Genomic DNA, 72,089 nt, shown 5'->3' with positions numbered 1-72,089 from the left:
TGGTAGCCGGCAGTCAGTTCCGCTCTGTTTGGCTCCACTGGCATTTAGTGTAGCAGCGTGGTAGCCGACAGATGGTGGACTCTGTTTGGCTCCGTTGGTCAGGTGACTCAGCGTGGTAGCCGGTAGAGATTTCCTCCCCGTCATCGTGTACCGGGAGATGAGAGCATTGAGCTCCCCCATTTATGATTTGGGGTCACAGGACAGGAGTACTCCGACAGCATTCCGTCCACTCGGTCATTGTTCAGGAGCAGTGATGTTATAGTGCACGGTCATCACATGCATTGATTGCTTTTATTTGTTTGTGTTTGCTGCATTTTGGTTGATGCATTTGTTTGACATGCATACAGGAGACATACTGCGTATCGGTTTGATGACCCTTTAGTTCAGGATAGGAGTTCCTGGTGAGTACAGCTGCCTTGGTTACTTTTCTGTTTTGTATATTTCCTATATATTATTCGGAAGCTGTATTCCATGTTTATTGCTGTTAGATATATCTTACTAGGCATGTCTATTGGTATTCGCTGAGTTGTTGAACTCACCCCCGTGGACACTATCTTTTCAGGTACCAGGTTATTTATAGCGTCGCTTGGAGCATCCTTTCTGCTGGTCCACGCGTCACATCAGAAGACATATCGCTGCCTTTCTGTTGTTTTATCTTGGTATATGAAATTTCTGTATTTCGATTTGTGTTCTGATTTTGTTTCTGGGTGTTATGTTGTTGGTTGTGTAAGCCTAGCCGGCTAGCAGTTTTGTGTTTGGTTGTATTTGGTTTCTATTAGTTTTTGTTGTGTTTTTGGTTTTGGTACAACCGAGTGAGCTGCTTTACTTTTAACTGCGTGGTTGTGTCAGCCAGAGGCTGAATTTGATATTAACTGCGTGGTGGTTGATTTCTTTTATTATTATGATTCCAGCCGCATGTGGCTGAGGTATATTATGCCTGTAGAAGTGCTTCAGATTGTCACCCGTACAGGGGAGGTGCTGCCGAAATTTCTTCGGACAGAGACTCCTTCGAGGCGTGGCAATTTAGTGGTATCAGAGCAGGTATACGATACTTGCTATGTGTTTTGGATTTTCGAGATTTATCTGATACCAATTTATTTGGTATCAGAGATCGGCTTACAAGTCTTATTTTCCCTGTGTTTCGGATTTTGTGTTTTGGTCTTCTCGATGTGACTTTTCGAGTTTTGGGACCTGACAGCAACAGGACATATCCAAGCTATAGGAGGTATGTTGGTATACTGTTATTCTACATTTTTGTTAGTATATGCACTGTTGACTATTACAGTTTATGACATGTATTAGCACTCTTTACTAGTACCTGTCTAGTTGATATTTCATACATTTTATGCATTAGGTAAACTACTGATGATGATCGACCTTGATAGAGGTTAAGGGTTACAGTTTCTGGTGATTTATCATATCATACACCAGTAGTTTTTAGCTTCTGTTATTATTAGTTGGTTAGCTGATTGAGGCACATACCTGCCTCTGCTATTATTAGCTGGGTAGTGGATAGTATCTATATCTTTATGTTGACTTAGGCTGTAGTATATCATTTTATCTTAGTTAATTTCTTCAGTAGATAATTGATTTACTTTTGTTAGATCGGTTAGTAGGAGACTGATTTACGTTTGTCGACTTGAGTAGTCGTGGATTGATATACTTTAGCTGCTGGTAGAGGATTAATGTAATCTTGATCAGTTAGTAGATTACCGATATAGTTTTGTTGGTTCGTTCAGTAGGGGATTGCATACTCTAACTAAGTAGGGGTTTTGACCATGGACTGTATATACCTAGTTGGATGACTTAGAAGTTTGGATTTATGATGTTAAAATTTTCCCCATTAGATGTAGTCTTAGTAGGGTACGACATTGACTTGCAATGTTATACCATGGCGTGTATATCTCTTTTGTCCGCTACTAGTTCTGTTGAACCTAGAGCAGGGTTGTTACTGGATGATTAGGCTGCTTTATTTTGGGCTGTCTATGATTGATGTATTCCTGCTTGATACATATGCAGGATTTTTGTTTAGGTATACCCGTAACCCATGAGTGTTGGTAGCATAGGGTTGGTCTATTTGATCGAGCTAGTATGCTGATTTTGCATGTTTAGGTTGCATGTATATTATGTTTGTTATGAGTTGAAGGAGTTCTATGATGGATAGTTCATTTGTATATAGTGTGGGTATTCCCATCTAGATATGGTTATTGTAGGTTCCTTGTGGATTATAGCTATTTAGTTAGTTGTACGTGCCTGATTGACATATTGGAGGTATCTTATCGATTTAAATCTGTGTCGTGGTATGTGCACATGGGTGTGAGTGTCATGTTGGAAGTATCTTGTCGACTACATCGGTGTTGTGATATGTACATATGTGTTTGGTGTGGTATCTGAGGTATCTTGTTGATTATGTGTGATTTGTGAATGCACCTGGGTTTTAGTATGCCTTATTGGAAGTATGTGTTGATTATACTCTTGGCATATGTGTATATTTGTCATGTGAGTGTTGTTTGAGGTGTATTGTTGATTTTACCTACGATGATATATGCACACGGGTTCGGTATACATTGTTGGAGGTATCACAGTGATTTATACCTATGATGTGAGTATTTTTGGTGTGTACTAGTTGGAGGATTATGGCGATCATACATATGTTGGGTGTGTACGTGTGTCAGATGTATGGTATTAAATGTCTACATTATGATATTGGTTGTTTTACCTTGTCAACTAATTCTCCCATTAGTGGGTGACCGACCCACTAGGAGGATGATAGAGTTGACTATGAATTTGATTTGCTTACTGGGTGGTTATACCCTAGGCTACCCACAGTGATCTGTGGTAGAGAGATCTAGTGCGGTCTCTAGCTAGATAGTTAGGTGCTTTGGGGTACTTATGTATTGTTGTGGTAGAGCGTAGCTCCCACATGTTATGGATCGTTTGTGGTAGAGCGTAGCTCCCACATATTCTGGATTGTTGTGGTAGATCGTAGCTCCCACATATTTAGGGATTGTTCTGTGGTGGAGCGTTGCTCCCACATATTGCAGATTGCTTGTAGTGGAGCATTGCTCCCATATTTATTGTAGATACATGTTACGGATTATTTATAGTGGAGTGTTACTCCTACATATTGAGGATTTCTTGTGGTAGAGCGTTGCTCCCACATATGTAGTATTTCGTGTGATGGAGCATTGCTCTCACACTGGAGGAGCTATTCTTTGGTGATTATATATCGTTGGTGATTAGATCTGTTTATTGTGGTGGATCTTATGGTTAGGAATGTCTGTGATACGGACATTATGTGTCTTGGTTTTACCATTCGTGCTTGCGGTGCCCTAGATGTTATCATGGACTCGATGATATGGGTATTCCTAGGATGTTTAGATTGGTTTCCATTGTCTTTGTTGACGATGTGGTGATCTATTTCGGATCCGAGGTGAGTCACGTGCACCACCTTTGCATAGATCTAGAGATGATTCGACGAGAATATCTATATGTGAAGATCAGTGGTGCGTATTTTGATTGTCTTCTGTGAGATGATTGAGACACATGGTCACCAGTAGGGGTATACCGTGGATCCACAGGAGATAGAGGTTGATACCAGTTGGGAGTTACCATAGTCTATACATGAGACTCGCAACTCCCTTTGTCGAGCTAGTGATTATCGGAGGCTCGTTGAGGGTTTTTCCACGCGTTGTTATGCCACTGACACGCCTGACTGGGAAAGGCGTGAAGTTCACTTGAACTGAGGATAACAAGACCAGCTTCTAGGAGCTGAAGCGGAGACTAGTGTCGGCTCCGATTTTGAATTTTTACCTTCTGGAGAGGACGAATATGTCCTCTGCACCGACACATCTATCCAGGGTTTGAGCACTGTTCTGATGTAGCACGATAGAGTAGTCTCCTATGCTTCTCAACAGTTGTAGGAGCATGAGTAGAACTACCCAGTATATGACTTGTGGCTGGCCGTCATTATTTTGTGCCTTGAAGATTTGGCAGCCTTATCTATACGGTGTTACATTTGAGATTCTCACGGACCATAAGAGTCTCAAATATTTGTTCACTTAGAAAGGAATGTAATCTCTGACAGGGAAGATGGATGGAGTTCCTGAAGGATTTTGATTGTACCATTAGCTATCACCCAGGAAAAGCTAATGTGCTTGTCGACACATTTAGCCGGAAGTCTAGAGTGACTTTGGCTTGCCACCGAGTTGTGGCTACAGACAGAGCAGGGTATTCTTGTTATCATGGCTTCTTAGTCGTCGATCAGGACGAGGATCCGAGAGCCCTAGGCTGCTGATCAGTATTTGCAGTTTATTTGCAGCTAGATAGCTTCCGGGCAGCAGACCGAGTTCACACGAGACGAGGAGGGTGTTATACACTTTTGAGACAGATTTTGCGTATTTCAGTCTCATCCAGTCTTATAGAAGTTACTTCCGGAGGCTCATCGCTCATGATTTGCTGTCCACCCTGGTGGTACCCGTATGTACCCAGAATTTGAGGTGTTTCTATTGGTGGAACGACATGAAGGGAGACATCGCGGATTTTGTAGCTAGATGTCTTGTCTGTCAGCAAGTGAAGGCCGAGCACCAGAGACCTGTCGGTTTATTTCAACGTATTCCTATTCCCGAGTGGAAATGGGAACATATTACTATGGACTTTGTGGTGAGTTTGCCGAGGACATGACGAGACCATGACGCGATTTGGGTAATCTTTGATCAATTACCCAAATCCGCGCACGTTTTAGCTAATCGGAGGACAGATTTCCTGGATCGATTGGTAGATCTGTTTTGCCGGGAGATCATCAGATCACGTGGTGTCCCATTGATTATTATTTCGGATAGAGACCCCGATTCACGTCTCGTTTTTGACAGAGTCTGCAGCAGACCTTGGGCACGCAGCTCTGTTTCAGTACAGTTTTTCCATCCTTAGACAGATGGATAGTCACAGCGGACCATTCAGACTCTAGAGGACTTGCTGAAGTCTTGTGTACTAGATTTTGGAGGCAGTTGGGAGGACCATTTGCCGTTGGTAGAGTTCGTCTACAACAACGGTTTGCATTCGGCTATCCAAATGCCACCGTTGAAGCGTTGTAAGGTAGGCCTTGTCGGGCACCCATCCTCTGGGATAAGGTTGGGGAGGCCCAGTTATTAGGACCTCATAGAGCTCAGCTTGAGACAGAGTTGGTCCATACTATCGGACGGAGGATGTTAGAGGCGAGGATGTTAGAGGCATAACACTGCCAGAAGAGTTATGCTGACCGGAGTCAGAGACTTTTAAAGTTCTCCATTTGCGACCAGGTATTTCTGTGAATTTCACCCACGAAAGGGGTGAAGAAATTGGCCTCAGAGGTAAGTTAGCCTGCGATACATTGGACCTTTCCAGATCTTGGAAAGGGTTGGAGCGGTAGCTTATCGTATAGTGCTACCACCAGCGTTGGCGGGCGATGACGACGTATTCCAGGTGTTTATGCTGATGAGGAATATATCCGACTCGACACATGTGCTGACAAATATCTCAGTCCCTTTTCAGCCTGGTGTTACCTACGAGGAGGTTCCGGTATAGATTTTAAACCGGAAAGAGCGTCAATTGCGAAACAAGACTATCCGGCTGGTTAAAGTCGGATGGCAGCACCATACGGACGAGGAGGCTGCTTGGGAGCTCGAGGTTACTATTCGAGCTCGATACCCCCATATGTTCATATGAGGTATGTGGTTAAATTTACCGTTCAGTATCTATACTCTTTGCCTATTGTTAGTATTTGCTGATGGTAGAGAACAAAATTTGGGGACCAAATTTTTATTAGTGGGGGAGAATGTAAAATATCGAAAATAGGCGAATATTAATAAGGGAATTTTCCGGAATTTTTGGAAATTTTTCAGGAATTTTTCGGAGCTCGTATGGACGAGTTCATGAGAATAAAAACTGGGCCCGGGAAAGCTTGTTTAGGCTACCCTGTTTTAATGAGGAAAAGATTTATTTTTCTTTTCCTTTTTCTTTTCTTCTTCTCTTATTCTTTCCCCGCGAGCCATGCGTGCCCTATTTCCCCGACCCCGAGCAGTTCCCCTTTCTTCCTCTCTTCTCACTCGGCGCCGATCTCTTCTCATCTGGTGCCCTAGCCACAGCCGACGCCGCCTGGAGAAGCGCCGAGCCGATCCTCTTCCCCGGCTGCCGATCCTCTGCCGCCGTCAAACGGAGAGTACCGGCCACCCTTCCTCTGCCCTCGAGCCCGAGCCACATTGTCGAGTTCTCTTTTCCCTCTGTGCCGTCTGCCCTAGTCGCCACCGGCCACTGCCACCAGTCTGACCATGCGCCTCCGATGCCTGTGTCCTAGCGCCGGCCGCCCTCTCTGCTGCAACTTGGCAGCACAACCACCACCGGCGAGCCCTTGTTTGCCGACCTCAATAACCCCTTTCGGTGACTTCAGCTTGGGAAAGAAACTATTGGCACATAGGTAAGGGATTTTGATTTTTTTTTTTTTTTTTTTTTTTGTCTTGAGATGTAGAGGTTTGAGATTTCGGATGTGGTGTTTATTAGGAATGAAACATCTTGGCAGTGGCTCCTTGGCAGTGTCGGCAACTGAAATTCCAGTGGTAGAGATCCAACATCCATTCTTCTTGGTGGTACTCTGGCAGTTGTTGTGTACTAGGTTAAACAAGGTGTGGCTACCGTAATTTATAGCTTAATCTGAATGAATGCTAGTTTCATGTCTGGATTGGATAGTTGGAGTATATTGACATGAATGGTTAACTAATTGAACTAGATTAATTTATAAGGAGAATGGTTGTGAAAGAAATGTTGGATACATGATGAAATTAGCTAAATAAAATATACTGTGATCGCAGGACTTGGATTCAGGACGAGCGTCTCGACAAGGGATTAGTTTGACACGATCTACATCTAAAGGCGGGTACCTCTTGACTTATCTTTTATGATATTGTCATTGGATATGCATAGTATTTTATAACTACAAGCAATGAACATGTTTGTCTTTGGTATGTCACTGTTTGATATCCATAGCATGTTAGGTTTGTCGCCTGTGATGTATTCGTGCTTATATCACATGATTTGTTGCCATGAGTATCTTATTGCCATGAGTACTTTATTACCTTATGTATCTTAGTTTCTAGAGTAAGTGACATACCATGTTTTTCTGAGGTTAAGACTAGGTTCTGGATTTTTGGTTTTAGTCATGTGTATCTAGATTATCTGATACTTAGGTTTTTATGCCATGACTGGCTTGTGTACCTCTGTTTGTTTGTCATATATGATTCGTGTACCTAAATCTTGTTCTTTGATCTGTGCATATAGTTGGTACATAGGTTATGAAAGGGGGATATGTTTAGGATCTAGGTTGTTATACCAGAGAGGACCTGTATATCCTGGATCCGTGGATTTGACCTACTGATACTGTGGTACCCATATTATATATATATGGATTTTTCTATGCTGATCAGGATATACCATACTTGTTATGTTCGGGACATATGTTTTGATATTCTATCTGACCTGTGTACTCGAGATTTTGGTATGTGACCATCGCTTTTACAGTACCCATTTTGTATATATGGATATGGTTATGTTGATCAGTTTTTGCAATGCATAGTGACATGCATCATGATTGCAAGCTGTGCGATTGTCGGCTCCACTATGGTTGAGCCCATCGCCAGTTACATGTACTGCACACACCCCCACTCATGGTTTAGTGGTATATCAGGCAGGTGTGTGGCGGTTCTGCTGTTTGGCTCCGTTGGTCATATGACTCAGCGTGGTAGCCGGCAGTCAGTTCCGCTCTGTTTGGCTCCGCTGGCATTTAGTGTAGCAGCGTGGTAGCCGGCAGATGGTGGACTCTGTTTGGATCCGTTAGTCAGGTGATTCAGCGTGGTAGCCGGCAGAGATTTCCTCCCCGTCATCGTATACCGGGAGATGAGAGCATTGAGCTCCCCCATTTATGATTTGGGGTCACAGGATAGGAGTACTCCGACAACATTCTGTCCACTCGGTCACTGTTCAGGAGCAGTGATGTTAGAGTGCACGGTCATCACATGCATTGATTGCTTTTATTTGTTTGTGTTTGCTGCACTTATATGCTGCATTTTGGTGGATGCATTTGTTTGACATGCATACAGGAGACATACTGCGTATCGGTTTGATGACCCTTTAGTTCAGGATAGGAGTTCCTGGTGAGTACAGCTGCCTTGGTTACTTTTCAGTTTTGTATATTTCCTATATATTATTCGGAAGTTGTATTCCATGTTTATTGCTGTTAGATATATCTTACTAGGCATGTCTATTGGTATTCGCTGAGTTGTTGAACTCACCCCCGTGGACACTATCTTTTTAGGTACCAGGTTATTTATGGCGTCGCTTGGAGCATCCTGTCTGCTGGTCCCCGCGTCACATCAGAAGACATATCGCTGTCTTTCTGTTGTTTTATCTTGGTATATGAAATTTCTGTATTTCGATTTGTGTTCTGATTTTGTTTCCGGGTGTTATGTTGTTGGTTGTGTAAGCCTAGCCGGCTAGCAGTTTTGTGTTTGGTTGTATTTGGTTTCTGTCAGTTTTTGTTGTGTTTTTGGTTTTGGTACAGCCGAGTGAGCGGCTTTACTTTTAACTGCGTGGTTGTGTCAGCCAGAGGCTGAATTTGATATTAACTGCGTGGTGGTTGATTTCTTTTATTGTTATGATTCCAGCCGCATGTGGCTGAGGTATATTATGCCTGTAGAAGTGCTTCAGATTGTCACCCGTACAGGGGAGGTGCTGCCAAAATTTCTTCGGACAGAGACTCCCTCGGGGCGTGGTAGGTACTAGCGGCACGCAGACCCGGGATAACAACAGGTCGCTCGCCGAAATACAACAACACATAAAGCTGGAACAAGGCAACGACATGAAGGCCGGACCACAACGGGAACAGAATACAATCATATAAGTGACAACGATAATAGTGGCTGGCTCAGTGCTAGAGGACCCGCCGAATCAGTATTGAGGAGGCTGCGCTTGGCCACCGAAGACCGAGGGAGAGGGAGGTAGCACGGAGGCGGCGCTTGGGCTACCAGCGTGCGGAGGGAGGCTGTGCGAAGAAGGGGGAAGCGTGGCTATGACAATGGACTGCAGTGCGTGGAGGCTGCCGGTAAAGGGGGTCACGATGCGCGTTACGAGCCAACAAAGGAAGCTGCTACTCTCGAAGAAGGAGAAGAGGGATAGGTAGCATCTACGTGCTCAGCGAAAGAGGGAGGCCTGCTCGGTGGTGACGCTGCAAGGAGGAGAGGAGCATCGGCGAGGAGCTGAGCGTGAGGTAGAGAGGCGCGTCCTCCTCTCCCCTCTATTAGCGGCGGAAGAACGAAGAAGGCGACGACGAGGGGGAGTTCGCGGTGCTCGTGAGCAGGAAGAGGAGGAAAAGGAGTCTAGAGACATGCGTCGAGCTTCATGCGTGAGAGCGAGGAGTCCTCGTTGGCCTCGGAGGCGGCTCCGGCGAGATGAGGAAACGAAGAGGAGTCGCGGCAAATCGATCCCGTGGTGGTGTCGCGAGGAGGAGAAGGAAAGGAGATGGAATTAAAGAACTGTCCGATGGCTGCGTCGCGAGGAGAAGAGGGAGAGGAGATTGCCACGAGAGAGGGGCAGGGATCCTCTGGTCCCAAATCTCTGGACGAATCCTTGTCCCTTGCTTATTCATTGGTTGGATGGGCTGGATCCCACCTATTTAATAGGTGGGGTCCAGTTCACCCACCCAATGAATGAATAGGGACCAGGAGTGGTCCAGAAATTCGGGACCAAAGGATCTAGCCTCACGAGAGAGAGGGAGGGTAGTTGGCGACGGAAACCAAAACGAAGCCCTCCCTTTGCTACAGTGTTCTCCCCTTAAAACCCTACCTCCTCCTTTTCCTAAATTGTCCTTTCTTTTTTCCTTAATTCATCCCCTCCCCTAAACCATATCCATATCACTAAGCAATATATTTTTTCCGAAAAATAATCTTTCTCCGGCAATGTTTTCAATTTGACATACCTCTCGATCAAAATGGTCATATCTTTTTGTTAAGAATATTATTTTTGAGCACTATTTTTTTATTAGAAATTAGACATACGTGATTTTTCATTGATATATAATTTATTCTCAATAAAAGTAATTAATCTCGCAAGTTGTTATTAAACTTCTAGGAACTTTTTTATCACATAGCAAATAGGGAAATTTCACCCACCGATTTCGAAGACAAAGCCATTGAAGGGCGAGCATCTGGGGCCGTGGGTCAGCTAGAGGAGCAGAGGGCCCTTTGCCGGCTTATTCTCCGACTCGATGAAGTAGTAGAAATACTTGCCACCGTGCTTCTCGTCCACCTCCACGTACTTGTACCAATGAAAGCGGAGGTTCATGGCACTGCAAGGTTGTGGGAAGCAACATCCGGATCCTGTCTCTAAGTGGAAGGGCAGGGAGCCTTGGAATCCAAGCAAATGAGTGACCACATAAGATGAGAAAGTAGACGAAAAGAAGCAGAAGAAGATCAGTGAGACAATCAGGATAGTGTTTTTCTTCTCCGTCCTCTTCTTCTTTGTCATTGTTGTCGTCGTTCAAATGACTTGAACTTCAACATTAGGCGAAGCTCCCTCCCATGATGAGGACGTGCCACCTGCCGATTCTAGTGTCCATGGCGGCCGCTAATCCCATCTCCCTCATCGTCGCCTCCGCCCTTGCCCGCTTCACAGGCGTCGACATGGAGTCCGGCAACTGGAGTTGCGCCGAGTAGCAGACGACCTCCATTTTAAAACTATCCTTGGACGAAATCGGGACTACGTCAAATAATGAGGGACTAAATTTGGAATTATCCAGCAAGACATAGGTCACTTCCACCGGTTAAACAAGTCTTCTCGTTTATTTTAACGGGGATTTAGACGGAAGGATCAATTTGAGAAAACGTTCAAAAATTGGAGGATTAAATTTGATCAATTGAAAAATTAGGGACGAAATCAACACCACGTTAAATAACGAGGGACTAAATTGAGAATTAACCCATTTTTTATATGAATTTTTACCCTAGACTTATAAGGACATTATTTATTACCCTGATAATTTTTTTTTATGTCCTCTCGGATGGGTCTAGTGGCTAGTGCATGAGGTGTTGTCACTATTCTAAAGGTTAATAGTCGTCCGTTATTTACTTCCTCCATGTTGATCCTGGGACGAGTTGACGGGGACATTGGGGATGAGCGCATTCACCTTTTACCACCATTCATATAATTTTTTATATAAAAAATATTAGATATTCAATATAAATAAGTGATACGTGAAGAAGTATAATAATAATAATAAAAATCTCATTTTATTGTCGAGAACTTCAAGATACACTTGTCTTTTCTACTAACTTAAAGTTTAGCTAATTAGTAAATACATTAAGTAAATTTGGGGTGATTAAGGGTGTTTATTAGCCATTGAAGATTTTTTTTTTTTTTTTACCACAAGACAGAAGGGGAGCCTTGACGTAATGGTAAAATTGTTACTTTATGATCAAAAGATCACGGATTTAAATTTTGGAAACAATCTCTTGCAAAAAGTAGGGTAAGGCTGCATATAGTGGATTTTTTCCTAGGACCCCACATGACGGGAGCTTCATGCACCGGACTGCCTTATTTTTTTACCACAAGACAATGAACATAATGTAAGCAACACCACACTGATTCTGAACTAACACTTAGACCATCCACATCAACTTCCTTATCCAAAATGCATAATTTAGGATAAAAAAGTTACTTTATTAAATTTGGATATTCACTTTTTAATACATCATATATCAGCTTCCCTATTTCTTCTCTATTCTCTATAATGTTTAGGGAATGAAATTCATTCCCTAAATTTAGAGAAGTACTGTTCATAAATACATAATTTAGGGAATCGATAGGGTAGCTGATGAAAAAAATTTTTAGCTAACTTATCTAAAATTTAAGATAAAATTTTTGAATAGGGTATCTTATGTGAATGCTCAATTCAACACAAGTTACTAAATAGGTTGGATCATATCCAAAAATACAAATAATATTTTGTAACCCTACAACTTTATTAAGTGTTAGAGTACTCAATGACTAGGGATGGATCCAAGAATTAGAGATGGGTTGAGTTGATTTTGTGTTGATCGAGTCTAGACTCGTAAAATAGGTCTGAATTTACTTCGCACTAGCATGCTACCATCTCATCTTTTATATATATATTTCATCTAATTTTAAATTTTTTTTGAAAGATTTATTTTTATTATTTATAAAATTATTAAGTGGGTTTACCGGTACTCATTTTATATTGTAAATGTTGAAAATATAGAAATCAAGGCCAAAGGCCCAGCCGCTAACGTTGTTGATGCGAGGTAAGCGATACACAAACACAGCACGACACCATGACAACCTTAATCCAGGACAGCCTTGCCCAAAATCTGTTCCATATTCAAGTCAAAGGATCTCAACTACAAAGCATTTACGAATCTAGTACTCGTTTATTAGATCATGTTTGGTATCTGATTAGATTATTTTTTACTCATGTTCGACGGTGTTCCTCTTGCTTGGGAGCATGAGCGGCTGGCACAAGTGGTCGCGGCCATACAGGACTGCAAAAGGCAACGGTTCTTGTGGAGCCTCCGGAGCTCGTCTCCTCCAGTGTTGGACCCCTTTCCCTAGGGATTTGAGGAGCAAACGCATGACACAGGCTTAGTCCACCAGATTGGGATTTGACAAAGAAGGTAGTGTTGGCACACAGTGGTGGGTGGTTTCGTGCCGCACCAGAGGTGGAACTCGGGTGTGGAGAGCATGTGCTATGGCGTTCCAGAGGGGCACATGAACGCGTTTGAGCTGGTAAAGCAATTGGGAGTGGCTGCGGGCCTGCGGCGATAAGGGTGGAGAGAAAATTTCGTGGCAAGTGAGGAGCGGAGAGAGGGCTGCTGTGCTTGACTTGGAGAGGATGAAGAGGAAAAAAGGGTGAGAGTAAAGCTGTCAGAACTGAGCACGAAAGAAGAAAGGGTGTCATGGGTTAATCTGGCAACTAGCGAGGGTGACGAAGGAGACGGGCATCACATGGATGCTTTAAATAAAGGGCTGTGCTACAGCCCAGGACAGCTCCTACATGCATCCGTCTCTATCAATGACCGAACTAAAAATTGACACAACATAACAAGGTCTGTCTTTAACATAATTTTATCAAAATAGACTACTATTTACAACCCCTGCGAGCACACATGCATAAGAAAATCTCTCATCTATACATATTCATAATATCATCGAGTTATGATCCATGTTGTCAAAACTTACAATGTTGACTATTCTCTCATTTATATTGGAACCATTTTTCATTCATTTTCCCTCACTATTCTCCTAATCATATTAAAATCAATTTCATTCATAGAGTTGTAAACAAGGTAAGTGGATCTAAACTTTATAATGTTCATGATTGTTTAGTGAAATAGTTAAGTGGAGTTAAATTTAAGATTAATTAAGTTACTGGAATGAAAATTAAGTTCAATTTTATTTTCCTTTTAAGCTCGATTCTTTTATAGGTTATCAAGCTCTTAATTTTTTTTAATTATTCGATCATAATTAATAAATAATATTGGCAAGAGTTTTAAGTAGGATCATATCATCATTTAATTTAGAAGTAGTTGATACAAATACAAGTTGCAAATACGAACTATTAGCATGACATCGAGACAATGGCTATTTTCACTTTTATTTATCTTTTACATCAGTTTTCACAGGTGATATACAAAGCAATCACCATCATGGATTGTCTTCGTATTATGATGAGGGAAGAACATATCATAGAGGTGCATTGGCAATCCACCTTGAGATCATGGCTTGACATTCTTTCGGTTTGTACTCTGGAGCTGTGTGACCAGCACCCTACATTAAGAACACAAACAATTGATTTCTAACCATTTTCTTTAACAAGTAACGGAAAGAAACACATCGATCGTATTCATTTTCATCTCACCTTTACAGTTGCAAATGTCAAATTATTGGAATATGCCATTGTATACCTATCGCAATTGCACAAAGAGCAATTAGAATAATCTCACAAAAGAATACACATGTTCTAAGCCTCACCCGGCAACTTGACCATCGACAAACCAAGACCTCCAATTATCGACAATAGAAGAATTCAAAGACTTTATCCATTGTCTTGTCCCCAGAAAGGGTATCACCAAGTCATGATCACCACTGAGAACGAAAAAGCTTTATGAACGACAAGTTCTCTAACAAGCCAACAAATAAATTTTTTGTATCGACTTAATCACCTGTAAACCAAAGCACGATAGCCTCTTTGCAAAAGGCTAAGATGATAGTCGATGTTACTGCCAAATCCTGTCGTGTATGGTAAGGTAAAATTGCACCTCACCCATTCTTTAATCGTCCCCTTCGACAAAAAGTGTGTTACTCATGAGGCTTTGTATTGCAAAATAAGCAAATAATCGAACCAAAAGAAGAGCTCCAGTACCTGTTTGATGGCGAGGGCTTTCCTCACAGTCTTACTGTTAGCCCAATAGTATGATAGAACATAAGCATAAGTCTGTGATCAGACAAAAGAAAACTGATAAAATTTGGGTGGCACAATGAAATCAGAGATCCATTCAGTCGAGTTCTTACTCGACAACTAAGGTCAGGCAATGGGGGTGGTTGAAGAAAATGCAAGTTCTGCTTCGAGTTTCTCTTATCAGAAGTCACACACATACGGTGTTGCAGGTGGTTTCTTTCATTGTCAGGAGCACATGCCATTTCCAAAATGTGACCCTGATTAATTTCTGAATAGAACTGGTCCATGAAGCTTGGCAATCAATACAAGTTGCAGTATGTTCATGACAAGGCAATGCATGTATAAACTCACATTGTCATATGTGTCAAGATACTTCACACATTGCGAATTGGTGGGAGTCCGATAATCTTGTCCTACGCAGCATCTTTGTGTCATCTAAAAGTTCAGAAAGTAAGGTGATATCAGAGATCATTTTGATACATTCGATCCTAATTGATCTATATGGGACTAAGATTACCTCAAATAAGTCATCAGATATGATCCCCATGCCGTGAGCATAAGGTAATTGAGAATTCTTATCAACTTTTCCACCTGTGACTGGATTGCCAATCAAGTAACCCTGCAAAATCAAAATTAGTTTTTTTTCCCTTCATTTCCAGTGACCCATCAATTCAAGCAATGTACCTGGAGGTTAAATAGCGATTCTTTCCCTTCATCAATATCTGGATTACAGTAAATGAAAATGGCATGTGAACTAACATAGCAAAGGGATTCTCACTTCACAATAACTACTTTAAAAGTAGAGTTACCATCCATCACTCTTTTGGCCACAATAGGTACAATTTTTCCAGCATATGAATCCCCAGCAATGTAGAGGGGATTGGAGATGAATTGTGGGTGCTCAACAAGCCACTGCAAAAGTGAAAGATTGCATCTTTAAGGCACTTACAGTAATTACATCAGGAATATATATGATCTTTCCCACCTGTATGAGAAACTTATAAGCCTGTTCAGACCAAGACGTGTCGTTGGCATCATACCCTTCATTTTTTCTCGAGTACGAGAATCCAGAACCCGTTGGGGAATCTACAAAGATCACGTTGGCTACCTGCATGTATGTTTTCACGTAGACAGGATGATCAAAAGCATTCATCTTATTTCCTCCTAGATTACTCAACAAGAAGAAGAAGTTACCTTGGCCCAGGAATAAGGATGGTAGACCAAGCTTGGCAAGCTCCCGTTGTACTCGGCTGTCACAAATTTCAGGGGGCCTGCGAGTGGATTTCTACTATGAAACGAGAGTAGTTAATCATAGCAAACATGGAAATTTCACCCACCGATTTCGAAGACTAATCCGCTGAAGGCAGAGCACCTGGGGCCGCCGGTCAGCCAGAGGAGCAGGGGGTCATCCGCCGGCTTGCCTTCCGACTGGATGAAGTAGTAGAACAACTCGCCACCGTTCTCCCTGTCCACCTCCACGTACCTGCATCAGTGAAAGCTGAGCTTGATGGACATCACGCAACAAACGTAAGCATTGGGCGGCAGCTAGCTAGTAACCCTGTTTCTAAGTAGAAGGGCAATGGGCCTCGGAATCCAGGCAAACGGGTGATCACCGAGGCCGATAGAGCAGAGGAGAAGAAACAGAAGAAGATGAGTGGAAAAAACAGGGGAGCGATCGCCATCATTTTCTTCTTCCTGGCTGATTGGCTTATCACAATCCCGGGGAAGAAGAAGTATCAGAATCCTATCAGAGAAATCTGCATAATTGTGCCCCAAATGATTTTGCAGATGTTCATGGTTTAGCGTGCCCACAGTCGTATCGTGGTTTGTCGTGTCCTTAGAAACTACTGCCCCACCTGTATGGTGTAGAGTTTTATGACGCATTATATATATATATATATATATATATATATATATATATATATATATATATATATATATATATAACTGGTAATGATTAGTATGTAACTGTAACTATCTATAATTATATAATAATTACTATCATTTATGATAATTATTATATAATAATTATGAAGTAGCTATAACAGTTATTGCTCTAATTATATAATAACTATGATAACTATATTATAATTACTATACCAATATAGTAATTACTACTGTTACACATTATAACAATTATTATATAGTAATCACTATAATGTGTAGTAATTATCATATAGTAGTTACTATAATATTATAACAGTTACATTATTTTTAAAAATCAGTATTATAGTAATTATTGTATGCAATTATATGAGAAAGAAATGTTATTTATTTTAATTTTAGAGGAAAAAAAAATTATTATATATATATATATATATATATATGAAAAGTCCAGATCTGATCGCCCTTAAAAAATATAAAATATAAAAGTTTTTCTTAATCACATTTCTTCCTAATCTCACAGCCTCTTCGTAATTATTTTCTTTCTCCCATATCTTTTCAGCTTTTTGATCGAACCGCATACCGCTTAGGTGACTTGGTAAATTACCCAAATAATAAAAGCATATGACTTTGAATATTATCAAATCATGTATGACTTTGAATATTATCAAATCACGTATGTATGTGATACTTTTTTTTACCCTTTGAATTTTTCCTAATGGCTATAGCATACATCTGAACCAAAATAGAAATCCAAATCATGTTTGATTTTTCTTCGCAACATATGCCCGAACCAATATCGATAGTCGATAATATTGCATCTTCTTCATCAAAAAGATAAATAAGAAAATCTAATCATCATGCCATTTCCAACACCGACATGTTTCCGATGGTCTAAGTACAGCGTATCAACTCAATGAAGTCAAATGACCCTTCCTCCCTCTACCACAGAAGTCCTAATCAAAAAACACAATCTTCCTCCTCGACATCTTCGACTGCAATGGTCAAGGTGAAACTCAAGTATGTTCTTTTTTTGGGGTCAGCGCTTAAATCTTCCTATAGAGTGAACCATCCTTAAAATTGAATTGTCATGTTTTGCTTTAGTGTAAATCACTGTTCTGACAGCTCCAAAACTCTCGACGCAAAAAAGGTACTCTAAAATTTCAAGCATTCTAGAAAATTTTCAAAGCAATGGTAACATCTAAAATCCCAAACTTTTCACTAGGACCAATCGAGACATGTATGCTTTCTTTTGCCAACCTTTTAGTTATCTTTTTTCCTTTTATAGAATATCATTATCAATTTGTAGAATGACGTTTTCAAATTTTAGATTTCTTTATTTAACTCAAATCAAGCCCCTAATTTTATTTTTATCTAAAAGATAATTGTTTCCAGAAGGATAGATCCTAAAAGGTTTATAGCATAATTTGAGTAAGATAAACATTTAATGATCTATTTGTTAGAACTAAAAGATTTCAAATATCTCTACAATAGTATGATATTGTCCACTTTGGATCTAAACTCTTATGATTTTGCTCTTAGACTCTACCCAAAAGGCTTCATGCCAATGGAAACATTGGCGATATCTTTTTCTTATAAATAATGATCTTTGCTATGTATTTTCAATATAGGATTATGTTTCAACCTTGCAATCCCAACAATCCCCTCTCTCAAACAAAGGACCACAAGATCCTCCTCAAGCATCGGGTCACTCTTAACATGCTCAAAGTCTCCCCTCAAGCATTAGGTCACTAATCTGCTTAGGGTCTCCCCTACTTCATTCAAGATTTCACTCACATAGTTCAATCTTAGATCATGGCTCTAGCTTGTGCTTCTTCTGGTGGTTAGTCTGGTGAAGAGCAACCTTACTCTGATACCAATTGTTAAGACAAAAAAATTTCAGATATCTTCACAATGGTATTGCTGGTACCCCAAGGTTGTTTTGATGTGATCAAACAAGTTAAGTTAGATCATGTTATGTTTAACCTTGTGTCTAAGTGTGCAGAAACTTAGGAGCACAGGGACTCGAGCAAAAGACGTAGTTAACGAGGAGGCACGAGAGAGAGTCGACAGTCTCGGTGTGTCTAAGGGACGAGATGCTGCGGAAGAGTACGCGGGAGGACGAGAAGGAGGCGCGCAACGTTTCCGAGAGATGAGAAGTCGAAGCGGAAGCTTGCTCGAGAAGGTCAGAAGTTGAGTTTGGGTGATCCCTATTTTAGATGGCCAAGATCACCCAAGCTAGAGGAACCAAAGCAGAAGACCCGGACCGAGACGAGCGAAACCGGAGTAGAAGGCTCGAACTGAAAAAGTCAAATTGGTTGACTTTCTTGATCCGGGAGCTCGAAATTGAATTCTATCCAGATCACGTTTGATCGCAATTTGTTGTGAAGGGGATAAAGTTTTATCCCCCTCTAGGCGCCTGAAACCCTTCCAGGCGCCCCGACCAAGGCTATAAATATAGCCTTGGTCCAAGAAGTAAAGTACAACAAGCATATTGAGAAACAACACTTGTACACTTCTAATTTTCGTTTAGCTTCATCTTTTTGTGCAATCATTGCTGTAAAGAGGCTTCTCCGCCTAAAGGAGATATTAGTGTGCTCCACTTCCTTGGATTAACAACCTCCCCGATTGTAACCAAGTAACAACTTCTGTGCCTCTGCCTTTTTGGTTTCCTTGTTCTTTTTTATGCAAGTGTTTGTTTAAGTTAAAAGTTGAGGAAGATATTTTTTTGTTTTGATTTGTGCAGGGGCTGTTCACCCCCCTCTAGCCAGCCACCAGCGATCCTAACAAGTGATATCAGAGCAAGGTTAACTTCAGGAGGACTAACCTATGAACAAAGCACACGAGATGGCCGGACCAAACATCTACTCACCAAAGTTCGAGGGGGAGTTCGAGAGCTAGAAAAAGAAAATGGAGGTATTTTTCAAAATAGACTTCTTAATAATGGAATTCAGTTTTAAAGCACCCGAAGGCAAGCAAAGCATCAATGGACGAAGAAGGAACAAGCAGACTTTGTGGCAAACGACAAAACATAGTTTCATCTGCTGAGCACCCTCTTGCCACAAGAAGTCAACCGAATCGGCGCTTACGGGTCTGCCAATGAACTCTAGGAAAAATTCTTGAAACTTCACGAAGGAACCTCAGAGGTGAAACTTGCGAGATGAGGCTTACTTCATAACCAGATCAGCAACCTCCGATTAGAAGAAGATGAAACAATTGCACACCTTCACGCGAAGATCAAAGAGCTCATCACCGGACTTTGAAATCTCAGATAAAAGGTAAGCAACCGAGATTCATTAAGGTACGCTCTTAATGCATTCCCTAGAAATACGAAATGAGCATCATTAGTAGATGTCTACTATATCTCTAAGGATTTAGAATATGTTACCTTAGAAGAGTTATTTTCAACCTTTGAAGTCCATGAATCGAGATGTGCAAATACACATGAGCCGAAGCACGACATTGCCCCTTGCAAAGATGGACGAACAAAGTTCAGAATCCTCTCCCGATGACGACGAAATGGTAATGATGGTAAGGCATTTTAAAAAATTACTTAAATCTGGAAAATCTAACATCCGCAGGGTAGAAAGAGAAGAACGATCAGATGCTACCACTGCAATGAAGAAGGGCATGTTAAAAACAACTGCCCTAAGTTAAAGATTAACAAGAAGGACAAAGGCAAGAACAAGTACAAGACCCTAAAGGCGACACGGGATGAAACATCGTCCGAATCAGAGGTCGAAGCCTTTTCCAGACTTGCGTTGATGGCAAGTCATCAAGAAGACGAGCATAAAGAAAGCTCATCCGAAATGAGCATCGAGAGCATCGATAAAGGGAGAGCGTCAATAGAAGCAAACAACAATTCAGGGGGAGCTACGGATAACGAGATCGAAAAGGTAAGTCAGGTACGATCTCTTCCACCTGATAAGTTGTTTAAATGTATTAAATTATTAACTAAAGATTATTGCAAACTTGAAAAAGAAAATAAAGAGTTAAAATTAATTCTAGCTAAATCTTATCCATTAGAAGAATTTGACAAAGTAAAATTGGAAAATGATATTTTGCAAAAAGAAATAAAGAACTTGAAAAATCATGCATGCTCATATAATACAAGTAGAAGAAAATTTAATGGTCTAAATTGATATTTTTATTACCACAAAGGACAAATTAGAAAAATTTCTTAGAAATATATACCAAAAAAATTTCTAGTTAACCCAGTTGGAAGGAACCTATATTAGGTTCCAAAGACTTGTCTAAATTAAAGTTTAATTAAACTTAGGGCTTTCAGAGAGTACATTAAATATTTGATTTCATTATGAGGCTTTGTCTAGAAGTGGTTGATGATCCAATAACCAAGAAGGCCTAGTGCCTCGTCACATCCTGGAAATCAATTAACGAAATAAAATGTTTAATTGACTAACTGATAAAACATTTAATTATAATTAAAAAATACTTTAAATAGTTACTCATTTTTTTATTTTTAAACATAGAAATTTTAACTTAAGAAGTTTTTTTAAGTATCAGCTTTACTTTTTCCAAAATTATTTCTACAAAATTAGTTTTTGCAAACTTAGAAAAATATTGATATGTTTTTATGATATTAAAAAAATTTTAAAAAATTTTCTAAGTGCTATCAAAATAATTTTCAAAAGTTTCAAAGTTTTTCAAAATGTTGAAAATAAGTTTTTATTTACTAAAAACTTTCCTAATTTTTTTGAAAAATTTAACCCTTAGATTTTTTTTGGTACCCCATTTTTTATGTGATCAAAGGAGGAGAAGGGAAGATTAAGTCTAGGGGGAGGTAGTTTAACCTTTTTAATTTTTGCACTTTAATTGCAAATTTAAAGCTTTTACTTTATGTTAGTGTACCCTAACTTAATTTGGGTTGCTCACATCAAAAAAGGGGAGATTGTTGTGTAACGCCCACCTTTACTCATATCCTTAAGCTACAGGACAAACGTTACTCTTTCCTCGTACATTTATTTTTTTTGGCATTCTTACCTATTACATGCTGCTTAGTCCTTAAATCTATTATAACTTATTATGACTGGTAGGACATGACTTGCAGCCACGTAGGGTCGAAGGGAGTCTGAAGCTTCTGGTGAGTTTGAGCCATGTGGCCTTGACAGCTATTGCACTCCCAACTGACACGAGGCATGGCCGTGCGAGGGTCGCACGACCGTGACCCTTGGTAGAGGATGAAAGGGGCACGACCGTGTGAACCCACACGGCCGTGTCACTTCGGCCGAGAGAAGGAGAGACACGACCGTGTGGAATCACATGGTCGTGTAGCATTGGCTGAAGGGAGGAGGTGCATGACCGTGTGATATCACACGGCCGTGTCACCTTGGCCGAGAGGAGGAAGGGCAAGGCCGTGCGAACCCGCACAGCTGTGCCACGGGCCGTGCGGAGGACCCCCTTTCTCCGGCAGAAAAGCTTGTTCTCCTCTTTTTCACTTTTACTTGCCATTCAAAATTCTGCCAAGCCGTCAAATCCATTCCAAACCAATTAGTGCCAGATTCTTAGGAAAACCGGAGAGAAGAAAAACAAAACTAGAGTTCTATATGCTTCCAAAATAACAAATTCACTGATCTCTTTCCATTGTTCCACCACACACATACCCTTAAGCACTGCTCCTGCTGCCACCTCCTACTCGAGCTTTCCTTTACCTGTATTTGCAGTATAAGGAAATGAAATCTATAAGCGGATGCTTAATAAGTACCATCTACTCATAAAATGAGACATTAAAAGAAGACATGCTTTTTAAACTGCTTGAAGAAAAATGCAACATTGTAACCATGCTTTTGCCAGGAGTTCATACCCAAAACCGTACCTCGGAAATATGCACATGACATGTATTTTCAAACCAATTTATTATGCAGACCCTCAACACAAAACCATGCTAGTAACGAAATAAAATAGTCATCTTGACATATTATTGAGTTTGCCACTACTGCACTACATAACTCAATTCTAAACTTAAGAAACTTCCACTAAGACAAACCATGAAGTTTAAAAACTTTATATTATGTAATAGTGAAAATAATACTCACTTGCTTGAGCCCGGCATTGTACTATTTTGCGCGCATCCTTAATAAGATCCGAGGTAGCTAATCCCAAACCCATTAGGGTACTACTAGGCAGTCTAAGAGCCTAGGGGCGATCTAGGAGCCCACCCAAGGACCTTGTGCCCAGTACATTCCTTTCTAAAGTAAAATACTTTTAACTATTAATTTCTTGTACTTGCACTTGCTTGGCATTTAACCAACACTTTATGTGTGCTTAATTGCCCCGTACTTATAGGGAAGCACTTTAGGCACTTGATTATACTTCTTAGTCCTAAAACTTAATGGGAAGCAAACCAAGATGATCCAAGCATGCTCTTAATCCCAAAACTTTACAGGGTATCTTACATCTCATAGCATCTATCTCTTTTAACATGCAACACGTTTGAAACATATCGTAACATGTATTAACGAAGCTACTCATACTGTAGGTGAGAGGTACTTACATCCTTTCGCTAGATCTTATGATTATAAGGTGCAAGGAAAACCCCAAAATCCTCCCTTGTGTGTCTTAATCTCCGAGTCGCCCTCCTTTTGCGTCCTACCTCCTTGGGAGAAACTCTCCCTTAGATTCCCTCCTTTGAAAGCTTTAAGACTTGGAGCCCTAGGTTTCCTTGGCCGAAACTTGAAGGGAGGGAGAAGAGGAATCAGCTAGAGAGGAAAAAGGAGGCGGAAGATTAGGTTTTTGATCTCATCCAACTCCTTTTATACTAAGTGGAAATTGGAGTGTCTCTTCGCACATAATCCACATATAAGGAATTGTTTCATATTGCTCATGTGATGCTTTACCACCACCTAATGACTACTTAAAACAAATTTCAAGCAAGAGGTCTCGGGTTCAAATCCTAGCCTTGGCTATTTATGCATATATTTTTATTTCTTTTCTCTTTTTCTATTTCATTTTGCGCTTTGTAAAAATAAAGGAAATTTACGGGTGTTACAATTCCCCATACCTTATAAAAAGTTCATCCTCGAACTTAGAACAAGTGTGGATACTTTCGTCTCATATCATCCTCACATTCCCAAGTTGCCTCTTCATACTGTTGTCCTTGCCACAACACTTTCACTAACGGTATCTCTTTGTTCCTCAGCTTCTTAACTTCTCGATCTATTATCTGAATAGGTCGTCTTTCATAACTGAGGTTCTCTCAAAATTGTATCGTCTGTGGCTCAATCATTTGATTCGCATCGGGAACATGCTTCTTCAGCGTTGAGACATGAAATACATTATGAATGGATGACATTTCTTGAGGTAGTTCCAGCTCATACACTACCTTGCCAACCCTTTTGGTGATCCGGTATGGCCCCACATAACATGGACTCAACTTTCTCTTTTTTCCAAACCTCATTACTTCTTTTATAGGAGCTACTTTGAGGAACACTAAATCCCCCACATCAAATTCTAGTGGTCTATAGTGCACATCCGCATAGCTCTTCTATCGACTCTGAGCAGTTTCTATCCTCTGGCGAATGTTCTAAATAGATTTGGTGGTGTCCTTGATAAGATCCGTCTGGAATCCCATTTCTCTCTTTTCACCGCCTTCGTACCAACATATAGGAGATCTACATCTCCTTCCATATAGGGCCTCATAGGGTGTCATTCTGATAGTAGCTTGATAGCTATTATTATATGCAAATTCTGCTAAGCATAGGTATCGGCACCAACTCCCTTTGAAATCTAAGGTACAAGCCCGTAGCATATCCTCCATGACTTGATTTACTCGTTCTGTTTGCCCATCTGTTTGAGGATGAAATGTTGTGCTAAACCGCAGCTTAGTGCCAAGAGCTCTCTGAACACACTCCCAGAAGTGTGAAGTTAAGCGACCATCTCTATCAGAAATTATGGTTTTGGGGACGCCATGCAATCTGATAACCTCTTTAACATACAGTTGCGCTAATTGTTCTATGAAGTAAGATGTTCTGATAACTAGAAAATGAGCGGACTTGGTCAATCTGTCCACTATTACCCAGATAGCATCGAATCCATTCGTAGTCCTGGGTAATCCTACTATGAAGTCCATAGATATATCCTCCCACTTCCATTATGGAATCTGGATAGGCTGCAGAACTCCGCCCGGTCTCTGATGTTCTGCTTTAACCCATTGGCATGTCAGGCAGGTACTGATATATCTTGCAATATCTCTTTTCATTCAAGACCACCAAAAGCATTCCTTTAAATCTTGATACATCTTGGTGGAACCAGGATGCATTGCATAGGGTGCTCCATTGGCTTCGTCTAGAATTTTATTTTGTAGTTCTTCTTGATTAGGGACACAAAGGCGATCACCATAATATAGTATCCCACCCTCTGATACTCGGAACTCCCCATTTTCTCCATCCTGTATTCCCTGCTTGATCTTCTGAATATTAGAATCTTCATCTTGCCCTTTCTGTATCTCGTCAAGCAAGGTTGACACTAATGTCAAAGTGGAGAGTTGCCCAGTAACGATTTCAATCCCAAAATTTTCTATTTCTTTCTGGAGGGGAGTGGCCATGGCAGATAAGGACAATAGAGCGACACAAGCTTTCCTACTTAGTGCATCTGCCACTTTGTTCGCCTTCCCCCGGATGATAGAGGATTTCACAGTCATAGTCTTTGACCAGTTCAAGCCATCTCCGCTGTCTCATTTTAGGTCTTTTTGAGTAAAGAAATACTTTAGACTCTGGTGGTCTGTGTAAATCTTACACTGAGCTCCATATAAGTAATGCCTCCAAATCTTGAGAGCGAAGACTACCGCTGCTAACTCAAGGTCATGAGTAGGATAGTTCTTCTCATAATCCTTGAGTTGTCTCGAGGCATAAGCGATGACCTTGCCATTCTGCATCAGTACAACCTCGAGTCCCAATTTAGAAGCATCACTGTAAATGTCGAAGCTTTCGTTATTCTCTGGGAGAGTCAAGATTGGGGCACTGGTCAATCTCCCTTTTAGTTCAGTGAAACTCTTCTCACAATCCTCTGTCCATTCAAACTTTCGGTTATTTCTGGTAAGTACTGTCAGTGGTGAGGCGATCCTGGAGAAGTTCTCTACAAATTTCCTGTAGTAGCCTGCTAACCCAAGGAAACTCCTGATTTCACTGGTATTCTTAGGTCTATTCCAGTTACTTACAGCTTCTATTTTTGTCGGGTCTACCATAACCCCATCCTTGGAAATAATGTGGCCTAGGAAGGACACTTGCTCAAGCCAGAACTCGCACTTAGAGAACTTTGCATACAACTGGCTCTGCTGAAGAATCTGTAATACTATCTTCAGATGTTCAGCATGTTCTTCCTGAGTTCTAGAGTATATAATGATATCGTCTATGAAGACAACTACAAACTTGTCCAGATATGCCTTGAATACCCTGCTCATCATATCCATAAAAGTGGCAAGAGTGTTCATCACTCCAAAAGGCATAACCACAAACTCGTAGTGCCCATACCTCGTTTGGAATGCCGTCTTCGGCACATCATCCACTTTCACTTTCACTTGATGATATCTAGACCTTACATCTATCTTGGAAAAGACTATGACACCCTTTAACTGATCAAACAGATCATCAATTCTAGGCAGGGGTTATCTATTCTTAATGGTTACTATGTTCAGCGCTCGATAGTCCACACACATTCGCATGGACTCGTCCTTCTTCTTTACAAACAACACTAGAGCTCCCCATGGTGAGTGATTAGGGCGAATGAAACCCTTGTCAAGCAGCTCATGTGGTTACCCCTGAAGTTATTTCAATTTTGCCGGAGCCATGCGGTAGGGTGTCTTTGAGATTGAATGGGTACTAGGGATAAGTTCAATCTCAAATTCGATTTCCCTATCCGGAGCCAAGCCTGACAACTCATTCGGAAACACTTCTGGATAGTCACATACAACTCTAACTTCCTCTAGCTTTTGGTCTCTTTCTTGCTGGGTATTAACCACGTGAGCTAGAAACCCGGTACATCCATCGGCTAACATTTTCTGAGCTTTTATAGCCGATAAGAATTTCTAGGTCCTCTTCTTGGATTCTCCGATGAACTCAAACTTAGGCTCTGCCTCAAGTTGGAATATGACTTACGTCACTCGATGGAAGCACCATACTTGCTCAGAAAGTCCATCCCAAAAATAACATTGTAGTCAGACATGTTCAACATTATTAGATCACTGTACAGTTCTCTGTATGAAATTTTGACTGGCACAGCACGTAGCCAGTGCGTAGATGTCATTATCTTTCCCAAGGGTAGTGTCGTTAAGAACTATTCGCTTAGGATATCCTGGGGTATACCTATACTTTCAGCAAATACTATGGAAACAAATGAATGGGTTGCCCCAGTATCAAATAGCATAGTTGTATATAGATTAAAAATGCGTATCTGACCTGTGACAACCGTGGATACGTTTGCTACCTCATCTCTAGTAAGGGAGAAGACTCGAGCATTAGTAGCACTTGGTGGAGCCTCCAATCTACCCTGGCTAATTTGAGGACCCTCCAACATGACCTGTATATGGTGTAACTGCGTCTGGTTGCCTCCATACTGAACAGGTTGAACTGGAGGTAAGCTGCTCTTGGTCGGGTAAGCTATATACCCCTCTTGACCACACGTATAACAACCACTAGTGCCCTTGCAACAGATTCCAGGATGCATTTTTCCATACATGGAACACATGGCATACTTAGGCTGCTTGCTTACGGATCCTCCCTTCTTATTACTCCACTGCTTTCTCTTGGAGATCCCCTTCCAGGTTGAACCTTGGCCCTGAGTTTTCTGAGTGCCAGAACTCCCTTGAGCTTTGTTCTCAATCTGTACTGGCTTCTGCTGCTTGATGCTGTTCGGGTAATGCTCCGTGATCAGAGCACTACTAATCAGATCTTCTGTAGTCCGTGGTCTATTTATTCCGCCAGCTACATTCAGAGCTATCTCTGGCCTCAACATCTTAAGTATTAGTCTCACCCTTTCTCGGTCCGTGCTGACCAGCTCGGGGCATAAGCGAGCTAGTCTGTTAAATTTCTTCACGGCTTCGTCCACCGATAAATTTCCTTGTCGAAATTCCGTGAACTCGTCATAATGCTTATTCATGACTTGCATATGGAAGAACTCTTCGAAGAACTCAGTCTCGAAGTCGGACCAGGTCATCTGTCCACTTTTCGTTTTGCCTTAACCCTTTCCCACCACATTCTTGCATCACTAGTAAAGCAGAAGGAAGTACACTTAATCTTTTCTACCTCCGACCAGTCCAGTAGCTCTATTATGCTCTCCAGGGTTTTGAACCATGCCTGGGCATCCCATGGTTCATTAGCACAAGAGAAATTCTCTAGTTTCAGTTTCTGCCACTGGATGAGGTACGCTTCTTGCCTCACTACTTTTGCTGGTGCTATAGGTATAACTGATGGAACTTTGATTGTAGTAGGTGTCACTATAATGGCTTCCGGTGGGACAACAGGAGGAGCTTACTGATTAGCAGTCAGGGTGGCAATAACCTGCTGCTGCTCCGCCAATTGTCTCTGCAGTTGAGCTACTACTTCTAGAAGGTTGGGTTGCGGTGTAGACTCATTCTCCACTGGTTGAGGTTCATTAACTCTCAGCTGTCTAGTGATAACCATAATTTTATTGTATTATTTTGATTCATATATACATGGTTTGATGTTGATTTCATAGGTTTAAATCATGGTTACATCACATTTTTGTGCATTGTCTTATTCTTGGACTTAATTACAAATTATTGTATTTTTGTGTTATTTGTTGCTAATATTTGATTCTTATTTTGTAGGCATCAAAGGATCTTGTATTTGGATCTATTTGGACCAAATTTGTGCTCAAATCGGAGTTGAAACGAGAAGATCAAACCTTGGAGTTATTTGGACCGTTCATCTACAATCAAGCAGATCTAAGTCATCCATTGAAGATCTGGCCCATCCAACCTAACGAGGAGGAGATCTCAGCCATAGATGAAGATCCAGAGGTTTTGATTCAGATCTGAGTTCATACAGCCATTGATCAAGCCTGAATTAATCTGAACCATTCATCAAAGATTGGACAGATCTGAACCATCCAGTGAAGATCTGGTTGATCTGACCTAAGGGAGAGTAGATCCAGACCCTAGCTCAAGATCAGTACCTCCGGATCAGATTTTAGGCAAATTTTCACCGTTGATTTAGCTCCGAAGCATCTCAGCCGTCCGTTCAGATCTGGATCTGATTCAAAACAGAGAAGCTACAGTGCTTTCTCTTCGTCGATTCCTCCGCACTGTGCTTCGCGTCCTGCGGCGAGCTTCTTCTGGGATTCCGATCCCATCTCGACCTCTAGATCAATTTTCCGGCCAACTTCATCGGCAATGATGTTCTCAGATGCTTGCGACCAACTTCCGGCGATCTGACCTCGCTCCAAGGTGGTCCTACGTCGAGAATTCTATCTGCGATACTCTGCTTCTGTTGCTGCCGATTTGGAGGTGTTCTTCCGATTCGAGGTTCCGCTTTCCATCCGTGAGCTTTGGCGGTGTTCCTCCACTGCTTCTGGACCATTCCCGACAACATTCCATCCATCATCTTCTCCACATCAGATCTGAGGTTGCAGCTCACAAATTTTCAGATTTCCCGAGTTGGGTGGCTCTGATCTTCATCAGCTTCGCTTGGAGAGGTGTCCGGTGAATCTGGTAAAGGCTGAGCTTAGTCTAGCTACTGAGGTTGTATTCTCCGATTGCTGAGATGAGGTTTCATGGATACTTCCTTGTGTGACGGCAAGGAGAAGTTGCCGTGAGAAGAGATTTAGTGTTGAGATGGTTTAGGGTTTAACTTTTGCATTCTTTTACTGTTGATAGATATAGATTTGAGTTTATGCTATTTGGATTCCTTAATTATAGATCTTTTAGCTTAATTGATTTAATTCAAGTGTTTGAGTAATTTAGTTTCAATTGATGTTTGAAGTTGTTGTTAATTTTGCTTTAGCTTAAATTTCAGTACTGTTGAGTAGTTTTATTATTGTAGTTAAGGTTTAAATGTTGCTTTAGATTGCATTTCATTTAGGCGTTGCTATTTTATTCTTAGTTTAAGTGTGTCGACGATTAAATCATAACGTAAGGTGACAATGCGTTGTTGATTGCTTGTTGACACGTAGTTAGGTTTCATTTATGCATTAGATTAATTTCTTAATTGCTGTGTTTTCATTTGTTAGATTTAGATTCAAAGCATCAACCCCCCATTTATATATTAAAAACCCCAAAAATAGGAATAAAATACAATCTTAGATTACATCCTACCGTTTGTTCCTCGAGGTTCGATCCTGGGCTCGTTATTACAACACCATTGTGTAGTTAAGGGGTTCAGTGAATATAATACATTTATTAATTTGATTTACGAGTGTGACAGACTCGTTACCATCTAGCCGGTTGTCCTCTAGCCATTCTACATATCCATATACCAACCAGTGAGATATTTCGTCAGCCTATCATTATTCTTATCTACTATTATTAGTACATCAACGTATAACCATGCTAAATCCTAACAAGCATTCTTAATAATCATAACAAAACTAAATGCATAAAGTTATGAAAATGGTAATTTCTTACTTGGAAGCTGCAGGATCAATGCTTGAGGTGTGTGGCAGAAGGATGGAACTTGCTCTGATACCAAACTGTAATGCCCACCCTTACTCATACCCTTAAGCTACAAGACAAACGTTACTCTTTCCTCGTACATCTAATTTTTTGGCATCGTTACTTGTTACATGCTGCTTATTCCTTAAATCTATTCTAACATGTTATGACTTGTAGGACATGACTTGCAACCACGTAGGGCTGAAGGGAGTCTGAAGCTTCTGGTGAGTTTGGACCATGTGGCCCTGACAACTATTGCACTCCCAACTGACACGGGTCATGACCGTGCGAGGGTCGCACGACCGTGACCCTCGGTAGAGGATGAAAGGGGCACGACCGTGTGAACCCACATGACCGTGTCACTTCGGTCGAGAGAAGGAGAGACACAGTCATGTGGAATCACACGGCCATGTAGCATTGGCCGAAGGGAGGAGGTGCACGGCCGTGTGATATCACACGACCGTGTCACCTTAGCCGAGAGGAGGAAGGGCAAGGCCATGCAAACCCGCACGGTCATGCGGAGGACCCCCTTTCTCAATCGGAAAAGCTTGTTCTCCTCTTTTTCACTTTCACTTACCATTCAAAATTTTGCCAAGCACTATTAACAGCGTATATTTTTTTGCACGCCGCAAATAATATTTATTGACAGCCTACATTTTTTGCACGCCATCGTAAATATAAGTATAATAATATTAACAGCGCGCTCCACACGCTGTTAGTATTAAGTTTTAATAGCGCACTCTGCACACCATAGAAAAGTTTATTGACAACATACTTTTTCTGTACGTCGTCATTTGTATAAACATTATACTATCCGTAGAGCACATAATTGGGTGCGCTGTAAAAACTATTATTAACGACTCTCTAACTGTGCGCCATTGATGATGTGCTACAGAAAGTCATATTTGTTGTAGTGTACTTTCGATATGGTGTATCATAATGATGTTTGAGGGCATGGATACATTTGGGGCATCAGTTCGAGCGCATAGAATCTAGTCCCATGTTAATCCGATATCTTTTGGTCCATCAACCGATTTTGATCAAAATTGATTGATAAACCTTAACAACTCTAAAAATTGGAAATTTCATATCATAAGAAAGAAGGAAGATTAACTTATCAAGGATCTCAAATATGGTATAGATAATTGATTATCGTCGATTTATTTATATTCATCTTCCGACATTATTTCTCGTGCCCAAATCATGTTTAAAAAAATCATTGCTCTTGATATGGTGTATCGCAATGATATTTGAGGGCATAGATACATTCAGGACACTAGCCTAAGCACAAAGAACATAGTCCCATGTTAATTTGATGTCGTTTGATACATAAGTCAATTTTTGTCAAAATTGGCTGATGAACCTTATCAACTCTAAAAATAAAAAATCTCATATGGTAAGAAAGAGAGAAGATCAAGATCTCAAATATGGTGTGGATGAGTGATCATCATCGTCGATTCATTTATATTGAGCTTCCGATATCATTTCTCGTGCCCGTATAGTGTTTAAAAAATTGGTGCTCTTGATATAGTGTATCGTAATGATGTTTGAGAACATGGATACATTCAAGACATCAACCCAAGCATAAAGGACCTAGTACCATGTCAATTTGATGTCATTTTGTTCATCAGTCAATTTTGATCAAAATCGACTGATGAATCTTAACAACTCTAAAATAAAAAATTTCATATCGTAAGAAATAGAGAAGATTAATATCTCAAATATGGTGTGGATGAGTGATCATCATCGCCGTATCATTATATTAAGCTTCTGACATCATTTTCTCATGCCTAAATCATGTTAAAAAAAATATTGCTCTTGATATGGTGTATCACAATGATGTTTGAGGGCATGAATACATTCAACACACCAACCCCAGCACATAGAACCCTGTCTCATATCAATTCGATGTCGTTTGGTCCATCAATCAATTTTTTCCAAAATTGACTGATATGAACAATATCGTATCAATCAAATTGAAAGAATATTCATTGTCACAGAAGGTATTTTAATTAATTGCTACACTATAGCAATCAATTAATTGTTCAAGTTCACAGAAGGTATTTTAATTGATTGTTATATTGTAGCAATCAATTAAAATACCTAGTTTGTTAATCTATTGCTTCTATAGCAAGTTTGTTTTTCTGATCAAAAGCACCGAATGAGTTTTAATCGATTATTACACTATAATAATCAATTAAAATTATTATTTATCATAACATAAAGTTATTTAATTGATTGCCTCTATAACAATTGATTAAGGATACTGATTAGGAGCACAAAAAAGATATTTTAATCAATTATTAAACTGTAACAATCTATTAAAACTACTATTGATGGTTAATGTAGGTATTTTAATCGATTACTACAGTAGCAATCGATTCAGATAGGGCCAATATATAAACAAAACCCTAACAATTGATTATCCTAAACCCAATTTATATGGACATCACCTTCTCCACATTTGTCGCCATCCTACTTCATTGGTCTGTTGATGATTTAATTATTGTAGAAGGTCGAATTGCATCTACAGATCCAAACACAAAAGTACATCACGTTATTCTTGGTGGATCATGTTGAAAATTTTCGGTTGATAAGGTTTTGGTGGAAAAGATGAACCTAATTCGACCAAATAATGAAATGCAATTTCTCGATGATGCAATACAAAGCATAGTCACATGATTATCTAAATTTATAATATTGTGTGATTGATACATATTCTATTGATCTGTGTAGATTAGAAGTTTAATCATTGTTATGTAATAGCTAGTTTGTTAGAGATTTCGAATCTTGTTTTAGATCTTCAGACATAATTTTGGTAAAATGACAAACAATGATTTTTATTAATTTTATGTGGATTAGATTTGCACTAAATTTATTGTAAAATTTTGGTTTATTATTTTTGTCAATGAAATTGTTTTTTTTTTTAATATAGATAAGAACATCAGCAGTGTACCTTTTCACGCTGCAGATTAGAATATTAACAACATGCATTTGTATGCTACAGAAAACACATTCCATAGTGCATAACACACACCATGGAAAATAATATCCGCAACACGCAAAGCACGCTGTGGATGTTATTTTCTGCGGCATGCGTTGCGCGTTGCGGATAATAATATTTGCAGTATGCAATGCATGCTACGTATATCTATGGCTTTCAACAGCTTTTAATTGTGTAGCATGTAATAAGCACTACGAAAAGTGAATTTGTGAGCTATGAAAAGTCATTTTTGTTATAGTGCCAATAAGCGCTATGCTTCAATTCCACTAGAAGGTGACATGGCTTCCTATAAGCTAGCAAAAATAGAGCCATTCCTATAGGGGTTTTATAGGTTGTCCGATATGCCCACAATGTGTCATCCAATTTAAGAGATCAATCTTTTCAAGATGTTAAAACTGTCTTCTCCATAATCCTTTTAATCTCTGTATTGGATATTTCTACTTACCTACTTGTTTGGGGATGCTATAGGGTGAGTATCTTCTGTCTCACTCCATATTTCTTCAACAACTTCCTGAAATAATTTTCAATGAAATGAGATCCCCCATCATTAATCACTACCCATGGAATTCCAAATCTGGGGAAGATGATTTTTTTGAACAAATTATTCGTCCTTAGCATCACATGATGGAGATGCAACAACCTCAATCTATTTGGAAACATAATTATTGATGGCTACCACAATGTATTTGTTCACCTTGGATGTGAGAAAAGGTTCCATAAAATTCACACCCCAGACGTCAAAAAGTTCTACTTCCAAAATAGCATTTTGTGGCATCTCATGTCTCTTGGTGATGTTCCCTATCTTTTGGCAGCGATCACATGTCATCACAAAATTTCTAACATCCTTGAATATGTGAGGTCAATAGAATCTGGTTTGCAAAACTTTTGCTGCATTTTTCATATCCCTTGGATGTCCACCATAAGCTGAAGAATGGCAATGATGAAGGATATATATGATGAATCTCCTCATCTGGACACACCTTCTAAAGATGTCATCCGCACATCTTTTATGTAAGAATGGTTCATGTAAGATATAACAAATAAATAATAAGTGTTAATTAAGAAATTAACTTGTAGAATTTTTTAAATTTTTTTAGAAATTTTTCATGATTTAAACTGAGTTTATATAACATATTTAAGAGGATGAATATATTAGGCTTAAAGAAAGCCTATTTAGAATATCTATTATGTGGGAGTTGAATATTGATTTAATTAACATAAAATTTTAATTCATTAACCTAAGTTATAAATACCTAACCTAAGTTCTAATCGCCCAATTCCTTTCTCTTACACCACAGTCGCCGCCCACTTCCTCTTCCCTCGATCCTCATTGTGAGCCACCACCCTTCTCTCACCATCTCCCTCTCGCGATCCTTCTTTCCTCGACTTGTTGTTGTCGGCTCCTATTCGACCACAAGCAAGATATCGCCTCCTTACCTCTCCCTTTCCTCTACTTTGTCGAAGATTATAGACCAAAAAGTCAAATGCTAACTATTGGTTGCTATACCTGAAGACCGCTCTAGTTCCCCTGTACAAAAATTTTGTACAAGCATAGGACTTTCCTAGCTACCCTTGTGCTCTACTGAAGTTAAACTTGAATCGCAAATGGAACTTAACATTATTAATTAAGTTCAATCTTCAGGAGTTAAACTTGGATCACAAACGGAACTTAACATTATTAATCCAAGTTTAGCCAAAGTATTCTTCTTAAGTTAAACCATATTACAAAAGTTATCAAATATCTATTTCAAGGATTGGCTCCCAAGTCAAACATGGAAAGACACTAGACCTTCTTGGGTATGGGATCATCCAACACTGCCTCGACAAAGCCTTTCAAAGAAATCGGATATTTAACTTCTTACAGTAAACTAGGTTTAACTACAAAGACCTCAATAGAACCACAGTATCGAACATGAAATCGAAAAACGATAACGTAAAAACTGTAAGCCTCTTGTGTTTGGTATTTCAAAATCTAAACAAAAGAATGAACTAGTTATGATACGGAAACTAATAACTAGTTATACCTTTTGTATCTTATAGACCTCTTAATCTTCTGTCGTATTCCTCTTCTTATCTCGGACATAGTGTGGGCGATGATCTACCGAGATGAGAATCCACCCAAGCCTTCTTCTTCTCCTTGCAAATTTCGGCCACCAACTATTCTTCAAGGGAAACTTTCTTTCTCTTCTTTTTCTCCACAAGCAACCGACCACCAAGATGAAACAAGACCTCCAAGTGCTGCCGGCCTCAACTAAAGGAGATGAGAGAAAGAAGAGAGGAGAGGGCCGACCACCACCACTAAGCTCCAAGGGATGCTAGGAAACAAAGCCTCCTTTCTCTTCTTCTTCCTCAAGCAAGATCCGGCCACCAAAAGCTCCAAGAGATGTGATGCCGCCGACCTCCAAGGAAGAAGAGAAGAGGATGAGAGAGGGTCGGCCACCACCAAGGAAAAGAGAGGAGAGGAATAATAGATGTGTTGTAAGTTGAGGCACCTCTACCCTCTCTTTTATATTCCTTGATCTTGGCAAATAAGGAAAGTTTTAAACATAATTAAAACTTCCTTATATTCCTTGCCAATGATTAAAAAGGAAAGTTTTAAAATAAAAAATTAAAACTTCCTTTTTCTTTTGTCATGGCCGGCCACCCCTTTAATTCCAAACAAGGAAAATTTTAAACATGAAAATAAAACTTCCTTATTTATTTCCGGTAAGAAATTTTAATTAAAAATGTTCTTCCTTTAAACCCCTTCATGGTTGGTTATAAAAGAAAAATTTTATAAATTAAAATTTCTCTTTTAAAACATGTGGATGATTACAATTAAGGAAAATTTTGTCCAAAAATTAAAATCTTCCTTTTATCTACAAATAAGGAAAGATATCAAACCTTTCTCTTAATCTTTTGTAGAAACTATAAAAGGAAAGATTTAATTTTAAAACTCTCTTTTAAAATCATGGCTTTCACATAAGGAAAGATTTTAAAATAAACTCCCTTTTATTTTTTATGTGGTCGGCCACCTAAGCTTGGGCTCCAAGCTAGGCCGGCCACATCTTAATCCCATCCAAGGTTTGGTTTGGCCGGCCCTTGCTTGGGCTCCAAGCTTGGCTTGGCTGGCCACCTAAGGATGGGTAAGAAGGTGGGATTTAGGTGGATATAAGACTTTATAATTAAGAGACTACGACAGGGACCGAGAGGAGCAATTGGTTTTGGTCTCCCGATGAACTTGAGCTTCCCGTGTTTGCCCCGAACACCCAACTCGAGTTCATCAATAATAACTTATACTACTAAAGAGTTATTATTGAACTACTGCACCAATTCCATATTACTATATGGGCTCATTCTTATCATGAGTGTGTTAATCTTCTAGTGTTTAATATATCGAATGCCCACTAATTAAATGAGTTACTAACAACTCACTTAATTAATATCTAACTCCAAGAGTAGTACCACTCAACCTTATTGTCATGTAAGACTAAGTCCACCTGCAGGGTTTACATGACAATCCTTATGAGCTCCTCAAGGGGACATCATTAACCTAGATTACTAGGACACAGTTTCCTTCTATAACCAACAACACACCATATAAATAATATTATTTCCCAACCTATCGAGCCTTTTGATTTAATGAGTTAAATCTCACCCATTGATAAATTAAAGAAATAAATACTAAGTATACGTATTTGTTGTTATATCGGGATTAAGAGTACAGACTTCTATAATAACTGAAGTTTTGTTCTTTTATGCAGTCAGTATAAAAAGAACCACCTCAAATGGTCCTGCTCAATACACTTATAATGTACTAGTGTAATTTTATAGTCTAGATAACTAATACCAAATTACACTACAACCACTCCAATGGGTTGTCCATTCCATCTTGGTTGTGAGCTACTATTTATAATTTATAAGGATCTGATAACATGATCTTCTGTGCATCTCCTCACACCATGTTATCTACAATATAAATTAAATGGACAACTACACTTAGCATAAATGTGGACATTTGACCAATATGATTCTTATTTCTAAATAAATGTTTATACAAAAAGCTAGGCTTTTAGTTTACATTCCAACACTAACGTCCTCCCGTGCCCTAGTTTCGAGCCATAGCCGCCTCTTCATCACTAACCCTCTTCGGCTATGAGAAAGAAGTCGCCAGAGAACATTTGGTTTTTGTAGGAAAGGTAGCAGATACTGCCTTTCATTCCCCACCTGAGGAGATCATCTAGTCGTCACCTTTGGAGCCAACACTTCCATGTTCGACTGTCACTGCCTTCCCTGTTGTGGGTTACAGTCGTAGAAGTAGGAGGAAGAGAAGAGAAGAGAAGAGGTAACAATTGGCGTTAATTGAAATTGAGGTATTGTTTTGATTTAGGTTAAAGTAACCTAGCTAATTGATTTAGTAGGTTAATGAATTGTGTGATTAGATAGATTAACAGATTCATTGGTTGATTAATTCATAAGGAGATTAACTATGAAGGAAGTGTTGGATCATTAAATATAATTAAAACATGGTTTCTTAATCATATTAGGATTAGGTTCAGCTAATTGGTTTATGGTAGAACTTAGCTATAATATGTATTTTGTGTTGCAGGATACTGATTTGAGACAAGCATTCCCACACTGAGATAGTTCAAGACGATCTAATTTGAGGCAGATATTTCTTCCCTGACCTCTGTAGTTCATTGACCTTAGTGCATGGAGATATTTTATGGAGTAGATTAATTTACCTTGACTCTAACCATATTTTTTAGCTAAGATTGATACTTACATGTTTGATCTTAGAGATGATCTATTTATCATCTATATAGTCCCATCTTTAGATATTCATATTCTATAGTGTACACACGTATATGGTGTGTACTATAGTAGTTATTGTTGGGATCGTTGGGCTGGCTAGAAGGGGGGTTGAATAGCCCTGCACAATAAAAAAAAACAAATACCCTTCTTGGACTTTTAAAAGAACACTTGCATAAATTGAAATAAAGAAATAAACTAAAAGAAGAGGCTCACAGCTTTTACTTGGTTACAACCGGGGAGGTTGTTAATCCAAGGAAATAAACACACTAAGTATCTCCTTTAGGCGGAGAAGCCTCTTACGGCAGTGAAAGCACAAAATGATAAGCTAAACTAACAATGAAGAGCGCACAAGTGTTGTATTATAATTTCTTGATCTTTTTAGCTTCTTGGACCAAGACTATATTTATAGCCTTGGTCGGGGCGCCTGGAAGGGTTCCAGGCGCCTAGAGCGGGATAAAATCTTATCCCTGACGCAACGGTCAACATCCACGTCGAGTGGATAGAAACTCAGTTCCAAGCGCCCGGACCCTTAAAGTCAAACTTATTGACTTTTTCAATCCAGGCCCTCTGCTCTAGTTCAGCTTGCCTCGGTCTGGGTCTTCCACTCCGACTCCGCTTGCTTGGGTGATCTCGGCCATCCAGAATAGGGCTCACTCGAACCCAACTTCCGGTCTTCTTGAGCAGGCTTCCGCTCCGTATTCTCGTCCCTCGGAATCGTTGTGTGCTTCCTTCTCATCCGCCAACATACTCATCCGTAGCTCTTTGTCCCTCAGACACACTGAGCCCGTCGGCTCTCTCCAGTGCTTACCTTCTTGCTGGTTGCGTCTCTTGCTCCTCGAGTAATCTTCCACTCCGGCTTCTCATCCCTCGGAAACACCGCACGCTCCCTTCTTGTCTGTCGATGTACTTTTCTGCAGCACCTCAACCCTCAAATGCACCGAGCCTGTCGGCTCTCTCTCCCATGTCGTCCTTCTCGCTAGCTGCGTTTTCTGCTCAACTTCTTGTACTCCTAAGTTCTTGCGCACTTAGACACAGGGTCAAAACACTACAGGACCTAACTTAACTTGTTTGATCACATCAAAATAACCTGGGATTCCAATAATCTCTCTCTTTTTGATGTGAGCAACCCAAGTTAAGATAGGGTAAATCAACATAAATCAAGAGTAATAAATTTTGCATGAAAGTGCAAAAATTCACAAAAAAATTGATTTACCTCCCCCTAGACTTAATATTTTCCTTCTGCCCCTTTGATCACATAAAAAGTGGGGTATCACAACAACTCTAAGGGTAATAACTTTGAAAATTTTGAAGATTATTTTTTATATCACCAAAAAGAATTTACAATAATTTTAGAAACTTTAAACTTTGAAAAGTTTCTAAGTAAGATTTAAGCAGAAAAAAAAATTCTAAGTTAAAAAATTTGCAAAATAAATTTTTAAGTTTAGAGAACTTTGCAAAAAAAATTTGGATAATTTCCAAAAAAAATGTTTGAAAAGACTTTTTTTTAAAGCATTATCTAATTTCAATTTAATGCTTTATCAGTCAGTAAATTAAACATCTTATTTCAATATTTGGCTTCTAGGCTGTGGCGAGGTACTAGGCCTTCTTGGTTATTGGATCATCAACCACTTCTAGACAAAGCCTCATAAGGAAATTAAATGTTTAATTTTCTCGCTGAAAGCGCTAAGTCTAAATTAAAGTTCAAGTAAAACAAGACTTTGGACCCCAATATAGGTTCCAGTCAACTAGATTAATTAGAAATTTCTTCAGAACATATTTCTTTGAAATGTTTCTAATTTGTCCCTTATGGTATCTAAGGTACCAATTTAATCCATAAAATTTTCTAATATGTTGATTATTTGAGCATGCATGATTTTTTGAAATATCTGCATGTATTTTCAAATTATTATTTTCTAATTGTAATCTTTTAAAATCATCTAACAGACAAGATTTATCTAGAATTAATTTCACCTCTTTATTTTTTTTAGCATGCAACCATCTTTAATTAATAATTTAACAAATTTAAACATTTGGTCAGGTGGTAGAGATCGTACTTGACTTACCTTGTTGATTCCTGATCCTCCCCCTGTAGAGCTGCTTTCCTCCGAAGATTCTCCCCCTTCATCGATGCACATCTGGGATGAGCTTTCTGTGTCCTCGGGAAGGAATTCGACTATAAGGGTTGTCCCAGCAATTTCTATGGTCTCGGATTCTTCTGGCAATGACTCGGTGTCCATCGAGGAGTCAGATTCAGCTTCAATCGACCCTTCATGGAGCTTCAAGAACCATTCCTAGAGTTCTTTAGCACTTTGGTAGTTGTCGATCTGTCGAGATCCTCCACCGGTAGTACACTTATGAGATGATATTCAGCCTTACCGTTTGACATGAATATGTCGCGCTACTTTTTATGTAACGCCCGGCCCTCTACCATTACCACACAGGGTATAGACGTTACCCTTATCTGTACTTCCTGATTTTTTTGGCATTCTTACACGTTATGTACTGCTCATCCCATAGGTCAACTCTAACTTGTTCGACTGAATAGGACACAAAACCTAAAGCCAAGCACAGTCGCACAGTCGTGTGAATCCATACGACCGTGTCTCCTTGGCCGAGAGAGGGAGGTACATGGTCGTGTAAATCCACACGGTCGGGTCACCTTGGCCGAGGAGAAGCAAGGCATGGTCGTGTGAATTCACACGACCGTGTCACCTTGGCAGAGATGAAGAAGTGCACAGCCGTGTGAATCCACACGGTTGTGTCACTTGGGCTGAGAGGAGGGAGTGCACGGCTGTGTAACTTCACACAGCTGTGTCACTTTGGCCGAGAGCAAGAGGGGCACGACTGTGTAATTTCATACGGCCGTGTCACCTTGGCCGAGAGCAAGAATCAGGAGGCCATGTGATTCCACACGACCATGACACGGGTCGTGCGGAGGTCACTCCGAGCTCCAAAAAGAGGTTTTTCTCCCCTTTGTAATCAGCCTTGGCCTACCATTTTATCCCATTACTTGAGGAGGATTCTTTGACACACCAATTACTATCAAACAGTAAATGTATCATGACGACCCTTACAAGTGTTTCAGGTAGAGCGGAAATAAGGGAATACATTAGCACCAAGGTTTAACATAACAAATCTCAAGATCTTCTTCCACGGTTCCATTGCACACACACCAAACACTGCTCCTACTGCCTCCTCCTTCTCGAGCTTTCCTTTACCTTTATCTGCAGTATAAGGAAATGCAAAACTATAAGTGGATGTTTAGTAAGTACCATCTACTCACAAAATGATACATTAAAAGAGGGCATGCTTTTTAAACTGCTTGAGGGAAAATGCAACAATGTAAACGTGCTTTTGACAGTAATTAACACTAAAATCGTACTTCGGAAATATGTACATGACATGTATTTTCAAACCAGTTTATCATACAAACCATCAACTTAAAATCATGCTAGTAACGAAATAAAAACAAGAATCTTGGCATATTATTGAGTTTATTACTGTTGCACTTTATAACTCAAATTCTCAATATAGGAAACTTCCACTAAGACAAATCATGAAGTTTGAAAACTTTATATTACATAATAGTGAAAATAATAATTACTTGCTTGGGCCTGGCATTGTACCACTTTGCGTGCATCCTTAATAAAATCTGAGGTAGCTAATCCCTAACTCATTAAGGTACTACTAGGCAGTCTAGGAGCCTAGGGGTGATCTAGGAGCCCACCCATGGACCTTGTGTCCAGTACATGCCTTTCTAAAGTAAAATACTTTCCTTTAACTATTAATTTCTTGTACTTACACTTGCTTGGCATTCAACCAAACACCTTATGTGCGCTTAATTCTCCCGTACTTATAGGGAAGTACTTTAGGCACTTGATTATACTTCTTAGTCCTAGAACTTAATGGGAAGCAAACCAAGATGATCTAAACATGCTCTTAATCCTAAAACTTTAGAGGGCATCTTACATATCATAGCATCTATCTCCTTTAACATGCAACACGCTTAAAATATATCGTAACAAGAATTAACGAAGCTACTCATACTGCAGGTGAGAGATACTTACATCTTTTTGCTAGATCTTACTACTATAAGGTGTAGGGAAAACAATCCTCTCTCTTGCACTCCTTATTCTCCAAGCCACCATTTACCCGCATACCAATCCTTGCCAAAAACTCTCCTCTTAGATCCTCCACTTGAAGAACTTAGAAGCTTGGACATAGATTTCTTGATCTTGGCCGAAACTTGAAAGAAGGAGAAGTTTCGGCTAGAGGAGAAGAGGAGATGAAAATTAGGTTTTTAATCTCATCAATCCCCTTTTATACTAAGTGAAAGTTGGAGGATCTCTTCACATATCATCTACATATAATGAATTGTTTCATATTGCTCATGTGATGCTTTACCACCACCTAATGGCTACTTAAACAGATCTCAAGTAAGAGGTCTCAGGTTCAAATCCTAGCTCGGGTCATGTATAAATATATTTTTATTTCTTTTCTTTTTGCTCTTTTGGAAAAGAGAAAATTAACGGATGTTACAATCCCCCATATCTTATAAAAAGTTCATCCTCGAACTCAGAACAGTTATGGATACTTCTGTCTCATATTATCCTCGCATTCCTATGTTGCTTCTTCATACTGTTGACTTTGCCACAACACCTTTACTAACGGTATCTCTTTGTTCCTTAGCTTCTTAACTCCTAGATCTATTATCTGAATAGGTCAACTTTCATAACTGAGGGCCTCTTGAACTTGTACTGTATGTGGCTCAATCACTTGATTTATATCAAGAACATGCTTCTTCAGCATTGAGACATGGAATATATTATGAATGACTGACATTTCTTGAGGAAGTTCCAACTCATAAGCTACCTTGCCAACCCTTCTGGTGATCAGGTATGGCCCCACATAACGTGGACTCAACTTTCCCTTCTTTCCAAACCGCATCACTCCTTTCATAGGTGCTACTTTGAGGAACACCGAATCCCCAACCTCAAATTTTAGCGATCTATGATGCACATCCGCATAGCTCTTCTGCTGGCTCTGAGCAGTTTCTATCCTCTGGCGAATGCTCTGAATGGCCTTGGTGGTGTCCTTGATAAGATTTGTCTGGAGTCTCATTTCTTTCTTTTCACCACTTTCATACCAGCAGATCGGGGATCTACATCTCCTCCCATATAGAGCCTCGTAGGGTGACATTCCGATAGTAGCTTGATAACTATTATTGTATGCGAATTCCGCTAAGAATAGATATCGACACCAACTTCCTTTGAAATCTAAGGCACAAGCTCGTAGCATATCCTCCAGGACTTGATTTACTCGTTCGATTTGCCCATCTGTTTGAGGATGAAATGCTATACTAAACTGTAGTTTAGTGACAAGAGCTCTCTAAACACACTCTCAGAAGTATGAAGTGAAGTGACCATCTCTATTAGAAATTATGGGTTTGGGAACTCCATACAATCTGATGACTTCTTTAACGTACAATTGCGCTAGCTGCTCAATAGAGTAGGATATTCTGATAGCTAGAAAATGAGAAGACTTGGTCAATCTGTCCACTATTACCTAGATAGCATAGTAACCATTCGTGGTTCTAGGTAGTCCTACTATGAAGTCCATAGATATATCCTCCCACTTCCACTCTGGAATCTGGATAGGCTATAGAACTCCGCCAATCTTTGATGTTCTGCTTTAACCCGCTGGCATGTCAGGCAGGTACTAACATATCTTCTAATATCTCTTTTCATTCTAGACCACCAGAAGCACTCCTTTAAATCTTGGTACATCTTGGTGAAACCAGGATGCATTACGTAGGGTGCTCCATGGGATTCATCTAGAATTTTCTTTCGTAGTTCTTCTTGATTAGGGACATAGAGGTGATCACCATAATATAGTATCCCACCGTCTGATACTCGGAACTCTCCATTTTCTCCCTCCTGCATTCCCTTCTTGATCTTCTAAATATTAGAATCTTCATCTTGCCCTTTCTGTATCTCGTCAAGCAGGGTTGACACTAATGTCAAAGTGAAGAGTTGTCCAGTAACGATTTCAAGCCTAAAATTTTCTATTTCTTTCTGGAGGGGGGCCCATGGAAGATAAGGACAATAGAGTGACACAAGATTTCGTACTTAGTGCATCTGCCACTTTGTTCGCCTTCCCTGGATGATAGAGGATTTCACAGTCATAGTGTTTAACCAGCTCCAGCCATCTCCGCTATCTCATGTTCAGGCCTCTTTGAGTGAAGAAATACCTCAGACTCTGGTGATCTGTGTAAATCTTGCACTGAGCTCCATATAAGTAATGCCTCCAAATCTTGAGAGCGAAAACTACCGATGCTAATTCAAGGTCATAAGTAGGATAGTTCTTCTCATAATCCTTGAGTTGTCTCGAGGCATAAGCGATGACCTTGCCATTCTGCATCAGTACAACCCCGAGTCTCAATTTAGAAGCATCACTATAAATATCGAAGCCTTCGTTAGTCTCTAGGAGAGTCAGGATTGGGGCACTGGTCAGTCTCCTTTTCAGTTCAGCGAGATGTTGGAACCCTAAGGTTGTTTAGGTGTGATCAACAAGTTAAGTTAGGTCCTGTGTATTTTTAATCATGTGTCTAAGTGTGCAAGAGCTTAGGAGCACAGGTAGTAGAGCGGAAGATGCAGCTAGCGAGAAGGACGACACACGATGCATCCGAGGGATGAGGCGCTGCGGAGGAGTACACCGGAGGACGAGAAGGAAGAGTGCGGTGGTTCAGAGGGATGAGAAGCCGGAGTGGAAGACTGCTCGAGGAGCAAGAGATGCAGCTAGCGAGAAGGTCGGCATGGGGTGCGGCCGAGGGACAAAGACTGCGGATGAGTTTGTTTGCAGACGAGAAGGAAGCATGTGGTGATTCCGAGGGACGAGAAGCCGGAGCGGAAGTCTGCTCGAGAAGACCGGAAGTTGGGTTCGGGTAAGCCCTATTCTGGATGGCAGAGATCACCTAAGCGAGCGGAAGACTTGTTCTGAGGCAAACGGAGCCGGAGCAGAAGACCCAGCTTGGAAAAAGTCAACAGGGTTGACTTTTCTCTCTGGGGCGCCCGGAACCCTCCGGGGGGCTTGGAACCCTTCCGGGCACCCGGAGTTGACTTTTTGACTAGAACGCGTCAATCTCGATCTGAATGTTGGGGGATAAAGTTTTATCCCCCCAAGGGCACCCGGAACCCCTTCGGGGCGTCCCGACCAAGGCTATAAATATAGCCTTAGTTCAGAAGCTTTTCATCAACTCAAGCAATTCATTCTTTCTAAACTTGTATGCTTTCTCTGTAGTTAAGCTTCTGTTTTCTGTCATTCATCGTTGTAAGAGGCTTCTCTGCCTGAAGGAGTTTTTAGTACGATCATTTTTCTTGGATTAACAACCTCCCCGGTTGTAACCAAGTCAAATATGGTGCCTCGTCTTTTCTAATTTACTTTCTGTTTAGCTAATTTATGCAAGTGTTAGTTTAAGAGTTCGAGAAGGGTTTGTTTTTTATTTTCAGACTATTCAACCCCCCTTCCAGCCGGCCGTCGTGATCCAACAAGTGGTATCAGAGCCAAGGCACTTCAGGAGGACTAACTGCCAATCGAAACAAAGATAATGGTCGGACCAACTATCTACCTGCCGAAGTTCGAAGGGGAATTCGCTAGCTGAAAAAGCGAATGCAGGTATTCTTTAAAACCGATTTCGATTTAATGTTAATTATGGAATTCGGTTTTACAGCACCAGAGGTAAGGAGAAACACCACTGGACGAAAAAGGAGCAGGCTGACTACGTGGTAAACTACAAAGCTTAGTATCATCTACTAACCGTTCTTCTGCCACAAGAAGTCAACCGGATCGACAACTACAACTCTGCGAAGGAACTTTGGGAGAAGTTCCTTGAGCTGCACGAAGGAACGTCTGAAGCAAAACTCATAAAACGAGATCTACTCCGCAACCATCTCACCAGCCTGCGACTTAGGGAAGACGAGACAGTTGCGCATCTACACTCAAGGATAAAGGAAATCATCACTGGACTTTTGAATCTCAGAGAGACGGTAAGTAACCGAGATTCGCTAAGTACGCGTTAAATTCTTTTCCGAGAAATTCAAAATGGACGTCACTAGTAGATGCCTTTTACATTTCGAAAGATATAAAGAAAATTACATTAGAAGAATTCTTTTCGACATTTGAAGTGCATGAGTCAAGATGTGCATGTACGAAAGAGCCTAAGCACAACGTCGCCCTCAAAGCATCGAGAGACGAACTTGAGTCGGAGTCTTCTCTTGACGACGAGGAAATGGTAATGATGGTAAGACGATTTAAGAATTTTTGTAAATCTAGGAAATCTAACCATCCGCAGGGGAAAAAGAAAAGAACCATCCGCTGCTACCACTACGATGAAGAAGGGCATGTCAAGAACAACTGTCCCAAGCTAAAGAACAAGGACAAGGATAAAGGTAAGAAGCATGTCCAAAAGCGCAAAGCCCTAAAGGTGACGTGGGACGATACATCGTCCGAATCGAAAGTCGAGGCGTTCTCCGGGCTTGCACTAATGGCGAGCCATCAAGACGACGACTGCGATTCAAGCTCTTCCGAAATGAGCATCGAGAGCATCGATGAAGGGGGAGCTACGTCGGAAGAAAGCAGCACTTCATGGGGAGACACGGACAACGAGATAGACAAGGTAAGTCAAGTACGATCTCTTCCTCCTAATAAACACTATAATAAAAACTGCAAACGATAACACCCCTACGACAACGGTTTTAAGAGAAAGCGTTGCGTATTTGCTCAAAGACAATGGTTTTTACTAAAACCGTTGTCTTTGAACTCCCCATTAAATATAAAAGACAACGGTTTTAGCAAAACTGTTATCATTGAGCGACTTTTTTTTTTAAAATGACAACACTTTTTATAACGGTTTTATAAACCGTCGTCTTTATCCGCGTTTTTAGCGGCTACGACAACAGTTTTGAAAAACCCGTTTTAATTGAATTTGGTCATTTCCCCCCTTCATTGTTTTCCTTTCCCTCGCTGTTTTCTTTTCGGCGCCGTGTTTTTGCGTTCCCAAACCTAAGCCATTTATCTTTCCCTCTCCTCATACGACGTTGTGCTCCTTCTCATTTCTTGGTGAGTGGCAACGTTCTCCAATGGGTTGCCGAAGATCCAGACGCACGGGAGGGAGAAACAGGAGAACGGGATCTGCCACGACGACAGTGCGCCGCCGGTGAAGGCGAAGACCATCGACGAACTGCACTCCCTGCAGAAGAAGAGGTCGGCACCGACCACCCCCATCAAGGACGGCGCGTAGCAGGGCAACGCTGCCTTCGCCACCATCTCAAAGGAGGAGCGCCAGAAGCTCCAGCTCTAATCCATCAGGTCAATATTTAATCTCCAAACAAACATCTCTTTCTCAATAATAAAAAAGGGGGAAACATCTGTTGGATCGAGACCACGCTAGAGGGGGGGGGGTGAATAGCGTTCGTGGCTATTTCTTTCGATTCGTAAAACAAATGAGTAAAAGCGCAGCGGAATGAAGAAATAACAAACACAGAGTGACAAGGAGATTTACTTCGTTCGGAGCCTAAGGCGACTCCTACTCGAAGGCCCGCGATCCTTGATCGCTTTCCGTGGGCAACAACTATAAGCACGATAAAAATATTACAGACTAATTACAATTCAAAGCAGTAAACAGATTATACCGACAACAAAAACTAAATCTGAAGCTTCGGGTTGTCGGGGTGTCATTGCAGCACTTTCTGGATCGAGTCGTTAGCAGCTTGTTGTAGAGAGATTGCTTAGAAGATTGTTGTTTTTCAAGCTGCACCTCGACCCTTCTTTCATATGAAGTTCCGGGCGCCTGGATCCCTTCCGGGCGCCTGGAGTGTGACGTGGCCAACCAACCAGGATGCTCCACGTGGCGAAGTCGCGGCAGGGATAAAGTTTGGTCCCGGGCGCCCGGATCCATCCCGGGCGCCCGGACAGCCTTTTTCCAGCAGGTTCCTCACCTGCAAACAAAGGTTAGTCCGAGCAAAAACCCCTGTAAGACAGTGTTAGAATAAGATAAAACATTGTAAAGAAGAATTGACAGTCTTCGGACTGTCCGAGTCTGACTTCGGATTTCCTGCCGGAAATCCTAGGTCGACCCGACGCCTACTGTTCCCTCTACGGGGAACGCGTCCTCACCTACTCCACTCAAGAGATTTACCTGTTGCCAGTCGATCCTCTAGATTGACTGGACTTTTGCTTAGCACTCGACGTTTCCGGACTTCCTGCTGGACATCCGCTTCCCGGCTAGTCCAGTCTTTCACCTGGTTTGCGACACCAGGACTTTCCACCTAGGGTTACCACCCCCTAGGATTTTTGCCTGAAGCCATCGACCTGCCAAGACTTTCCACATAGGGTTACCACCCCCTATGACCTAGGGTTTCCACCCCCTAGGGTTTTCCATCTGCCTAACCGCAGCTAGGACTTTCCTGAATTACTCATTCAAACATGTTAGATCACACACTAACTTAACTTTGAATCCTTTGCCATTATCAAAACTAAGGTTCGATCGTCGGATGCTTCTGCACCAACAATCTCCCCCTTTTTGATAATGGCAACCGAAATTCAATGTTAAGTAAAAATTATGCAGTTATATATAAGCACAAGAAGCGTGATATAAAAAATAAGCATAAACATAGCTCCCCCTTAATACAGGCTCCCTTTAAAACATTTTATTAACTCCCCCTTAATACAGGCTCCCTTTAAAACATTTTATTTCTTTCTTTGAATTTCTCTATTCTCCCCCTTTGCCATATATCAAAAATGAGCTAGTTTTGAAAAACTTAATTTTTCAAGACAGAATTTAGCAGAAAACACTTTGACTTAGGCAAGGAGCAAGTGTAAGGCAACACCTTAGAATAGCAATTTTCAAAATTTTATCAATTGATTTTGCTTGAAGAGATTTGCAAAGAGGAACTCTTTTTAACTTAGTGTGTTTTGAGGAGAGAAAAAAATTTTAAACAAAAATTTAACTTCAGAAATTTTCAAACAAAATTTTCAACTTCAGAAATTTTCTGGAAGAAAAAATGTTCAGGTTTTTAAAGAAGATTTCCAAAGGAAAAAACATTTTTCAAAGCTTTAAACACTTGACGGTTTTTCAAAAAGGTTTCAGCTTAAATAACTTTTTAAGAAAACAATTCAGATTAGAGGATACTAGAAAATTTGGAGAAAGGTTTTGAAAGGACTGCTTTGACACATGTTTCAAAATTCTTAAGGCAAAGGAGAAGTGATAACCTTGATAGAATGTCATTTTGTTTTAGTAAGGTATCAGAGCCCTACAATCCTAGCATGAGTAAAGATTTGTTTTGATCAGGTATCAGATCCCTTAAGTACAGACATGCTAAAACTTATTATTTCCTTCACCAATTGTCTAACCGTTTAGCTACTTGCTGATTGCCTAGAGGGAAACAGTGTTCACTTGGTTAGTCAAGTCAAGTCAATTGATCCAGTTAGATTGTACTAAGGCTGGAAGACTTGATTTGATTACTGTTAATTATGTATTTAACGCCCAGACTCATATTGATGCACAGAAATAAGCATTCTTGAGTCCAGGCTGTACCCTATGCATCTCACACCGTTCTATGTTTTACAAACACAATCAAGGTAAACCTAGGTGTTTGTGAGATGCTCTGGCTGAGTCCTGGGGGAACATGATTTCTAGGGTCAAATCCTATACTAAATCCAACTTTCGAAAGTCTAGCAAAGTGGGGATTTTGGAAAATCAGTTTTGCCTAGAAGTTATAAAAAAATGTGACTAAAAGACTAATCTATTAGATTATAGTCAATCAAACCTGAAGTGAACCCGTCTATTAGACTAAAAGTCGACATAGATAAAAGAGTCATAACAGAGCTGCTACAAGCTGTACTAGAGTCATAATAGAGCAACAGTAGGAGCTACTGAGATGATGAGGGAGGTGGTCAGGAACCCAGCGACCGGAGTAGTGTCAGGAGCTCAGTGTGACGAGTCCGGTCGTCCTCTCGTAGATCTCGGCGCAAGTCGGAGAGCTCCTGTCGTACGTCTCGTCGTAAGTCGGAAACCTCCTGTCGGACCTCTCGTCGAAGATCGGAGACCTCTCGCCGCATGGACTGATGAAACTCGGAGTTCTCGTGCTGGAGACTCGATATATCCCTCTCTAGTCTGGAAACTCGATCAGCGAGAGTGCGGGGAGCTGGGTGTGGTGCTCGAGGTGGTGGTGGGGCAGGAGCAGCCTCCTCAGGAAATAGTGCCAACATGAACTCATCATGCTCTGCCTCCTCCGCCTGCTGGTGCTGTGCCCCCCTACGCCAGGACATGGTACCCTCATCGTCTATATGGATATTTGCTAGGGAAAAGTTCCTAGCTCCTATGATGTCAAACTCGGTCATGTAGCGGATGTCACCTCTGGTGACATCAATGTGTAATGAGGACATGTAAGCTGTCAGAATATGACAATAAGGCATATGTACTCGTCTGCTGGTCACGTATCCAGCTGCATAAATAATAGTGGAAAAGATGTGAAGGCTGATGTCTATGTCTAACCTCTGACACAGGGCATAGAGCAGGAAGGAGTGAAATGGATGCATTACCGCAATGTCGTGAGTGGTCAGCGGTAGAATACAAAGTACTAGAACCCTATAAAGGGCGTAGTCCTGAATTCTAAGGTTAAGTGACCTAAACTGGGTCTCAGTGGGATCACGCTGGTCCTCAAAGAAGGACGAATAGATCGTATCGAGGGTAATATGTGAGTAGGGATCTCCAAAAGGTAGCTCCCAAGGAGGATAGCATAAAAAGGTGCAGGGTGACTCTCGTAACCCTAGAAACTCATGAATGGTGGTGGGAGATAATGTGATATCGGTGCCAGCTGCCCTAGTGGTATAGGAGTAGTCGTCTACTTTCACTAGGTTGCTGTAAAATTCGGCACATAAACTTATGTTTACTAGGCTGGTGCACTCAACTAGGTTTCGTAGCCTATAGTGGTTTATAGTCTCGGAGACTGGAATACAAGAGCGTAAAAAGAACGATCTGTCTATACATTTGGTTCTAATGGCCATGTAATTTGTTGACATAAACTTAATCATAAGTTCGTCGGTGGGAAACCTAGGGTCAATGCTAGGGGTAGAGGGCCCAGCACCAGACTTAGTACGCTTCCTAAATTTCAAACTAATATTATACTGAGAAATAAACAAGCATTATAAGGAATAAAGTTTAGGAGGAGGTTAGTCATTTTACCGAGGAGCCATTGATAGAAATTTTAGAACTGACGACCTCGGTTGAGTTACGACTCCGTATTAACCGCGAAAAATTTAAATTTTGAAAGTCTTCACAGGTAAGCCAAGAAGCTTTAAGGAAAACTTTGGTGCAAGGGTAGGGGGCGCCTCCTGCCCCCTATATATAAGGCGCCCGGGGTCTGAATACCGGGGGCGCCCGCCCCCGGTTTTTGACCTTTGTATATATATAATTAGTATTATTAATGTTTTAATTAACTTAAAGATGCTTAAGTAAACTTGATTTTTAAACATGTTTAATTGAGAATTAATTCAAATTTTGAAATTGAGTTTAAAGTAATTTGAAATTGAGTTTAAAGTAATTTTGAAATTGAGTTTAAAGTAATTTTGAGTTTAAAATAATTTTGAAATTGAGTTTAAAATAATTTTCAAATTGAGTTTAAAATAAATTTGAAATTGAGTTTTAAAATAATTTTGAAATTGAGTTTTAAAATAATTTTGAAATTGAGTTTAAAATAATTTTGAAATTGAGTTTTGAGTTTAAAATACTTTTGAAATTGAGTTTTAAAATAATTGAGTTTAAAATAATTTTGAAATTGAGTTTTGTTGAATTAACTTGATTTAAGTCAATTTTAATTTAGTCATCTCACTCGATCTAAATTTTCAATCAGGGAACCCTATAATTGTTGTGAGATGAATTGAGGTTCAGTTTAAGGAGTTGGTTTAACTTTGTGTTAGATTCAGATTTAGCTTTGGGTTTAACAAGTAAGCATTCTTTGGATAAACTTCTGGGCTATGGTGAGTCACAAGGAACTCATTAAAGTAACCATGCCTTCGAGGTTTTCCAAATAGTCCTACCCATTGAGCTTAATACTAAACCTTGGTCTAACTAGTTAGGATCCATTTAAGGGTAGTTTCGGTCAGTTCCACTTGGCCAAATGCACCAGGTCGAAGTCATATCTTCCTAGACATGCGATGCCCAAGCTTCCCTAACGTACTATCATCCAAAAACTTCATCAGTACCGTGGGTCAAGTTAAACTTAGCCCATTTTATCTAACCTTAATTACCCTGCCGGGTAGTCTACTCTTGGTTACCCTTATCGGGTGGATTAAGTTTGGAGGTGCCAGATAATCTGGAGCCTTCCTTTGGATTTTTGATTTAATTAAATTCGATTTTAACTTGATTTTAATTTAATTTCGATATTTTAATTTTGAATTTTGAATTTTTTTTTAATTTAAAATTTAATTTCGAATTTTGAATTTATTTTTTTAATTTCGAATTTTGAATTTCTGAATTTAATATTTAACTTCGAATTTTATAGGTTAATTTTGAATATATATATATATATATATATATATATATATATATATATATTTTAATTTAAATTTTTAATATCGTTTTTCTTTTTGCTCCCCCTAGATCATGGCCTCGATATGGTCTATCGAGGTAGTGTATTTGATCGTTCGGGACCCAGTATTGACTAAGTCCAACTTGATTGATCAATTTGGACTTGGGGACCCATGCTTGGACTGAGTTACTACTTTGTTTGTATATTAAGGATAAGTAAGATTTATATTTATTTTTATATCCCAGCCCAATTCTATTGTAAATGGCCCTTTGTGCCCCAAGAATTAAGTCCAAGTTCTTGGAGCCCAAAGAAAACCGTTCTAAGGTAGTTTTTAAATCTTTAACCTGATTTTTTAGACTTGAATTTTCTTCCTCAAGTTTTTGAACTTGAGTTGGAAATTCAGTCTGACTCTGGTCAGGTAAGGGTTTAGTGTCAGCCACTTCTTTAAGGACAGTTATTTCCTTTAGAAGTGACTTAACTTTCAGGTTTGACTTAGCTAATTTGAGTAATAAATAACTAACTAAAATGTTTAACCGGGAGATACTTACAGCGGGGTCTGGTCCTTCGGAAACGGATACGGATCCGTGGCTTTGCTCGGACTCCGCCTCAGACTCGCTCTCGCTTCCGGATTCGACGATTTGGTCCTGGGCCATTAATGCGAGTAGACTCGTCTGTTCGAGCTCGTCGTCGTCGTCCTCCGATGAAGATTCGTCCCATGTTGCCTTAAGGACCTTTTTCTTTCTTTTCTTTTTGACCTCCTTCAGGTTAGGGCAGTTGGATTTGATGTGCCCTTTTTGGTTGCACCCGTAGCATGTAACTTCAAACTTCATCTTTGAGTTCTGTGACCCTTCCTTCATTTTCACTGCCTTCTTTAGATCTCTTTTGTTGAAGCCCTTCGTCTTGTAGAGCTTCTTTACGAGGTTTATCAGCTCGGTTGTAATTTCAATGTCTTCATCGTCTGAGTCTGGTTCATCTTCCGACTCCAGTTCCGTTCTTCGTCGTGTTCTCGGTTCCCGTGTTCGACTTGTACCTGCAACCAACGCAATACCTTTCTCGGTTGGCTGTGTATTAGTCTGCTCATGAAGTTCAAATTCACAAAATAGTTCGTCTAATTTTAATGAAGACAAGTCCTTGGAAACTTTGTAGGCATCTACCATTGATGCCCACAATGTGTTCCTTGGAAATGAGTTTAAAGCATACCTTATGACGTCCCGATTCTCTATCTTCTGCCCGATTCCGTGAAGAGAATTGAGGATGTCTTGGATTCTCGCATGTAGGGAATTCGCCGTCTCGCCTTCCTGCATCTTTAGATTATATAATTTATTAAGTAAAAGATCTCTTTTACTTACCTTGGCGTCGTTAGTGCCTTCGTGGAGTTCGACTAGCTTTTCCCAGAGCTCCTTTGCGGAAGAGAACGGGCCGACCCTGTTGAGTTCTTCTTTGGAAAGGCCGCACTGGAGGGTGCAGGTAGCTTTGGCGTCGGCTTCCACCTTTTTGATTAGAGGGGCATCCCACTTCTCGCAGGGAGTTGGTTTGCCGTTGTCATCGGAAGGTAGCTGAAGTCCCGTCTTAATGATCATCCATGTTTCGAACTGGATCTTCAGATACGTCTCCATTCTTCCCTTCCAGTAGCCGAAATCATCTCCGGAGAACAGTGGGGGACGAACAGTACTGAACCCCTCTTGTTGAGCCATTTGTAATATGCAACAAGAACAACAAAAATATATGTTCCAAGACTAAGTCTTGGATTAGTAGTGCGGGAATAAAGTATAGTAATAATAACGAGCTCGAGTGGTGTTGTACCAACTTCGAGCAAAATTCGATTCGATAAAAGAATTAGAATAAAGCTATAAGGCTAGATTCTAATTGACTCCGAAAAATATAAAATACCACGAAAAATTTGTTTTGAAAGGTGGTTTCACCAATTCAAAACAACCCCGCTCTGATACCAATTGTTGGATCGAGACCACGCTAGAGGGGCGGGGGGTGAATAGCGTTCGTGGCTATTTCTTTCGATTCGTAAAACAAATGAGTAAAAGCGCAGCGGAATGAAGAAATAACAAACACAGAGAGACAAGGAGATTTACTTCGTTCGGAGCCTAAGGCGACTCTTACTCGAAGGCCCGCGATCCTTGATCACTTTCCGTGGGCAACAACTATAAGCACGATAAAAATATTACAGACTAATTACAATTCAAAGCAGTAAACAGATTATACCGACAACAAAAACTAAATCTGAAGCTCCGGGTTGTCGGGGTGTCGTTGCAGCACTTTCTGGATCGAGTCGTTAGCAGCTTGTTGCAGAGAGATTGCTTAGAAGATTGTTGTTTTTCAAGCTGCACCTCGACCCTTCTTTTATTTGAAGTTCCGGGCGCCTGGAGTGTGACGTGGCCAACCAACCAGGATGCTCCACGTGGCGAAGTCGCGGCAGGGATAAAGTTTGGTCCCGGGCGCCTGGACCTGTTCCGGGCGCCCGGACCTCCGGGCGCCCGGACAGCCTTTTTCCAGCAGGTTCCTCACCTGCAAACAAAGGTTAGTCCGAGCAAAAACCCCTGCAAGACAGTGTTAGAATAAGATAAAACATTGTAAAGAAGAATTGACAGTCTTCGGACTGTCCGAGTCTGACTTCGGATTTCCTGCCGGAAATCCTAGGTCGACCCGACGCCTACTGTTCCCTCTACGGGGAACGCGTCCTCACCTACTCCACTCAGGAGATTTACCTGTTGCCAGTCGATCCTCCAGATTGACTGGACTTTTGCTTAGCACTCGACGTTTCCGGACTTCCTGCTGGACATCCGCTTCCCGTCTAGTCCAGTCTTTCACCTGGTTCGCGACACCAGGACTTTCCACCTAGGGTTACCCCCCCTAGGATTTTTGCCTGAAGCCATCGACCTGCCAAGACTTTCCACATAGGGTTACCACCCCCTATGACCTAGGGTTTCCACCCCCTAGGGTTTTCCATCTGCCTAACCGCAGCTTGGACTTTCCTGAATTACTCATTCAAACATGTTAGATCACACACTAACTTAACTTTGAATTCTTTGCCATTATCAAAACTAAGGTTCGATCGTCGGATGCTTCTACACCAACAACATCCAGATTCCTTGTCAGATACTGGTGGGCCACCGCCGGATCGATTTTTCTAAACCTAAAAGGAAACAATTCTTGAGAACAAGAAGGTGGAATCCAATCTTTCTCCCGCGTTTCTTGTAATGAAATCGTGTTGTGTGCAGTGATTCATTGGCGTCGCTGACAAGGGAGACATGGCAAGACATGGCCGAAGGTGGTGAGGGGCGATCCGGCCAGGAAGGCAGAGGCGACCAAGGTCGCTGCCGAGCACCACCACTACTTGATGCCAACCATCAGCGTCAGCGACAACACCCTCAAGTTTACCCATGTCCTCTACAACCTCTCCCCTCCTGGTATCTGCTCTCATCTCCTCTTCATCACTCAAATCATCACATTTCATTCTCATTGAAAGAATCACGAATTCCTTGTAGAACTCTATGAGCAAGCCATAAAACATGAACATGGATCATTCATAACATCGACCGGAGCCTTGGCTACCTTGTCCAACGCGAAGACTGGTCATTCACCGAGGGACAAGCGCGTCGTCAAGGATGAAACCACTGCCAATGAGCTTTGGTGGGGAAAGTAAGTCCACACAACTAATTCATGATCCTTCCATTGATGGTTCCTTCTCAAAATGTATGTGCACTATTCATGCAAAGGCTCACCGAACATAGAGATGGATGAGCACACCTTCCTGGTGAACAGGGAGAGGGCTGTCGATTACCTCAACTCTTTGGATAAGGTACACATGCACATCAAGTGTTTGATGTAATTCCTCATAGATCCTAATATGCCATCTGAATGATACAAGGTATTTGTGAATGACCAATTCCTCAACTAGGATCCCGAGCATTGAATCAAAGTTCAAATTGTCTCTGCAAGGGCCTATCATTCCCTGTTCATGCACAACATGTAAGTGAAAAATACTACTAATAAGAATGCTAAAGATGCTCTTCAATTCTATAGTTCGACAGTTATCTAGATATGTCATCTTTGCATTGGTTCTGTTGATCTCTAGTAGTGAATCATAGTTGTGTTAGTAGCAGGCTGGATCATACATATGCATATATTAGTGTTAGTGAGCTAACTAGCTCCTCTTTCTCTCCTTAATGCCAAGGGAAAACATGTAAACTAGAAGAAGAAAAACTCTCTTTTGCATGAAATAATTAGAAGGATCGCAGGTGCATCCGTCCTACGCCTGAAGAACTGGAGGATTTCAGTACTCCGGACTTCACAATTTACATTGCTGGCCAGTTTCCATGTAATCGATACACACACTACATGACTACCTCCACCAGCATTGATCTTAATCTTGATAGGAAAGAAATGGTCATCCTTGGCACACAGTATGCCGGGGAGATGAAGAAGGGTTTGTTCGGTGTGATGCACTATCTAATGCCTAAAAGAAACATTCTCTCCCTGCACTCTAGCAACAATATGGGCAAAGATGGTGATGTTGCCCTCTTCTTTGGACTATCAGGTAAGTGTTGGTCGGACGAGATTCTGGCGCATCACCTGCCCATTGCATGGTTACTATACTGCCCTTTGCAACTTAACTAGAAGCATTCCATGTGTAAATGTGTAGAATTATGTTACACTACAATGTTTTCGCCATATGGCTTCTTTGTTCTTATGACTTTTGCTTTGTTGTTTTAGGCACGAGGAAAATTACTCTGCCTACAAACCACAACAGGCTTCTTATTGGCGATGATGAGCATTGCTGGAGTGAAAATGGTATTTTAAACATTGAAGGAGGTTGCTATGCAAAATGTATTGCCTATCAAAGGAGAAGGAACCTGACATTTGGAATGCCATCAAATTTGGAACCGACAAGTGCCCTATCAAACTCGACATGCACTTTGAACTGGAACCATTCATATTTTTTTGTCCTAATGTTTGCAAATTTTTTGCAGTGTTGGAAAACGTCATTTTCGATGAACACACTAGGGAAGTAGACTACTCTGATAACTCTATTACAGGTGATTAACAAGATGAAACAAACTTCTTGAGTGAATTGGTATTGTGTGAAAGGCAATCTGGTTCAATGGAATTGTTGATGTTGCAGAGAACACTCGAGCTTCATATCCAATTGAGTATATTCCTAATGCGAAGATACCGTGTGCTGGTCCGCACCCTTATAAGAATGTCATCCTCTTGGCATGTGATGTTTTTGGCGTGCTTCCACCAGTTAGCAAACTTACTTTACCGCAAACAATGTATCACTTCATCAGCGGTTACACTGCTCTGGTGCATAGTCCATTGCATCAAGCACATCGCTATGTCTTGGAAAATGATGTTGACGTTGATCCTTATATCGAGTAATTCTCTTACTTATTAATATTTATTGCACTGTTCTTACGTTTTACTAATTAACTTATTAGTATTCTATTAGTTAACTTATCCCTAATCTGTTCATTAGGGATAAGTTCAGAATTGTGGATCCACAAACCCTTCCAGTAATGCCATATGTATCCAAACTTGATAAAAATGAAAAGACTGTGTAACGACCCAACCCTCCTCTCTACTAGTCTGTGAGGTTGGGACGTTACTAGACTATAAACTTTACTTAACTAGTCTTGCTCACGCAATTAAGAGTGATACTTAGAACTCTTTGAAAACTCGAACATGCAGTTATTCAGCAGCTAAAGACATAAATGACTCATCTCAACATCCTACTCAAGCATTTGTTCACAACTAAAATATATCAATCTGCACATGCATGCGACAGTGATACAACTCAAATAATGGAACTAATGTGCATAGCAATTTAAATGGAAGAATTCTAAATACATGAAAACATTCTATGAATAAACCATCAACATGAAAGAATAATTCTAACAATGCAAGAAGGACTTAATCCACCTAAATTTCACAACCAGTCTAAATACAAAATCTTAAAAAATTCTTTAGCAAGGTCCCAAGGCTTCCATAGTCCAGACATCACACATCCATCCCGCACCTCCTTGTCACCTTCCTTCACTATAGCTTTCCTTTTCCTTTATCTGCAGTAAGAGAAAATGCAACTATAAGCAGATGCTTAGTAAGCGCTGTCTACTCACAAAACTCGATGTGCATATAAAGATCTATAACGAAAACTAAAACAAACTGAAATGCTTAAAGAAATGTCTAACAGGTGAGTAATATCTGAAATGCTTTAGTAAGCACTGCTCGGTCCAGTAAGTTTCAAGGGAAAAACCGAATCTGCAAAACCAACTTATATAAAGTCGTTCCCCTCATTCAAGCAAACAACCGAACCAAAACAGCACTGCTACAAAAGAGGAACTGTCCACACCCGTTTATAACCCAGCAAAGGATCTAAAGTTGACATGCAATTGGTGGCTATTCTTGCTCATGGAAAAATATAAAACCAGAAAATCTGGACTACACACACATGGATTAGAGTTATTCATGCTTAGAATTTACAAGGAAAATTCTGTAACTGGAATGCTATATTACACAACCAATGAATCTAAAACTGCATGTATAACAAAACAATACAAAGGATCTAACAGCATAGTTAGCACAAGTTGTTCCTACTAAAGAGTTTCTAAGGAAACCAAACTGCATGTTTAGATGAACTGCTAAAAGGCCTAGCTGAATACTCCCAAAAACAAAGGCTGCTCATGTCCAATACATAGCACAACCAACACTAAAACCTGCTGGAATTAAAAACCCATATAAAGCTTATTTCATTTATTCAAAGCTTATAATTCAAAATAATAATAAATTTTCTTCTTTGGGCCCAGGCATAGTACCAAAGCGCGCTCCCTAATAGAGACTGAGGTGGCGAACCGCCAGTCCTACGAGGGTGAAGACCTTGGTCTTACCAAGGCCGAGACCTTAGAACTGGTCACCTGGATTTTTTTAACGACAACCTCGGAAGTCGGGTACTAGCCTCTTCAAGTCAAATACTCGTTACTTGTTAATACTTTTAATATAAAATGCCTCGGCATCCCTTCAAGCACTTGGCATGCTGCGGATCCAGATTCTGAAATTCGGAATCCTATAAAGACTAACCTTGCTTTACTTACAACAACCCATAAGTCTCTAAAGGTCTACTAGGCACAAAACCATTCTACTGCATCCTCATTTAGAGGGCTTTTCCTACACATGGCAGTAAGGAAAATCGAATACTGAGATATTACAAACATAAAAGCCACTTCTGTTCATAGCAGTAACCACGAAACCAACACCACATGCTCAAAATCTAACTCCTCTCAAGCTCGATACTTGGCAACAAAACCGAAACCTGCAAGGCTCAATATGAGCCGACTGTGCCCATTAAAGTAACAACCAATAAAAATCTAAATATGAGATGCTAATTATAAGGCTAGAAAATCTAACTACATGCCTAATCCACACAATTTTTTCCTTTTTTATAAGATTCATGGCAGCATACTTCGAAAACCATATTCCTTACAGCGTGCTTCGAAAAATCAAGGAGGAACAAGAATCCGAAACTACTCCTACTGTAGGTGAGAAACACTTACCTTTGTTCTTGGACCTACAACCGAAATCGGCTTCTAGGGTTTCGGATAGCTCGAGTTTCCGGCCTCTTCTTTGTGCCTACAGGCTCCCCTCGACGAGAGAGTCTCGAATCGGTGAAGAACTCATGGAAATTCCCCTTAGCCGACCGCCGGAGACGAAGTCCTAGCTTCCTCCTTCGTTTCCACTCGAGCACCGTCGTCGCATGAGAGAGAAAGGAGAGGAAGGGTTAGGTCACGAGAAATTAAAAGCCTAAGTTCCTCTCTTATCTCCCTTTATAACTAGGATATTCTGTTATTTATTACTACTTAAATTACTTTTATCCTTCCTTTGATCAGCACGAACTTGCTGGGTTCCTGGTCATCCAAAACAACCTAAGACTTTGCTTAACTAGAGGTCTCCGGTTTGATCCTCGGCCCGACCTCTTTTTGCCTCAAATTCGTTTCTTTTGGTTAAAATACCAAACGAACTCCGAAAATTACATAAAAATACTCTAAAAATTTCTAAAAATCTCTAGAATATTTCTAAAGCATTTCTAAATATTTTTAAGTACTATTAGGACTTGAAATGAGGAAATTTGGGTTGTTACAATTCCCCATACCTTATAAAAAGTTCGTTCTCAAATTTAGAATAATTCTGGATATCTCTGTCTCATACTGTCCTCACGCTCCCACGTAGTTTCCTCGTGCTTCTGATTTTGCCAAATGACCTTCACTAGTGGTACTTCTTTGTTCCTTAGTCTCTTAACTTCTCTGTCCACTATCCGTATAGGTCTGCTCTCATAGCTAAGATCCTCTTGAATCTGTACCGAGTGAGGCTGAATCACTTGGCTAGAGTCGTGGAGGCACTTCTTTAGCATGGAGACATGATACACATTGTGTATTGCTGACATGTCTTGAGGTAAGTCCAGCTTGTAAGCTACTTTCCCAATCCTCTCGGTGATCAGGTAGGGTCCTACGTAGCGGGGACTTAACTTGCCATTTTTGCCAAATCTCATCACTCCCTTCATAGGAGCGACCTTGAGAAAGACTGAATCCCCTACTTGGAATTCAAGTGGCCTACGACGTGCGTTAGCATAACTTTTCTGTCTGCTCTGGGCAGTCTCAATTCTTTGTCTGATCTTCTGGATAGCCTGTGTGGTCTCATCTATCATCTCTGTCTGAATGCCCAGCTCCACTTCCATTTCTTTCCTTTCACCTACTTCTTGCCAGCACATGGGTGATCTACACTTTCGACCATACAGTGCCTCGTAAGGTGCCATCTTGATAGTGGCCTGGTAGTTATTGTTGTAGGTGAATTCAGCTAAATATAGATACTTGCACCAACTACCCTTAAAGTCTAATGCACAAGCCCTGAGCATGTCTTCTAAAATTTGATTTACTTGTTCTGTCTGTCCATCAGTTTGGGGATGGAAGGCTGTGCTAAACTTGAGTTTGATGCCTAATGCATTCTGGACACACTCCCAAAAATGAGAGGTGAAGCGCCCATCCCTATCAGAAACAATCGACTTCGGGACTCCATGAAGTCTGATCACCTCTTTAACATATAGCTGTGCCAACTGCTCTATTGAGTGAGACACCTTGATGGCTAGAAAATGGGCAGACTTTGTCAACCTGTCTACTATAACCCATATCGCATTGCACCCATTGGTGGTTCTTGGAAGATCTGTTATAAAGTCCATGTATATTTCTTCCCACTTCCACTCTGGTATTGGGAGGGGTTGTAGGACTCCTCCTGGTCTCTGGTGCTCTGCTTTGACCCTTTGGCATGTCAGGCAGGTACTGACATATTTTGCAACATCTCTCTTGAGTCCAGACCACCAGAATCTCTATTTCAAATCTTGATACATCTTGGTGGAACCAGGATGCATGGAGTACGGTGTACTATGAGCCTCTTCTAGAATCTTCTTTCTTAATTCCTCATCATTGGGGACATAAAGGCGGCTCCCCTAATAAAGGATTCCACTATCTGATACCCGAAATTCTGAATTTTCTTCTTTTTGTATCCCTTGCTTGATCCTTTGGATGTCTGGGTCTTCACTTTGCTTCCTCTGTATATCCTCGAGCAGGGTTAACTCTAAGGTCAACGCCGAGAGTTGCCCATAAATAATTTCAACTCCAAAGTCTGACAATTCCTTCTGCAGTGGCAGTGCTAATGATGACAAGGGCAGCAGGGTTGCACTGGATTTTCGGCTTAGTGCATCCGCCACTTTGTTCGCTTTACCTGGATGGTAGAGGATTTCATAATCATAATCTTTAACCAACTTTAGCAACCTGCGCTGTCTCATGTTTAAGTCTTTTTGGGTAAAGAAATACTTCAAGCTTTGATGGTCTGTGAAGATTCTGCACTGAACTCCATACAAATAATGTCGTCAGAATTTTAGTGCAAAGACCACAGCTGCTAGCTCAAGATCATGAGTGGGGTAATTCTTCTCATAGTCTTTGAGTTGTCTGGAAGCATAAGCTATAACCTTCCCCTCTTGCATGAGAACAGCTCCAAGGCCCATCTTGGAAGCATCACTGTAGATGTCAAAACTTTTGCCACTCTCTGGAACAGTCAGAACGGGAGCACTGATCAGTATTTTCTTCAATGCTTGGAAATTTTGCTCACATTTGTCTGACCATTCAAACTTCTTGTTCTTCCTAGTTAGGGTTGTTAGTGGAGAGGCTATCCTGGAAAAGTCTTCTACGAATTTCGTGTAATACCTAGCTAAACCAAGGAAGCTTCTGATCTCCCTGGCATTCTTGGGTCTACACTAGTTGTTGACCACTTCTATTTTGGCAGGATCCATCTAGATATATTCTTTAGAGATGATGTGACCTAGAAACGCCACCTGCTCTAACCAGAACTTGTACTTTGAGAATTTGGCATAAAGCTGCTTTTGCTGAAGGGTCTGCAGTACTATTCTCAAGTGCGTGCCATGCTCCTCTGGGGTTATTGAATAGATCAGAATATCGTCGATGAACATGATGACAACCTTGTTAAGGTATTCTCTGAACACTCTGTTCATTAAGTCCATGAAGACCGCAGGTGCATTAGTCACTCCAAAAGGCATGACTACAAACTCGTAGTGTCCATATCTGGTCCTGAAAGCTATTCTGGGTATATCACTTTCTTTCACTTTCAACTGATGGTATCCAGAGCGCAGGTCTATCTTAGAGAACACTGTTGCCCCCCTTAACTGATCAAATAGATCATCTATTCTGGGAAGAGGGTACTTGTTCTTAATTGTCACTTTGTTCAGCGCTCTATAATCTATGCACATCCGCATAGATCCATCTTTATTCTTAACAAACAACATTGGAGCTCCCCATAGTGAATGACTAGGGCGGATGAAACCTTTGTCAAGCAGCTCCTGGAGTTGTTCTTGTAGCTCTTGCAGCTCTGCTGGGGATATCTGGTATGGAGCTTTTGAAATTGGACCAGCACCAGGAACCAACTCAATTTCAAACTCCACTTCTCTGTTGGGAGGTACTCCAGGTAGCTCTTCTGGAAATACCTCTGGATACTCACAGACTACCCGAACATCTTCCTGCTTGGGTCCTTCTTATTCTTCTGCATTCACAATGTACGCCAGAAAACCAGTACACCCTTTAGCTAACATTTGGTGAGCTGTTAGGGAAGAGAGGAATTTCTGAGTCTTCCTCTTTGGCACTCCCGTAAACTCAAAGGATGGTTCACCTTCTGGGCTGAAAATCACTTTCCTTCTACGGCAATCCATCGAAGCGCTGTACTTACTGAGAAAAACCATACCCAGAATAACGTCAAAATCCTACATCGCTAGGACTACTAAATTAACATATAGCTCTCGGTATGAAATTTTGACTGGTACAACCCGAAGCCACTGGTTGGACTCCATGACTTCCCCAGAAGGTAGGGTTGTCAAGAACTTGGAGTTCATGCTCTCTGTAGGCACCTGAGATTCCTTGGCAAAGGGTACTGATATAAAAGAATGGGTCGCCCCAGTATCAAATAGTACAGTAGCTAAATGCTGAAAAATAACTACTTGACCTGTTACGACCGTGGAGGCACTAACAACTTCCTCTTTAGTGAGGGAGAATACTCTGGCACTCGCTAGAACTGGTGGGGCTTCCAACCTTCCTTGACTGAGCTGAGGTCCGTCCAGAGTTGCATGCATGTAGTGTAACTGAGGCTTGATCCCGTATTGCGTTGCCTGTTGCTGAGGTGCTTTGAGCTTGTTAGGACATTCCTTAGTCAGGTGTCCTTCTTGACCACACGAATAACATCCAGCCATACCCACAAGATAGGCTTCTGGATGTAGTTTCCCACATTTAGGGCAGGGAGGGAACTTGGCCTGCTTGTCTACTGGACCTCCCTTTTGGCTGTCTCCTGTATTCCATCATTTCCTTTTGTTATCTTTGCCCTTCCAGTTCTGCTTACTTGCCTAGGGTTTTTGATTCCCTGCTGTCTTGTCCTCCATCTTGACAGGCTTGAGTTGCATTTGTTGTGCCTTGATGCTGTTCAAATAGTGCTCAGCGACTAATGCCCTGCTGACCAGCTCTTCACCAGTCTGTGGTCGGTGAGTTCCACTACTCACGTTAAGTGCTATTTCTGGCCTCAGCATTCGGAGCATCAGTCTGACTCGTTCTTTCTCTATACTTACTAGCTCTGGGCAGAGACGAGCTAGCCTGTTGAATCTCTTGACTGCTTCTTCTACTGGCAGGTCACCCTATCTGAATTCTATAAACTCCTCATAATGTTTATTGGTGATCCGTTGGCAGAAGAATTCTTCGTAAAACTCTGTCTCGAAGTCAGCCCAGCACATCTGGTTGGCTGCTCTCTTGCTCTTAACTCTCTCCCACCACATACGAGCATCTCCAGATAGGCAGAAGGAGGCACACTTGACCTTCTCGACTTCTGGCCAGTCAAGAAGCTCCATTGTACTCTCTAGTGTCTTGAACCAAGCCTAAGCATCCCAGGGCTCAGTCGTGCTTGAGAAACTTTCTGTTTTCAGCTTCAGCCACTGTATCAGGTATGCTTCTTGTCTTTTAGGTGTTGTGGAGACTTCCAGGGCAGCTGGTGGAACCTCAGTCACCACTGGGGTCTCCATATTGATAGTTGGGGGAGGGGGAGGAACTGGCTGCTGATTTGCCATCAGATTGGCGATTACTTGTTGCTGCTCTGCTACTTGTCTCTGGAGTTGAGCAACAACTTTAGAGAGATTAGGTTCAGTTGTTCTGGGCTCTTCGTTCTCCTGAGTTCGGTCCTCAGTACGAGCGGTACGGGGACACCCTCTTCTTACCATCTAGTCATGCAGAGAGAGAAAACCTGAAATCATCTCTATACCCTCTAAACATATATATATATATATATATATATATATATATATATATATATATATATATATATATAACATAGAAAAACAAAACAAGAACTTTTATCTCACTTAAGCACATATAAGCAAATACTTCTAAGGATTTCTCTTTACTGCAATTAATAAGGAAAGACATATTAAATAAAAGAATTTAAGTACTTTCTTACTTGAAGACGAAAAAGACTGATGCTGATGTGTATGTGATGCTGGAGAATGGGGTCTGCTCTGATACCAACTTGTAACGACCCCACCCTCCTCTCTAATAGTCTGTGAGGTTGGGACGTTACTAGAATATAAACTTTACTTAACTAGTCTTGCTCACGCTATTAAGAGTGATACTTAGAACTCTTTGAAAACTCGAACATGCAGTTATTCAACAGCTGAAGACATAAATGACTCATCTCAACATCCTACTCAAGCATTTGTCCACAACTAAAATATATCAATCTGCACATGCATGCGACAGTGATACAACTCAAATAATGGAACTAATGTGCATAGAAATTTAAATGGAAGAATTCTAAATACATGAAAACATTCTATGAATAAACCATCAACATGAAAGAATAATTCTAACAATGCAAGAAGAACTTAATCCACCTAAATTTCACAACCAGTCTAAATACAAAATCTTAATAAATTCTTTAGCAAGGTCCCAAGGCTTCCATAGTCCAAACATCACACATCCATCCCGCACCTCCTTGTCGCCTTCCTTCACTATAGCTTTCCTTTTCCTTTATCTACAATAAGAGGAAATGCAACAATAAGCAGATGCTTAGTAAGCGCTGTCTACTCACAAAACTCGATGTGCATATAAAGATCTATAACGAAAACTAAAACAAACTGAAATGCTTAAAGAAATGTCTAACAGGTGAGTAATATCTGAAATACTTTAGTAAGCACTGCTCGGTCCAGTAAGTTTCAAGGGAAAAACCGAATCTGCAAAACCAACTTATATAAAGTCGTTCCCCTCATTCAAGCCAACAACCGAACCAAAACAGCACTGCTACAAAAGAGGAACTGTCCACACCCGTTTATAACCCAACAAAGGATCTAAAGTTGACATGAAATTGGTGGCTATTCTTGCTCATGGAAAAATACAAAACCAGAAAATCTGGACTGCACACACATGGATTAGAGTTATTCATGCTCAGAATTTACAAGGAAAATTCTGTAACTGGAATGCTATATTACACAACCAATGAATCTAAAACTGCATGTATAACAAAACAATACAAAGGATCTAACAGCATAGTTAGCACAAGTTGTTCCTACTAAAGAGTTCCGAAGGAAACCAAACTGCATGTTTAGATGAACTGCTAAAAGACCTAACTAAAACTCCCAAAAACAAAGGCTGCTCATGTCCAATACATAGCACAACCAACACTAAAACCTGCTAGAATTAAAAACTCATATAAAGCTTATTTCATTTGTTCAAAGCTTATAATTCAAAATAATAATAAATTTTCTTCTTTGGGCCCAGGCATAGTACCAAAGCACGCTCCCTAATAGAGACTGAGGTGGCGAACCACCAGTCCTACGAGGGTGAGGACCTTGGTCTTACCAGGGCCGAGACCTCGGAACCGGTCACCTGGATTTGTTTAATGACAACCTTGGAAGTCAGGTACTAACCTCTTCAATTAAAATACTCGTTACTTGTTAATACTTTTAATATAAAATGCCTCGGCATCCCTTCAAGCACTTGGCGTGCTGCGGATCCAAATTCTGAAATTCGGAATCCTATAAAGACTAACCTTGCTTTACTTATGTAACACCCCAAATTTCATGATTTAGAGTCCTAAAAGACCTTATTAAAATCTAGAAATGTTTAAAAAAATTCTAGAGATTTTTAGAAATTTTTAGAGTATTTTTATGCAATTTTTGGAGGTCGTTTGGTATTTTTACCAAAAGAAAGAAGTTTTGAAAAAAAGAAAATGTCCAAGCCGAGGCTTGAACCGGCAACCCCTGACCCGAGCAAAACCCGGCTAACCAACTGGGCTAGCAGTTGTTACTTAATCAAATAAAGGGAGAATTCTATTTAAGTAGTAGAAGTTAATAACAAGAAATAATAGGGAGAAAAATGGTTGCAGCCGGGATTCGAACCCGCGACTCCAACCATGAGCCAAGCCACGGCTGACCAAGTGCTCTAGCCATCGGTTCTGTTTAGAAAAGGTAGGAAAGTTATTTAAGTTAACAGAATTTGGGGAAATTAAAGGGGGAACTTAGGTGTTAATTACCGTAACCCGAAACCTTTTCCCTAAACCTAATTTTCCTCTCCTTCCTCTCTCCCGACGGCGTTTCTCTTCTCACGCGAGCAGCAGCGATTCTTTTCTCGGGCGGAGAACAAAGTCGCGGCTAGGGCATAGTTTTTCGGCGGCCGGCCAAGGTTCATCCGAGAGCTCTTCGCCTTCCCGAGATCCTCTCACCGAGAAGAAGCTATAGGCGCAAGGAGAGGCCGGGAAACTCGAGCCAACCGAAACCCTAGAAGTTCTCCTCCTCCGGTTGTGAGACCAAGAAGCCAAGTAAGACGATACTCACCTGCAGTAGGATAGTTTCGAGTCCTTGTTCCTTTTCATTTCGAATTTCCTGTGAAGATTGGGGTTTAGGGCTTACTGCTGTGAGTTGTTAAGAAAGAGGGAAAGGGTTTTGTTTTTTATTGGATTAGATTCTGAACCTTGCTTATTCCTGTTTTTGAATTATACTGTGAAGTTTTGTTTAGCACAGCAATTCATTTCTTTTGAAATTTTTGCTGTGAGTTCAGAGGTTAGGCATATGAATTCGATTTAGTTGAGTTTTCCAAGTTGTAACATAGTTCTAGCATTTTGGATAAATAAGATGAGTTACTGGTTTATAGATTGCCCTGTATAGATTCAAGTCGTGAATCAGTTTCATATAGGATTCTGTTCTGAGCTTTCAGCAAGCTTAATTTGGTTAGTTGGAAGGGATACAAGCCTTAGATTACTGCTGCTAGGCTATGAATAAGAAAAGTTCAGTTTAATTAACATGTAGTTCTGTTTTTGGTGGATTTCTGTCGAAGGGTTACGCTTTTGTTCCCTTACCGTAGCACTAAATAGAAATGCTTGGGTTCGGTTGTGTTATGTAATAGGTGTGAACAGCTTTAGTTATGGAAACATTCAAATGGATTTTAGTAGCTATATTAGACCCTCCTTTGTCAATTCTGTAACATGAGGGTAGACCTGGTGTTATTAACGCTTTTTTTGACATGCAGATTTAGATTCCTTTGCAGTGCAGATTTTCGTTTAGTATTTCAGCTTCAGCTTCAATCTGCGGGTTTAGATTTCAGTTGAACAGCCCTTATGTTTTCCTTATTACCCTACTACTTGTTCAGATTTGGATTTAAGTTTTCATTCTGTGGATTTAGTTTCCGGTTTGAGCTTACGGTTTAGTAAACCGGTTTAGATCATGTTGTAACATGTTTAAAGATCTCTACTGCTCTATAAAAGTATAAGTTTTACAAGGGTATTAAGCTTTAACAGATTTCTTTGTGTTGAATAGCTATGTTGTAGCATTTGGTTTCTCTGGTTGTTTGTCACTTTAAATAGGTTTAGTTTTGTGTTGAATAACTAACATGAACAACCCCTTTAGAGCTACAAGTGTAGATTTTTAGTTAATATTCTAACACAGATTTTTATCGAGCTTACAAGCGTAGATTTTATTAAGTTTGACATGCAGATTTTGTTAAAGCTTATGGTATGCAGCATTTTGATTAGCTTAGTATGCAAATTATTTTGTTAAGATGGCATGTAGATATATTTCTGTTTAAACTACAGTTTTAGAACTTCTCAAGTATAGCAGTTTTAGTTGTTATAGCATCCAATCTTAGTTTGTTTAAGTATTCCCTTTCAGTTTGTATAAGCATTCACTCTTAGTATGTTTAAGTGTGGAATTTCAGTTTATCTAAGCATTTCAAAGTTAGAATTCGCTTAAACATTTTAGTTTCTTTTTAAAGAAGTATTCTTTTAGAAGTATTAACAAGTATAAGAAAGATAAAGAAAAGAAAGAAAAGGCCAGGGCTTTAAGTAGATCCCGAAGTCAAGACTTTAGGGATTTTGGCACACAAGGTGCTAAAGAAAGTGCCGAGGCATTATATATTAGAAGTATTAAAAGATAATAAGTATTTTACTTTTATCAGTGGCACTGTACTAGACTCTCAGTAGTCCTTGGGCTGGGCTCCCATAGTCGGTCCCTAGGTTTAGATAACCTAGTATGCAGGACTCTCAGTAGTCCTTGGGATGGGCTCCCATAGTCAGTCCCTAGGTTTAGATAACATAGTAAACCCTACTAGATTTGGGACCAGCTATCTCAGGTCTAGTTAGGGATGCGCGCATAGCAAGTACAGTTGTCGGGCCCAAGAAGAAGTTGATTATTATTTTGAAGTATTATAAGTATAAGTTTTTGAACAAGTAAAACAAGTTTTACATAAACATAAAGTATTAAAGATTAAGTTAGAACAAATGAAATAAGTTTCATATAGTTCTAAAAATCAGTAAGTTTAGTTCTTTATTCTACCATGTTTATCTAGTGGATGAGTAGTTTTCATGTTTACCTATTAGATGAGTAGCATGATTAGCTATTAGAATTACATGAGTAGAGTCCTTAGCTTTTCTTCGCTATTAGTTTGACATGAGCAGTTATGTTTATGCTTTATTTCTTTTTAGAGCATATAGTTTCTAGTTCTTTTCGTATACATGCACATTCATGATTTTGTGAGTTAGATAGCGCTTACTAAGCAAATTTTGCTTATAGACTGCACTTCCTCTTACTGCAGATAAAAGAAAAGAAAAGTTATAGCAAGGAAGGCGACAAGGTGGCGCGGATGGTGTGTGATGCCAGGACTATGGAAGCCTTGGGAGTTAGTTTAAGAATTTATTAAGATTGCCATTTATTAAAAATGTATTAGATTAGTCATTTAGTCTTCCGCTGTTAGTTAATTGTATGTTTTTATTTTGTTTCCGCTACTTATTACTTGCATGATTTGATTTCATTAAACTGCGTGGTGATGTTATTCCTTTTGTGTGTTTGATATGTGTTCCAGCCTCCTGTGGCTGTGTATATTATGTTATGTATGTCAGTTTAAGGTCACCGGTACAGGGGAGACTCTGCCGAAATTTTTCGGTAGGGTTTCCATGTGATTTTTAATCATACCGGTTAAGTAGAGTTAGTGGTTAAGTAACGGTCATCCTTAGAGTGTAGTAGTAAGGGTGGTCATTACAACTTACCCATAAGTCTCTAAAGGTCTACTAGGCACAAAACCATTCTACTGCATCCTCATTTAGAGGGCTTTTCCTACACATGGTAGCAAGGAAAATCGAATACTGAGATATTACAAACATAAAAGCCACTTCTGTTCATAGCAGTAACCACGAAACCAACACCACATGCTCAAAATCTAACTCCTCTCAGGCTCGATACTTGGCAACAAAACCAAAACCTGCAAGGCTCAATATGAGTCGACCGTGCCCATTAAAGTAACAACCAATAAAAATATAAATATGAGATGCTAATTATAAGGCTGGAAAATCTAATTACATGCCTAATCCACACAATTTTTTCCTTTTTTATAAGATTCATGGCAACATACTTCAAAAACCATATTCCTTACAGCGTGCTTCAAAAAATCAAGGAGGAACAAGAATCCAAAACTACTCCTACTGCAGGTGAGAAGCACTTACCTTTGTTCTTGGACCTACAATCGAAATCGGCTTCTAGGGTTTCGGATAGCTCGAGTTTCCGGCCTCTTCTTCGTGTCTACAGGCTCCCCTCAACGAGAGAGTCTCGAATCGGTGAAGAACTCACTGAAATTCCCCTTGGCTGCCCGCCAGAGATGCAGTCCTAGCTCCCTCCTTCATTTCCGCTCGAGCACCGCCGTCGCACGCGAGAGAAAGGAGAGGAAGGGTTAGGTCACGAGAAATTAAAAGCCTAAGTTCCTCTCTTATCTCCCTTTATAACTAAGATATTTTGTTATCTATTACTACTTAAATTACTTTCATCGTTTCTTCGATCAGCATGGCCCTGCTGGGTTCCTGGTCATCCAAAATAACCTAAGACTTTGCTTAACTAGAGGTCTCCGGTTCGATCCTCGGCCCGACCTCTTTTTGCCTCAAATTCGTTTCTTTTGGTAAAAATACCAAACAAACTCTGAAAATTATATAAAAATACTCTAAAATTTTCTAAAAATCTCTAGAATATTTCTAAAGCATTTCTAAATATTTTTAAGTACTATTAGGACTCGAAATGAGGAAATTTGCATTGTTACAGATTGAATACTTGAATAGCTAGGCAAGTGTTTTGGCTGATAGGCTGAGTGGTGCAACAAAAAATCAGCTAGTTTTGGCACCTCACAATGTTGGGTAAATGAATATTACAATTTCATTTTTAATAGATTTATTTCAACAATTCTGTTGAATTTATGCATTGACTTTGTTTTGTGCATAGTTGTCATTGGATTTTGACTATTATTGACCCTTATGTGGAGATGGTTTATTTGTTCGATTCATTTAATCATCACAATCATTATGAGGACTGGAAATATGTAGTAGATATGTGAGTACATATTTTTTTTTAATTAAGCATTTAATTTAATTTATTAATCATACGTCAACTCTTGTTGTACAAAGGAGCTTGAAATTGTTCAATTCGAACAAGCAAAGGAAAGGGAAAAAGAAGCCTATGTGAGAAGTCGTAAAGGTTTGTATATTATATATACACACATATGTTTACTTGTGATTAATTTAAAAATATTTAACTATGCATTATTCGTTGATAATTTTTTGTTAACATAAGGTCCTTGA

At 40.4% G+C, this 72,089-nt stretch overlaps 1 protein-coding gene and 1 pseudogene across 2 annotated transcripts; one reads left to right on the top strand and one right to left on the bottom strand.

Moving 5' to 3' along the window:
* Positions 1 to 13,583: 13,583 nt before the first annotated feature.
* Positions 13,584 to 16,302, bottom strand: LOC122001843 (serine carboxypeptidase-like 18). Of its 2 annotated transcripts, none has more exons than XM_042556799.1 (14): positions 16,052 to 16,302; positions 15,832 to 15,977; positions 15,689 to 15,765; positions 15,480 to 15,602; positions 15,304 to 15,406; positions 15,179 to 15,216; positions 15,012 to 15,113; positions 14,846 to 14,929; positions 14,608 to 14,772; positions 14,459 to 14,530; positions 14,259 to 14,377; positions 14,068 to 14,181; positions 13,955 to 14,000; positions 13,584 to 13,863 (listed from the first exon to the last, which is right to left on the bottom strand). In XM_042556799.1, exons 1-14 carry the CDS (start codon positions 16,177 to 16,179, stop codon positions 13,780 to 13,782), a joined length of 1,401 nt encoding a protein of 466 aa, XP_042412733.1. In that variant the 5' UTR covers positions 16,180 to 16,302; the 3' UTR covers positions 13,584 to 13,779. The 2 variants fall into 2 exon arrangements, with proteins under 2 accessions (XP_042412733.1, XP_042412734.1); XM_042556800.1 differs by having other exon boundaries at positions 15,832 to 15,959.
* Positions 16,303 to 39,996: 23,694 nt separating this feature from the next.
* Positions 39,997 to 57,779, top strand: LOC121999546 (annotated as a pseudogene).
* Positions 57,780 to 72,089: the final 14,310 nt, after the last annotated feature.

The sequence above is a fragment of the Zingiber officinale genome, chromosome 7A (genome assembly GCF_018446385.1).
Source record: "Zingiber officinale cultivar Zhangliang chromosome 7A, Zo_v1.1, whole genome shotgun sequence".
NCBI classification, from domain to species: Eukaryota; Viridiplantae; Streptophyta; class Magnoliopsida; order Zingiberales; family Zingiberaceae; genus Zingiber; species Zingiber officinale.
The sequence above is the reverse complement of the archived record's forward strand: the minus strand, read 5'-3'. Positions and strand labels throughout refer to the sequence as shown.

Excerpts from the sequence above, each read along its gene's own strand:
- LOC122001843 (XM_042556799.1), bottom strand. The coding sequence starts at position 16,179 with ATGATGGCGATCGCTCCCCTGTTTTTTCCACTCATCTTCTTCTGTTTC. Across the intron at positions 15,603-15,688 it reads ATCCTTATTCCTGGGCCAAG|GTAGCCAACGTGATCTTTGT; the intron begins GTAACTTCTTCT and ends ACATACATGCAG. Across the intron at positions 14,001-14,067 it reads GTCGATGGTCAAGTTGCCGG|GTATACAATGGCATATTCCA; the intron begins GTGAGGCTTAGA and ends CAATTGCGATAG.